Genomic DNA, 64,705 nt, shown 5'->3' with positions numbered 1-64,705 from the left:
TGGTAATCGATGGGTTTGAGGTCAGGGCTCTGGGCCTGATTCAGACCCGCTCGTGAGTGCTCGCAAGCGGGTCGATGTTGGCCCAGTGCGCATGTGCACGACAGAGCACAAGTGATGTCAGTGGGAGTGCCTTCGGCTCTGATAGAGCCGAAAGCACTCCAGGGCTTGCGGCAACGAGACCCTGCCACAAGAATCTCGTCGCAAGCCCGATGGTCTTGACCATCGTGACCATCTTCCCGTCCGCTCGCTATAGCTGTGAGTGGTCACCCACAGCTATACGAGCGGCCAGGAGGCCGCTCTAAAAATTAAGAAGGACGGCTCTGATTCAGAGCGAGCGCTCTGTCAGAGCGTCCGGCTCTGAATCAGGCCCACTGTGCGGACCAGTCAAGTTCTTCCACACCGAACTCAACAAGCCATGTCTTTATAGTCCTTGCTTTGTGCACTGGAGCACAGTCATTTTGGAATAGAAAAGGGTCTTCCCGAAACTGTTGCCACAAAGTTGGAAGCATAGCATTGTCTAAAATGTCTTGGCATGCTGAAGCATGAAAATTGTCCTTCACTGAAGATAAGGGGCCTAGCCCAAACCATGAAAAAACAAGAGATATGGTAAGAACTTACCTTTGTTATCTCTGTTTCTACGAAGTCCATAGGGTCCACAGGGTTGACCTTGGGGTATAGGTTGGGAACCAAATCCGGGCACCACACAGTTAAAGCTTTTAGCTCCCAGGATGCACTGGGTCCACTCTCCCTATAACCCCACCCCCAAGCCAGAGGCACCTCAGTTTGTAAGTAGCCAAAGGCCAGAGGAGGAGAGAAAACTGGAACACTCAATAACCATACTCACAGAAATGGGAGACGGAAAACCGGTGACCAGCCACACAGCCCATATGAAGCCAGGTGCGTCAGGGCGGGCGCCCTGTGGACCCTATGGACTTCGTAGAAACAGAGATAACAAAGGTAAGTTCTTACCATATCTCTTGTTTTCTACTTCAGGGTCCATAGGGGGTCCACAGGGTTGACCTTGGGGATGTCCCAAAGCAGTTCAACCAAGGGTGGGGACGCTCCTGTGCTGAGAGGAGAATCCGTCGCCAAAAAGGAAGCATCCTGAGAGGCAAAGGAAACCAATGCCTAGAACCTTAAAAAGGTGTGGACAGAAGACCACGTGGCCACCTAGTAAGGCAAAACAGCCGAGGCGCCACAGCGAGCCGCACACGAGGGTCACATGGCCCGAGAAAAAACAAGCATCAACAACAGGAAGGCCTACCCATGGGTAGGCCCCTGAGGAAGACCTACGAGGCCATCCAGCCAACATTTGGTTATAGGCCGGCCATCCTTTCCTGTGAAAACCAGAAATCTCAGACCACCAATAAGGAGTCCGATTTCCGTAAGGAACCTGAACGGATCACATAAATCCAAAGAGGCCAGACCACAGTCAATGAGGCCACACCAGCCGAGAGGACTGGGGACAGAATGGCCGTACCATAAGTTCCAGAATAATATGGAACCTGAAAACCACTAAGAAGAAACACAGGGCGAGAGCAACTCACACCCTGACATGATGCCCTCCAGAAGAGGGAGCCACATGAGAACGCTCCCAATTCAGACACTCTCCTGGTTGATATAAACACCCTGAGAGAAAGAGAGAGCCTAAGCAATAGACCATGTAATGGCTATCACAACCAGCGGTTCCATTGACTGTCCCCGGAGGTAACGAAGAACCACTACTTACTCCCAAGGAGTCCCTAGGGAGGACAAATGGAGGCATAATCAAGAAAACACTCCAAAGGATGAACTGGATACCAGAGTGGAGCAATTCCATATCTTAACCATACTGACAGTGTAGAGATCCGCACTGTCAGGAAGACCAGGCCAAGTGTGAAACCCAAGCCAGCCGGAAGGAATGCCAGAATATCTGGAAAACCTGGACACCGGAGGATTGTATCGACAGGTACAATACCATAAGATTTATGGCTGCCACAGTTTGTGGTAGGTCCCAGCAAAAGCTGATCCATGTGCTCTAATCATTCCAACGATGACAAAGCCAGGGAAGCCGTAAGACCACTGTAAGGACACAGTCAAAGACAAACGACCCAGGTCCAAGGCAAAACCAAGGACCCTGAGACAACAGGTCCGGGCAGTGAAGCATCAGGGATGGAGTATCGATGTAGAGACTCCGAAGATCCAAGTACCCCCGACATCTGGGGCAATCAGGAGCCACCAGCAGGAAAGCATCTCCGTCTCGATTGAAAACACTTCCAAAGACCTCGAGGAAGAAGGGAGACCGGAGAACACAGGTACACAAAGTGGAAGGACCACTTCACCGACAAAGAGTCGCTGAAGGTTGCTTCAGAATCCCCAGAGCTGGACTGTAACACCATAGTGTGATAAAGTCAGAAGGCCATGAGGGTCACCTCAGGGGGGCCCCCCCTGCTCACCAGGAGATGAAACCTCTCTTGGGGAAGAGACTAGTCCCCGGGATGCACGTCGTGACGGCTGAGGACTCCCGCTTCCCAATGGAGAGCTCCTGAAATGAACGCTGCCGAGATGGTCGGGAGGAGACCCTCGGACTATGTCCGAATATGTGACATACCTGTCATTGCCACCCAACGAACAGTGTTGCTAAAAAGGAAGCCACTGTCCTGACCCTGTCCGGCTGAACCTTTTCAGGTTCACCGGGAAACAAGAGTTATGCCAGAGTAAGTTAATTGACAGGGTGGAATCGACAGACGTCCAACTGCACTGAAAAGGATTCGATCCAGACACTGTCCATAGCAAAGAAAACCCTGGACGAGATGGCCATAGCCACCCGGACAGGGACCGACTTGCCTCCGGAGAGAGCATCATCGTTTGAACAGTTATCCGACAGAAAAAACTCGTTCCATCTGGAGATGAGCCAATTATGGAAAGGCCTGGAATGGAACTGAGCCCATTCCACCATGCATCCCAGAGTGTAAAGACATCTGTCGACTGCGCAGACAACCATGTACTCCTAATGGAATGGAGATTCCGTCTTACGCCAGAAGAATTCTCAGATTCTGAGAATCCAGCAGGGATCCTAGATGAAGAATACCCAGAGAGGGATGCAGGGAGGACTTTTTCCCCGTTGATTAAACGTCTGCACCCTGAAGAAGCCACAGTCATCCTGACCTGGCTGTAAAGTACCCCGGTCATCCCGCTAAGAGCAGGAGGCCGTCCAGGTACAGGAGCATTGGGATATACTGAACAGAAGAACTGTCAGAAAATCCAAAACGCTGGTAAACCCCTGTGGGGCTGAGGACAGTCCCAACAGGCAGAGCCCGAAAAATTGTAAGTGTTGCTGTGATACAGCAAACCTCAGCCCATGCTGAGGAAAGGTCTCTGTAAGTACCCGTAGGCACGCGTCCTGTATATCCAGTGATACCATAAAGTCCCCAGGTTCCAAACATCGTATGATGGAGCATAGGGATTTCCTCCTGAGCCCAGGTAGCTTTAGGAACTGGTTCAGGGAATTGAGACAGAGAATAGGCCAAGAGGACCATTCAGCCACCGCACCAGAAAGAAAGCAGAACAACCAGTCCCTCACTGAGATAGTGGGGATGGCCTAATTAGCTCCGCTTACCGCAACAACTGCATAGCTTTCTGGATCTGTAAGGCCCTTGTAAAGAGGCCGCCTGAGCAAAGAGGGCGTACCTTCCTACCCACCTAGCCGCGGCAACTTGACACTAGTACCGGGCGAACTGAGAAAATCGGTATCTCCCAGTTGTAGGCCTGTCCCGTCAGGCTGAAGAGATATCCGTAGGTTCAGAAGCAGGATCGGCTGGCAGTCCAGGCCTGCTCGGTACTGGATATGTCGGCCCTTGTAGATGCCGACAGTCTACGAAGAAACAGACCTTTAGGCTGACCCAGAGGACAAAAAGACTTAACAGACTTAGTCTGAGGCCTTGTAGTGGGCATAGCTGAAAGCGGTAAACTTGTCGTTAGTAATACTGCCAATGTTACTACAATCTTGTCAAGGTCAGGACCAAACAATATCAACCCTAAAGATGGTATCTGCACCTCTGCATTCCCAGAGCGCAGCCATAGGGTATTACGGAGGATACAGTCGCAGCCGGAACTCTGAAAGTTAGGAGACTGGTATCCAATATAGGCATTTCCACCTATGACAACTGCATATATTACGTGAGCGACCAAATACATTTGAACCCCCGACGTGTTGGAGGGGAAAAAACATTACAAATGCATCAACCCAATATGCAATAGTATTAACCAACCATGCTATAGCCATGGTAGGATGGGTAACAACTCCTGAAAGCAAGTATACTGATTTCAGGCAGAGTTACCACCTACGGATCCGAAGAATCCGACCACGCAGGAATGGGAGGCGTAGTAACGTCTGTAATCAGACGAGTAACACGCCCATCCACCCCAGGAGGGGCTCGTGATGACCCTCAGGGAATTTGGGACAGGAGGCCAAACACTGTTGTAACACCTCCTATCTGGCAACAGCCAGAGTCCCGCTATGCGATCCACCCGCTAGTCAGCAACAGGGAACCCGAAGGCACGCAATACTGAGGGTGTATGATACAGGTGCAGGTCAACATTCACTCTAACCAGAATGGACCTGCTACCAGCCCTAAAGCAGGGATAATAATACCTGAAATAGGCTTCCCCCCGTGTAAGAGGGAAAGAGCCCCAAACAGTATCCAGTTCACGGCAGAGCCAACTGGGAAGTAACCACAGGGCGTCAACCACGCCAATTAGCGTTTCGTAGAAAACGACATCCACCCAGGGTGGCTGTTGTGGTAATCCCTGCAAGGGGAATGACAGACTATTGTGGCACCAGGGGGAATTCATATACTGCGAAAAACCCCTGCAGGGAGCGGTAGTCTGTGTCACAGGGGAAGAGTGCAAGAAGCTGCGAGATACCCTGAGATGAAAAGGGCAGTATGGTGAAGTAACCCCAAGTGAGGTACAACAATGGGGCCCGCCCGGCGATCCGCAATTGAGAGGATCCCGAGAAAACAAACCGCCCAAGGGGGTCGTGAAAGAGGCCAGCACCAGATGACGCCACATACAGAACCCTTTATGAGTCAAATCCTCCGCACTAACACCTGCAGCACATGACTTGCAGGATAGTAAAAATGGGTGCAGTATAACGCTCTATCTCCTGGTCAGACATATCTGACCAACCCTCTTGGCGGAAATATTAAGCAGCACTATACTGGTCCTGACTGATGCCAAAAATTAGCTGCAGGGACCCATTTTCAGCGTATGCAACACACAGTTCCATCTAAAATATGGCAACGTGCAGCACGCAACAGTATGTGACAAACCACACAAATATTAACAAGTATATAAATGTGAGGTCTCAGAACCACCCTAAGTACAGCTGTATTAGGGCAGATAAAGAAAAGGGATAGATATACACTGACAGGTGAGAGAATAAAGTACAGACAGTCAGCACTAGCATAAGTCACATACAATGCAGATATATACATATATACATAAACATGTCATATAATATACTGCACTATTACACTGCATTCAACTGCCCAGATTCAGTGTCTGGGAAGGCTACAGCGCTGTGTACACTGACCTGATGGTGAGGTACGCAGGGGGACTGGACCAACTGCCATCCTGAGAGATTTCTGCTGCACCACAGAGATAAAATGGCCGCTGGAGACCTCAAAGGAAGCGTGGCCCGCGGAGGAAGCAGCTCAGCGACGCCAGACTATGGATACTGAAAGGCGCGCTGAGCTGAGGGGAGGAGCCGCTGTAACAGGGAAGGCTGCCTCCCCTGGCCGGCTATTAACCCCCGGGACGCCGGCTCCCTGCACCGATCGTTAAGTCCCTGGTGGTCTAGTGGACACACGGGGTATGGGGGGCCCGCCGCCACTGCCGGCGCCTCCGGTCTGTCCCCTGAGACCGGAGGCACAGGGCTGCATTTGAAATGTCCCGCTGAGATCCCCAGATCTGTACTGGCGTCTCAGCGCCAGCGGGGTGACGGAGCGGCAGCTTAGACGTCCTATGGACAAAAATAAAATAAGCTTAGGGGCTGCTAATCAGCTCCCCCTGCGCTAACGGTGACCCGACTCCGGCCGGGCACCAACTGAAACTGAGGTGCCTCTGGCTTGGGGGTGGGGTTATAGGGAGAGTGGACCCAGTGCATCCTGGGAGCTAAAAGCTTTAACTGCGTGGTGCCCGGATTTGGTTCCCAACCTATACCCCAAGGTCAACCCTGTGGACCCCCGATGGACCCTGAAGTAGAAACAGCCCCATACCATTATCCCTCCTCCACCAAACTTCACAGTTGGCACAATGCAGTCAGGCAGGTAATGTCCTCCCGGCATCAGCCAATCCCAGACTTGCCCAAACAGAGAAGTGTAATTTGTCACTCCACAGAACATGTTTCTACTGCTCCACAGTCCAGTGTCGGTGTGCTTTATGCCACTCCATCCAACGCTTGGCATTGGTGATGTGAGACTTGCATGCAGCTGCTCGGCCATGGAAACCCATTCAATTAAGCTCCCTCCACAGTTTTTTTGCTCACATTAATGCCAGTGGAAGTTTGGAACTCTTCAGCTATGGAATCAGCAGAGCATTGGTGACTTTTATGCACCATGCGCGTTGACCCCGCTCTGTGATTATGCTCGGTCTTCCGCTTCGTGGCTGAGTTGCTGTCGTTCGTAAACGCTTCCACTTTCTAATAATATCACTTACAGTTGATCGTGGAATATCCAGCAGGGATGAAATTTCACGAACTGTCTTACTGCAAAGGTGGCATCCTATCATAGTACCATGCTTCAAGTCACTGAGCTCATTTTGTATCACAAATGTTAAGGCTAGGTGCTTAATTTTATACACCTATGGCAACGGGTCTGATTGAAACACCTCAATTCAATAATTAACAGGTGTGGCCAAATACTGTTGTCCATATAGTGTATGTATGTATATATATATATATATATATATATACACACACATATATAATGCAAAAGATACAATAGCATTACTAGTTCTCTTTATTACAACTTTTCTTCTACAATACTGTTGGCTTAGATACAGTAGTGCCAAAAAGTTTGTGACCCCTGATTGTCTGCATAAATGTGACCTTAGCCTAAGCCATAAGAATAGATATCTTTGGAGTGTCTTGGATGTCGAATGGGTCGGCTACATGATGCCAGAGCTATAGTCCTCAGAGCTCTGACTTGCCATTTGGAGCAGTGTTTACTGGCCCGGATGACATTGTTCTGCCATCGGTCCATCTCCACTTGCCCACAGCCATGTACAAACATGCAACATCGCTCGCAGTTCAGTCGATTATTGGAGTTCGAAACTGAGATGCCAGAGCTATTTTTACGCAATCACAGATGCAGGCTGTGCCACAATGATTGCAACACACCTGCGCTACCCCTCACCCCGATGCCACCCACAAACGAACCCTGCCTGTCACTCACTTTGCGAATAAGTCCTCACGGTGAGTGACAACTTTATTAAAACCTGACACATGCGCAGTGCGACTCTTATGCATGTGCAAATCACCAATAATCACTCAGCTGCATAAACAACGGCATTGCACCCATTTCTGAATCAGGACCTTAAACTAGGTACACACTATGCCGATCACTCGGCAGATCAGATACTCTGGGCTTGATTCACTACCGTACGCAGTTTCTAATACTCATGCAATCGGCCGATTGTTGCGAACTGCACATGCTTTAACAGGAAGCATCGTTTGTGGGTGGTGACTGGGGGCGGTGGTCGGGGAAAAGCAGGCATGCCAGTGCAATGTAAAGTGGGCATCCTTATGTAGTGCTGAGTTTGCATTGTGATCGTAATGGATTAGCATACTATCGCAGTTGAACTGCTTGCATATGCAATATTGCGTTCCATAGTGAATCAGGCCCTCTGTAAACACTGAGCTATTTCTAGATCAGTGTGTATTCTTAAATATTAAACTGCTCAAGATGCAACATCCCAATCTGACCATTTTTAGGAGTGTTTTAAGCTGATTATCAGCTATGATCCTGTTGATAAATCTATATAATTATCAGGCCCATCAGCTGATATCGGGAAGCTGGCGGACGTAATCCCAACGGCTGGCTTCCCAACTGCTTTATCCTGGCGAGGGTTAAATGACAGGCATCTAAACGCCTGTCATTTTACCGACGCTGGGAGACCGGCGCCCGGTATCCCGATCAAAGTGATGCCGGGTGCCGCTGCGGACAGGCGCGTGGGGGGGGGGTGTTAGGTTTAGGGCTCCCGGGGGGGACTTCGGGTTAGGCACCCCCCCGGGGGACTTAGGTTTAGGCGGCAGGGGAGGGGGGGGGGGTTAGGTTTAGGCACTGGGGGAAGGTTAGGGTTAGGCACCCCTAAGGAGGGTTAGGGTTAGGGGGGGGGAAGTTAGGTTAGTTAATACTTAGCTTCGGACGATCAGGATTTTCAGCCATGTCGGCAAGCCGCTGTAGGGATTTGAAACGCCGGACGCAAGTAATTCATACCGATTCCGCATAGTTAGCTGTTATGGCCTTTAGCTATTAACCTATGATCTCATCCATTATATTCTGGTATTCGAAGGGGTTCACTAGATTTAAAAGTTTCTCTCTTTGCAGACAACATGATGCTTTTGACTCATCTCTGTCCATCCCAGCTATAATGGATACTATCTTACTATTTGGTACTTTTGCTCGCTCTGAATCAGGGTTTTTTTTTTTGGAGCGGCCTCCTGACCACCCACAGCTATTGCGGGCGGCCAGGATGATGGTCACGATGGTCAAGACCATCGCGACCATCGGGCTTGCAACGAAACCCTTGTGGTAGGGTCTCATGGCCGCAAGCCCCAGAGAGCTTCTGGCTCTAATAGAGCCGGAAGCTCTGCCACTGACATCACTGGTGAAATCAGACAGCCAATTTCCGCTAGATCCAGTCTCGGAACCTGTGTATTTTAAGAATATCCCCACTTTTAGGGTTTGTGTGAGAATGTGTGGCCCTGATGAAGTTCAAACCTAGGCAAAAACTTAATCCTGGTCAAACTACACCATCATACCAAATTTGGTGGAGCTAGGTCCAAACCTCTGGACCGTGGATAAAGGACAAACAGACGGACAGACAGAGAGACACTTTTTCTTGCTTATTATATATATTATGTCTCACATAACAAAGGGGAAGCTGCAGCTGCCTATACATTTGTTGACTTGAAACTACTAGCAAATATTATGGCCTCTAGGATGCAAGTGATATTGCTGTCCCTCCTCACTGACCATCAGTTGGGATTTGTGAAAGGGCGTCACGCTGTGAAGAGCATCTGCACAGCTGTTGCATCCTCCCGCACCCCCACACACCAAAACATGTTGTTAAGCCTAGATACTTATAAAGCATTTGATATGGACCTATGGCCCCATTTGTTTAGGTTGCTAGAGGGAGTTTGATCATGATTTCATCCAACTGATTTGGTATTTCTACCGTAATCCCTCTCTGCTTATGAATGGCATGGTAGAATCCCGTTAGGATTGCCCACTCTCACCCCTACTGTTCAATCTGAACGTGAACCCTTTATTAAGATTGCTCCAAGACTGGCACACATTTAAAGGCATTAAGGCTGCATAATGAAAGTACCTACCACAATACGACCCTAGAGCAAAGCTTTTTGGGAGATGGTGCCTTAACCTGTCTTCCCCACCAGCATGACCAGTACATTTCAGACAATATTAAAGACAATAGACTAATATGGAACACCCGAAAAGTCTGACATATATTACATCACAAAGCGGGTCTCAATGCCTTCCATTCTTTACATATGCCCCTGAGCCATAACCCGAACTTTTTGGACTGCATGGCTGATTACCCCTTTAACATTTGGAGAGCGGCAGGTGTTACTTCTTGTCAATGTGCCATCTAAACACACCATGACTTACACTGAAGCCTCCACTAAATATTAGGCTATACCCACTGACGTTTCTACAATCCAAATTCTACAGTATGTCAGTTATGTTATAACAATTCAGATATGGACTGAAGCAATAATTTGCCCCGCATGCTGGTACTTGTGGTTCTCCAAGGACCAGCATGCGGGGGAGGCTTGCTGGGACCTGCAGTTCTACTGTAAAGACAATGTTGTTAATTAAATTTTTAACACTACACCTACACTATCAACCCGCCACCCAGGGGTGGCGGGGATAGCCCCGAGCTATCAGCCTAGGCCAGGGGTGCCCTGGAGAGGGGGACCCCTTTATTGGCCTGGGCTGACTAGCGGTCAGGGCTGATGCTGTGGCTGGGGGGCCTGGTGAAAGGGCACCCCTAGCTGTGGCATCAGCCCCCCGCTAGAAAGGGTCCAGTGCTGGTTTTTATTTTAGGGGTACCCTACGCACATGTTTTACCCCTATAATTAAAACCAGGACTGGCCCTGCTGCCTGGTGCTGGTACCTAAATTACGTCGGAACCCTACTTGTTTTGTTCCCCATAATTTTAGGAACCAGGACTGGCTGGCAAGTCTGGGGCTGGTTATGCTTTTGGAGGGGGACCCTATGTCATTTAAAAAAAAAATAAAAACCCACTTTATATTACATATACAGGCAGAAACATACACAAATCATTCTGATCTGTGTATGTTTCTGCTAAACTCGCAGCTCAGGAGGTGGTCTATTTGAAATTTCTATTTCACAGTGAGTTTGCTACAATCTCACACGAGATTGGAAACTCGATTCTTGGTAAATTTGCTAGTTGCTTCTTTTTCATCTAAAGTACTTACTAATTTGGCCGATGGTGAGTTTTTTCGAATTTGCAAACTCACATAAGTTTTAGCAGTGAAAAAAGAAAACTCACTTCAAACTCACTCGAGTTTGTCTTTAGTAAATTTGCGAGATGAAAAAAATGCCTAAACTCACGTGAGTTTGCAAACTCAAACAAACTCACCCAAACTCAATTCTTAGTAAATTTACCCCTTAGAGATGTTCCCTAGGTTAATTCTAAATTTGCTGTAAGAACAAAGCTGACCAGTATTTGTTCACCACATGCAAAAGCAATCAGTACTTTCCCTGCATTCAAAATAATAAATTAATTTTTACCCCTTTACATTGCAACATGGTTTGTTCCAGGAGCAAATTGCTCCTTGTTTCCTCCTTTTTTGATTGGCTGCTAATTTTGAATTCGGCCCATAATGCTCGAAATATATAATTCTGTGACATAAAATCTCGCTTTTGCATTTGTCCAGTCCAGCCTAAAATGCCCTGTTAAATTCTGGTATGTATTTGTTTTAAAGGAGGAAGTTGAACATTAGGGACAATATGTCAGAATTCATTCCTTAAAATAGATATATATATATATATATATATATATATATATATATATATTTTTTTTTTGTTTTGTTTTTTTGGAACAGATTTATTTTGAGTTTTACAAGTATTCATGATTTAATTCTTGTAACCAAGATCTATGTCTTGGTTACAAGACCTCACAGTGAAACAATTGCCAGTCTAATAGAATACTTACAGTACTCTGCAGCTACGGTGCCTGTTGTAGAATAATTACAGTATTCTTTGTGTTTCCTTGGAGTTCACAACAACAGGGAGAAAGTTCTTCTGCAAACAGCAGCAGCTCTAGTATTGATTGAATGAATGACAGCAAGTGCCAGCTATGTACTCTGATTCACTGGCAATATTGGCATGGATCAGTGCATATTAAAAGACAGTGAGTGTACGAAATGCACAAGGACTTTTACAAATATCAAGTAGCTGGTCAATTTGCTGTTAAAGGGAAACCATGGAGATATCAGAATTCAAGCTGCAATATGCCCCAGATCTACGCTGTGAGAACCAATCTTCTCAAGTGCCTCTTTGCCAAATGTGCGTAACGTGCATATTGGCCACAAAGGTTGCCACCACCAAAGAATGGTTTTTGAGAGCCGGAGAGAGTTCCCAAAGGAAGTTCCTATTTGGGGTCATCAGGCGGTTGAAGAGCCTGGACTTACTGGTTTATGCAGAGAAAGCTCTGCAACCGGCACTGGGCAAGGACTTCACATACAGCAGGTCAAGGATTAATCCGAGTCTGGCACAAGACTTCAGCATCTCCAGCTCGGACAGGTCACTGAGCAGACACCTGTTGAGGCAATTTATGGCTGAGATGTGGGAATGGTTCAAAGCTGGCTCTTACTGGACCAAAGCGAATTATGCCCTTCTACTGCTACAGATGTGCAGCCCGCACCTGCTACACAATGCTGCCAACTTAATTCATGTGCTCATTGTACAGGAGAGGCAGCAAGGAGGTAAAGGGAGGCAATGCCTCACAAGTTGTTTTTTTATAGCAAAATATATATTGAAAGTATGTAGTATAGGAAGGTAGGGTGGGGGCTGTATGTTTTTGCTCTTAGTATATAGAACACATTTGCATCCATGGTGACAGTCACGTCATCATAATAATCATCAGTCAGCAAAGGCTGAGATTGTAAACCATATGTAATATATGGAAATCTTACTCAAGCAACATTTACAAATGCATGCATATCTCTAACATGGGCTTAGTCTCATTTTAAACATTTATGATTTAGAGTTAGGTGCAGAATTGTCAACCAAGCAAACCACGTTACTCTGCGTGGGGTGCAAATGCAGAACACTAAATGCTTTTGCTGCATAATGTACACACATAATGGCCAGCTCTATTTTTACACTGCATTCTAAAAATGGGACTAAACCATGCCATGCTCTGAACTTCAAATAAAGTTGTGCATTTTTACATCCTCCCTCACCTCCCAGGACAATATTACTATTTTGTCCATTAACAAGCAAATAGAGCAATACTGTGTATTACCTAGCTGATTAATATGCATGAAATACATGAAGTATTTATACTTAACGATTACTAGCTGAATATCCAGGAGACCCCCTGAAGCAATCATGAGTCATCACTCTCCGCACACCATAGAGGAAATAATGGAGAGCAAAATAAGGAGGATGTGTGCTACAAGAAAATGGTTGCCGCTCTCCAGCACACTAATGGGTTGATCCAATTTCCCCTTCAGCTTACGGACCTGGACATAACGTCAGTGAGGGGGGGGGGGGGGGTTGACACTGCGGTTCCATGCCCTGACAGCACTGTTATTTTGTAACAACTGTAGTTTTTGGTCACCAGTAGCAGAGATGTGTACGCTCGCCACAGGTAACTCTTCCCACTCCACGTCCAAGTGGATAGTAACTGATAACGTCAGGGTGCGTTCGGTGAAGGACATTTAACCACAACCGTTACATTAGTGGCTGTGTGTCCAAGAATGTGTGTTGCATTACAGTGTGTGTGCCACACTACAGTGGGTGTGTGCTGTACTACTGGGCATGTGTGACGAATTGCATGAACTTGGTGGGGGTGATAGAGGTGGACATTTAAGATGGTAGAAAGTAGTAGAGTGCAACATATTTTTAATGTACATTCAATACTTGCCTACCCTTCCGCATACGGTAGTTTCCCGAATTAAGATGGGAGCTCCCGCCAAGCCGCAAAGTAAACTGAATCCCCCGGTTTCCCCACTGTCCCGTAGAAAAGCCGGACTGTGTATGCGCAAGTTTGGTTGTGATGGGACGTGGCCCGGGCATGAATACTTCAAGATGCGAGATGTCATCACACTGAATACTAATAGGCTTGCAACTGCAGGGTTGTGGGGAGCGGTGGCCACCTAGTCTAGCTCTCAGTTCCTTTCCTGCCGGTTACAGTGACCAGCGGCAGCAGCACCCTCTCCTCCCACAGTGGCTGGCCCAAGTATTAGCCCTAGTAAAAAATAAATGTAAGCAGGGACTCTGGAGGAAGCGGGCTGCTAGTTACTGTTGCTCTGTATGGCTATCATTTCAGGTACAGTACCTAACATTTTGCAAATGAAACTCGATTCATATCTGTACAGCTCTTCCCTCAGTCCGCCTCACATATATATATATATATATATCACTCTCTGTGTTGTCACTACACCTCTGAGTACAACTGCAACATGTAACTGTGATCTATTCTAATTGCCACACAGCATGGCTGTTTGTTTCTAAATAGAATACAGAACAAAACGATACAAAGAAATGGGCAGACGTGTACATGTTATAGTGGAGATACAAAAATGATCATAAAAACATTTATTAATATTCTTGCTTTATCCACATTTCCTTTTGCAAGGCCCTCTTAAGTCCCTGTTATTGTCAGCAATACACAATATTTTGGTGACTTATAGTGTCACGTGCCAAGTGTTTACATAAAGTCAGTGGTTCCCAAACTTTCTTGAATCATATCACCCTAGAGTATCAGCGTTTATTTTCACGGCAGCTCTAGGCCCAGCAAAAATTATTAAATAAAGTAAATTGTGCTTACCAGTCATCCTTAGGTTCAGTTATGCGGTGATGGACAGGGTTCCGCTTCTGTTTGTCCGCATATTTTATGACTGGCAGTCACCAGCACTGGTTTTGCCTTTAACATTGACAATAATTTGATTTGGTCCAGGACCCACCCAAGTGGCAATAGATAAACCCCTAGGTGGAGCTAGACACTCCTTTTGGGCAGAGCTGGTCACGCCCCCTCAACGGTGCGCAGCGCTACAAGGATTCTACTACCATCTATAATCTCCATGAGACTATTATTATTATCATTTATTTATATGGAACCACAAGTGTTCCACAGCGCCTTACAAGTACATAAACAAATAGGTTGACCAGTGACTTACAGTACAATACAATACAGGACGAGGACAAGGATAATATACATTGCTACTGTACATTAGCAACCATAACACCCAGATAAGCAACAAAGCATAAGCAACCAAGTGTTAGGTGCCCTAGTGGGGAGTAAGAAGTAGATGGAAGTAAAGTAGGGAGAAGCACAAGAGGGTAGGCGGCCTTGCTCGTAAGAGCTTACATTCTAAAAGGGAGGGGCAGATGAACAAGTGTGACACAGATGGGGTAGACAGGGAGGAAGGAGACTAGTTTTCAAAAGTAAGCAAGTATGGTACATTCACACCTATGGTAAAACATCTTGGGTTAATGGGATAAAGAACAGACTTGTTTGCCATCTGTGCAGGCTCTTTCTATGACCATCCTATCATTATTTAGCTGTTATATAACTTGGAAAATACAGAAAGTCAATTTTGGTGAATTTTACATTTTTCCCACGGCTCTCTAAGCCAATCAGCAGTTCCTCATAGACTTTATGGGAATGACCTGCAGTGACCCTGATTTTGTGTTAGGCACTGTACAGATAGTGTAGAGTGCTGTCCATGCTGGGTTGGGTGTTTGTTTTTTTTGTTTTCCAAAGAACATGGACTGCTACATGGACAGAAGAGGACCTGATCCAAGGGTTGGTGCGTATAAATTTTTTTAAAATAAAGGACTTCACCATTCAGTGTCCATGTGTGGGGCGTATCTATAATGGGTGCAGGGTGTGCGGGGCACACGGGCCCCTGGATCCAGGGGAGCCCACACCGCACACCCTGCACCCATATTTTTATATTCATGACACTCTCCAGGAAAGTGCAACATGGAGGCGCAAAATAGTTTCTAATAATAGGGCTCAATCCTATTAGTTAACAAAGGGGATGAATTGCCGTTGCAATGGCGTATAAACGCCAGCAACGGCACCGCAACTTCCCCCACTCACGACCCGATCTCACCCCAGAATTGCACATTTTTGTAGTTTGGGTCTGTGAACAAAAATCTGCGAGTCCGGAGGAAAGTGTGGCATACAGCACCATTAACTCGTACCGTGTGGGAACGCGTGGCTAACAGGATTGAAATAGAATATGCCGAGAATTAATGAGCTAATGCAAAATTTAAGAGCTTTCACATAGTAAAATAGTTATGCACCCCTATTAATAGCTATGACTGTCTCTAAAAACATGCAATCTAAATCCTTTTACCCGGGATGACACTGGCGACGGTGTGCTTAATAGCGTACCTGGAACGCAGAGCTGCTACCAGTGCCGCCGGGATGACGCTGGTGACGGTGTGCTAGGTTGCGCACCTGGAACGCAGAGTTGCTACCACCACCGCCGGGATGACACTGGCGACGGTGTGCTAGGTTGAGCACCTGGAATGCAGAGCTGCTACCAGCGCCCCGGGATGACACTGGCGACAGTGTGCTAGGTTGCGCACCTGGAACGCAGAGTAGCTACCAGTGCCGCCGGGATGACACTGGCGACGGTGTGCTGGATTGCGCACCTGGAAGGCTAAACTGCGACTGGTGCTGCTGAGCTGGCACAATTCACCGGATGGTGACAGATGCTTCTGGGGTAGGAAGCGTTCCGTGCTGCCCAGATGGTACAAGCAGCACATATGGACGAGATGCAGATGGAGCCGCCTGGATGGAATAAACGGCTCACATGAAACACAGCAAGACTGACACAGGTACTCGACTGACATGCAGGAGACAGGAACCGGAAGTACGAACAAACTTCTATCACCGGCATAGATTGCTGGGCTGGGTGGAATTTAACAGAGACAGAATCCAATCCAAGCAACGTTCCCTTCGTGACAGATTACTGTGCACCTGGGCTGTGTCCAGAGAGGAGAATCAATTAGTGCACCTGACACTGCACAGGGTCAGCAGTTAGTGTAGTGCCTCAGTAGCAACAAAGGCTGGAAGTCCAAGCAATAGGATCTGCTAACTGCAGATCCTAACACTTATATACCAAGGATACTGATAGAAACAACTTGTTATGTTCTGACAGCTGTCAACCTTGGCCACTCATTCGTGGCCTTCCTTATTCTCAATTATTGAGAATTAACACGGATGAGGTTTTGGCCGAATCTCAGATGGCTGACATAATTAGTAAATTTGTCAGTAGAGGATATGATCCGATACATTTAACTAATGTTAAACAACAGGTATTGAGCTTGGATAGGGATACTGTGTTGAAACAAAATATGCCCAAGAAAAGTACAGCCATGATACCTTGGGTTAATAACTATAACCAATATAGTAGTCATATCAATAAGGTATCCAAAAAATTATGGCCCATCATACAAACAGATCCCGAGCTTAATTTACAAGATACACGCATCATGTCGTGTTACAAAAAAGTACGCAGTATTCGTGACATACTTTTCAAGACCGACATATCGAGTCTTGATCCCAGAGCGGACAGAGTTGGTGTTGGCAAATTGGGTTGCCTTAGGTGTACATGCACCACCTGTAGATACCTTATTCCGGGGGATATTTTTTTACATCCCCTTTCAGGATGCAAAAACCGCATTTGACGTAGACTTACATGCAATTCATCATTTGTTGTTTATCAGATAATATGCCCATGTGGCCTATCAGACATAGGCGAGACAGAAAGATCATTTAAGGAGCGAATAGCAGCACATAGAAGTGCTATTAGGTCAGCCATTAATAATGGCTGCAATGAACAGCCTGTAGCAAAACATTTTGCCATTGCACGCCACCCATTATCTACCCTCAAATATAGGATGATAGACCATATTCCACCATCTATTAGGGGGGGTGATAGGTCTTGTAAGTTGATGCAATGCGAAACCCGATGGATACATAGACTGGGTACGATGGCACCTAGAGGCCTTAATGAACAGTTGGGTTTAGGAGCATTCATGTAATTGTGATATGATATTCCTATTTTCTGGAACCATGTCTACTTATGGTTGCTGTACATATAATAGCGAATTTATAGTCTCTATATTTTTGTGATTATATACTTTATAGTTCTTCCTATTTCTTCTCCATAAGTGTTTTTTGTGCTATTGTATCAAGACATGTTGTCAGCATGTTTGCCCGATGATTGATGTCGGAAACGACCAGCTGGCACACGCATCGCTGGTCGTTTCCGACTTTAAAGTGCCCAATTTACGGACGATTTTAAAGCAATTGCACGACAACAACGTCGTTATCGTGCTGTCGTAATCGTGCTGTTGTTTCTATGGTCTGCTAGTGGATGGGCAGAATTAGGATATTATTACATATACTTATTGGTCTTTAGAGAAACATAAGTGATCAGTGTGTCTGCATGAGACCTACAGGTTTTTGTATTTGCTAGTGCTCATGGAAATTATCTCATAAATCATTAAATAGTTCCCCAATGACCTGATTGACATTCAAGGAAGACTACTCAAGTCTATCCTGCGAATATTCCATCCTTAATTATGTTTTGTTGTTTATTTTTGCATTACAAATATAATAAAACCTATCGTTAACATTCAATCATTCTCTAATATAGGACCTGTTTCAGCTTGGATCGTAGTTGCTAATACGCACGCAATCGGATGATTGTTGTGTTATGCGCATACGTATACATTGCAGTGCGCATGTGCGAACTAGCTATTGCGATCGGGACTGCGATCGCAGATTCCTCACAGAGTGACTTAAAGGAAGCACTGTTTGTGGGTGGTGATGGGGGTGGTCGGGTAAACGCAGGCGTGCATAAATTAGCCACTGCGATGCCATACGCAGTGTGAGGCCTCATAGCGTGCGTGGTTGTTAGCAATTTCTGAGTAAGGTCAGGGCTTGTGCAGGTGTGCGTGAGGCTGCGATGGTACTTGATTGTACTGATGGTTTCGTTATTCTGCTAAACATTTCGAATGTGTGTAAGGTAAAGTGGGCGTCCTTATGTTGTGCTGAGTTTGCACTGCGATCACAGTGCATTAGCTTGCTATTGCAGTTGAACTGCGTGCGTACGCAGTATTGCAATCCGCAGTGAATCAGGCCCATAGTCTACTATGGTTTGGTACTTGTGATTTGTATTTGTTTGGGATAGACAAGCATCCCTCATCAGAGACAGTTTAAGAGAGAAGGGGGCCCGTGTGCAGGCTCCGATCGTGCCTCCTCGTCTCCAGCGGTGCAATAGACTCTGGCATTGTGCCAGAATCTACTGCGTATGTACAGGCCACCAGGAACATGGTGCCCGCTCAGCTGTCCTGGGACATCTCTAGACCTCTACTGCGCATGCGTGAATCACCGGAAAATGGCCGCGATGGCTATTTTCCCTTGATCTCTGCAGCTCTACAGCCAGTGAAGGGCCGACCGAGCGGCCGGTAAGTATATTTATATGGGTGCAGGGTGTGGGCCGCACACCTTGCACCCATGATAGATATGCCAGTGTCCCTCACGTGGATAGATTGCTAGACCATTAGGTGCATAATGTATACAAAGTAGTGTTAGATGTGGAGATGTTAGACATCACTGAGGTATTCCATGACTCTGTAGTGAAGTGCTAAGGGCTTCCATTTAGGGCACAGAGAGTACACATGTTCCTAATAAATAATTACACCATCATACAGAATTTTAAAATGAAACAACCTCTACCCACAGTGGAGACAGCTTTTTTGGCTGAACTAATATCTTAATATGTCAAATGACTAGTGCATCATACTCAATTATGTCATTAGTTACTGGATAGGTTGAACATTTGTTCAGGCCTCATAATAGCTGTCTCAAACTGCATTTAAGCAACAGGTCTACCTAACGGGTAAGGTTTACAGAAGTCGCATGTATTAATTTGCTTTTTGTTTCAATGAAACCTCCTAGAAACTTTATAGCTTTTTCCACTAGAGCATAACATATTATCAGTCCTCTGGGCACTGCAATCTGACCCTCTGTGCTCAGATAGACCACGCATGAAATATGAATGGAACTGAATGTAGTGGAGCAGAATATACCTCACATGGGGCCTGATTCAGAGGTGCACGCTAACTTCATGCAGTGCTGATATTCATGCAGTTGGCCGATGTTAGAAGTACTTCTCATGTGTCTGAGTCGCACAGCGCATGCATCCTGATGACTACCGTCTGAAGACCCTGGATTTCAGTGGGCTTTCCTGGGATGTAACGGGGGTGGTTATGCTGACGTTGGCGACTGCGTTTAAAGACACTCCGCATAGGGCTGGTGCAATGTTTGATGGTGCGACCAATGGTGCATCTTAATACGCACAGCGACGGATTACCACCGCAGCCAGTGGGTGTCTCAGCAAGAAGCGTGCCCGCGAGTCGTTCATCGCATCGTCCTATCTGCTGTGCAGCACAGTAGATGGGACGATGCAATGAACGACGCCATGCTGCTAAATGCAGCATGGAACTACACATCGCGACGTTGTTGTTTACTGCATTGTGCAGAGTGTATGGACGGCGGCGGCGCTGTGTACACACATCGTGTAGTATGTACCCAGCTTTAGCATTATTTTGGCTTGTCTTGTAACACTTCCAGTCTTTAATGACAATTCATTCTTTGTACATCACATTGTCCATAAGCCTCATTAGCTGAAGCATGTCCAAAATTATTTATTTAGATATTCATGGAATTCAAGGATCTCAGTTGGAGGAACCCGACAACCCCACACAAGATGATCCAGCACTTATGGTGGTCCCAACTTCTTTCCAGTCAATATCAGGTGTTAGGAGGTACAAAGATTTCATCCGCTGCCTCCCTGTGCATCTCTCTAAAAAGATACTTGGTATGTCTCCTTCATAAACCACCACATCCTACTTTCCAATATCAGCCTATTCCCTGTCAGACAAAGCTCTCAGTTTTTACCAAGTATTTCCCAATTACAATAAGCTGGGTTTAATGAGATCACTGTATTTAAACAATCCTGTTTTCATCACTATAGGTGTATACACACACAACGATTTTTTGAACGATTATCGTTAACGATATCGCTTATCGTTCAATCGTTGAAAAAATCGTTCACTTTCTAAGTTAAAACGATGAACGATTATCGTTCATGCGCGTTCTCGTTTGTAGTTCAGTCAGACTGACCAACTCAACGATCTTCATTAAGAGAATATGCAATAATCGTTTGTAGTTCAAAAAAATCGTTCATTACACTATAAAAAATCTGACAAGATAATCTGACAGATCACTGTACAACAAATTAATACTTTTAATTTGTTTCCTTTCTAAAAATAGTCATACACTACTAATTTGAGGTCAAGAAAAACTAAAATGATTTCAGAATGTTTTTACTAGCTCTATTATTTGAGCTACACTACTTGCACTATACTGTATGTACATTAGTAATATAGTCATAGTGAAAACCTATTTTAAAATAATTGATATTTTCTTGATAAGAAAATAAATAACAGTTGTTTAAATTCAATCAATCACAAATAAGAACACAAAACGAAACAAACATACAGCATACGAAACAAACATACAGCATACGAAAGTACTATCTAATATAGTGGCCTATTCATGGGGGTGCTTTATCTTTGCTTGTCGCTTGTACTCATCCTCTGGGCCATCTCTTGTCACTGTCCAACAGTAGTGATCACCTACCCTGATAGCTTTGTTCCATTGCTGAAATGTCTTGGTGGAATCGCTCACTATGCTTGTCACTCAGTGCACCACAGTTATCTTGTGTGGGTAATCCCGTGAATCGCATATATTTGAATAGGGGAGGGGACAAATAACTGATTCATTTAATTGGGTCATTAGGCCCCGCCCCCTCTGCCAGAACGCAGATTGCTGGTAAGATTCTCTCCATTCTGCCCACTTCACTGGGAATACCCCTACATCATCATAAATGGGCTATATATTGGAACTCAGAGCTAACTGATAGTTTTAAATGTCATATTCATTCTTTGCATGCTGAGATCAATTAGAAGTAACTATTTTCACATCGGAAACATTTTCATTGTTGTGCAGTGTAATCTGACAGAAAATCGTTCAGAAAATCGTTGGTAACAAAATTGTTGTGTGTGTATGCAGCTTTAGAAGCAGGTTGGTTAGATCTACGCCTGGCTGTACTGCAATGTGTCACTCTCAGTTGCTCTATTCTCTTTGTTATCTCTGTTGTTACTTGCAGGATTCTTAAAGAAGAAGAATCTTTTTACTTGTTTGTTTGTGTCTCATCACTGGTGTTATGTGACCAAGGAACTCATCCTGGATCTCGATGCTGAGACACTGGTGCGGAATGAAGCCATGATCTTGCAGGTACAGAACTTACCAACAAAGAAATTTTTTTAACTTAGTAAAAGTTGTTAACTCATCTGATTGGATGGCTGGTGTGGCTTATCTATTCTCTTCCACTTCCACTAACATCCATTCAGTTCCTGCTATCTGATTTTAAACTTCTCCTAGTTGGTAGCCTGAGAGGAGTATCTTCCAAATTGCTGGTGTTATGAGCATGACACCCACTGTTTTCATTAGATAGGGAAAAGGGGGTTTCAATGGGGAAAAAAATGTAAGTTGCGTTCTGCTTTAAGTAGCCAGTAAACTACATGCAAATAGAACCTCATTTCCATCTCTATATAGGAATGGCTACTTCAATAGAGCATGTTCAGCTGGGGCAAATGTAATATTATTCAGATAGAATAGAATAAGGCCCCTTCTGCCAAGTATAGTTGGAGGAAATGTAACATTTTATCATTCTAATGTGTTTTCATTTCTTCAAAGGGCACTTCATATAAAGGAGTGAGCATTTCTTATGCAAAAATTAAAACAGTACCAGTGCCAAAAGTCGGCGAAGATGGCAATGCTCTGCCAAGGCTCCAGAAGTACTACACAGAAATAAAGGTATTTACTGTTATGGCTGGTAGTTGAGAGAGGATAATGAACAGAAAGATGCATTGGCCATCTACACACAAGTACCAATGGGGTGGATCTTTCCCTACCCACCTTTGGAGCATAAGAAGGGAGGCCCTTGTGATGCTGTTCCTATCACCTGCAGAAACATATCATGATATTAAAAGGTGCACTGTACAAAAGTATAAACATCACATCAAGATTTTCCCCTTACATAATACCTGCTTTAAACAAACAAAATGGCAGCTGCTCAATCAATCTAGCAGTACTAATCAGGTGCATGAAAGGGAGGGGTCAGACTAAGTAGAAAAAGGAGGGGGATTTAACCCCCTATTGTACCTCAGCACACTGAATAATACCTGCAACAATATATGAAGACTATATGGTCATAGAAATTCAGAGATATTAGTTGCATGCATTTGCAAATACATGGGAGGCTGCTGGGCCACGTCACGGCTTCTCTGTTACCAGCAGTCCCTAACACTAAGGGGTACACGTCCGGGGCGCAGTGCACCCCAAAAAACGTCCAGCCCAGGACCCCCCCAGGGCATCACACGAAAATGGAAAAAGAGTGACAGTGCAGTGTAAAGTATAGCTGTGTGTGAGTAATCATTAAGTGTGGAATGAGAGGTTAAAATATATGTGAAAAAATACATGAATAATAAACAAACATAAAAGGTGATGTGAAAAGCAACTATGGGCCTGATTCAGACCCACTCGCGAGCGGCTGTCCGCTCGCAAGTGGGTCGATGTTAGGCACTGAGCATGCGCACGACGGAGGGAGCTCCGTCGTGCGCATGCGCCAGACGCGACGAGCGAAGGAAAGTCCTTCGCTCGTTGTGTCCGATCAAAGGGGGCGTGCTGTCAATGTTGATTGACAGCACGCCCCCTTTGGTGGGCGTGCCGGGGGCGTGCCTCCCTGACGGGGGCGTTCCCACGGGAACGCCTCCCGTCAGAAGCCGGCCCACTGACATCACTAGTGATGTCAGTGGGAGTGATTTTGGCTCTGTTAGAGCCAAAATTACTCCGGAGCTTGCGGTTGAAAACCTCAACCGCAGGCTCCGGCTCGCAATTTCGATGGTCGCGATGGTCACGACCATCGCGGCCATCAAAATGCACGCTCGTATAGCCTGTGGGTGGTGACCCACAGCTATACGAGCGTCCAGGAGGACGCTCCATGAAAATGGAGCCCGGCCCTCATTCAGAGCGTGCGCTCTGCTCAGAGCGTACGGCTCTGAATGAGGGCCTATGTGTATTAAGTGGTGATGCCCTGAGGAGGCTCAGCCAGACCAGTCCCGGGGGCCCTACGCCCAAACGCTCACCCCAAATGTAAAATATACCAATTATAAGGCCTCATGATAAAGACACATATATAATTTTGTCAAATGTAAGGCCTCATGATAAAGGTACTTTACACTGCACTGTCACTCTTTTTCCATTTTCGTGTGATGCCCTGGGCTGGACGTTTTTTGAGGTGCACTGCGCCCCGGACGTGTACCCCTTAGTGTTAGGGACTGCTGGTAACAGAGAAGCCGTGACGTGGCCCAGCAGCCTCCCATGTATTTGCAAATGCATGCAACTAATATCTCTGAATTTCTATGACCATATAGTCTTCATATATTGTTCTTTGCATGCTGAGATCAATTAGAAGTAACTATTTTCACATCGGAAACATTTTCATTGTTGTGCAGTGTAATCTGTGGATGTTACTTTGACAGATAACACCTACTAAAACATTGCAGACCAAGTATACACCTATATGTTGCAGACCAAGTATACACCTTCATGGCAACAGTATTCTCTGATGGCAGTGGTCTCTTTTAATAGGATAATGCACTCTGCCACACTTCAATAATTGTTCAGCAATGGTTTGAGAAACATGACAAAGAGTTTAAGGCCTCCATGTTCCCCAGATCACAGTTCAATCGAGCATCTGCTGGAAAAACAAGTCTGAGCCTTGGAGGCCCCACCCCGTAATTTACAGGACTTAAAGGATCTGCTGCTAAATTCTTGGTGCCAGATACCACAGGACATCTCCCGAGGTTTTGTGAAGTCCATAACTCAACTGCTCAGAGCTGTTTTGGAGGCATGAGAAGGACCTACACGATATGTGTTGGCCAATCAGAGAATGTCGTCGGGCCTATATACACCATACACTTTTTTTTTACATATTTGAAGTATGTTCTCTTCATGTGTCATGAACAATGAAGCCTCTGACGAAACTGTGTTCAGATAGTCAAGCTCAAGAAGACAAATTGCTGAAAGGATCACCTGTAACCAAGTTACTGTTGCTGGGATATTTGACAAATTTAAGGAGACCACCAGATCTACCGATGATGTGCCCAGATTTAGGAGGCCAAGGAATCAAGAACGTGTTTTACGGCACATTAGCCTAAAACAATCATTACTTGAAGTCTCTGGATTTGCTCTCCACATGGTTTGCAGTATGCAGAATTGAATGTTTAAGTGTTAACACGATTGGTGTTTCAAAGTCTTCAGAAGATTGGTTTCAAAGGACGGAGGACAAGGAGAAATCCACTGCTGACAAAGATTCAAAGGAGGCGAAAACAGGCCTGGGCACAGGATCATCGATCCTGGACCATTAAACAATGTCATAAAGTCATTTTTAGTGACAAAAGTCACTTCTGCCCACGTGGCAATTAAGCTCCAGTGTCTAAACATGACTGTGAAGCATCCAGTAAAAGTCATGGTCTGGGGATGCATGTCAACTGCTGATGCTGGACATTTTGAAATTGTGGAAGGAATAATGAAGGCTGCAAATACATCACTCAAGACAAAAATGTGAAAGAAATGTTTCAGTACAAAGATTTGGTCTTTCTAAATTACAATGCATCATGTTCTAGAGCAAAAGTCATGATGAATTATTTCACGATGCATCACATGCGGTTGCTGAATTGGCCTGGACAGCTTAACACAATAGAACATTTTTGGCACAAGGTTGGGTACAAGATTTCAAAGAAGAAGTATACAACAAAAAGGAACTAAATGAAGCTCTTATCACAGCATACATTCAAATCATCTCCAGGGCTCTTTTTGAGAACCCAGTTTTGTCAATGCTGAAAAGCTGTGTGGCTGTGTTGGCCAAATAAATACTAATCACTGTTGAGGTATCTATTCAGCCTTCTAATACATATGCCACAAACATGATTTTTGTATTGATCAAAAGAGGCAATTCTGAGAATATGCATTTCTTTGAAAATTAATTCATGGCTTTTTGTATTATTCTCGCTTTTACATAAAAATAACTATCAATCATATGAAAATAAGAATGTCACCACAGACTAGCAAGATAATTTCCCTAACAATGTTACATTTACACATAGCTCAATGCAAGTTGCCTTAAATTGCTGCTTAAAGTTCAGAAAAACACTTGGGCTACTGATGCAAGACTTTTGGCCATCACTATATCTGCATATATGAATATAGGGCCTGATATAGAGATGGACGGATTTGCAGAGCCGCACACAAGCGGCTGTGCAAATCTGTCCATCTCAGATACAAATGCAGAAGGAGGTGTTAGATGGTCGCGATGGTTGCTCCTTTGGTTAGGCTGCAGGAGCTGAAGTTTCCTACAGCTTGAACGGTGCCTGGTCATGCGAGAGGCCAGGAATCTGCATCTACTGATGCAGGCCCTGGGCTCGTCCCTCCTGGAAAACAGGGCCGGCGCGTCTCCATTTCCAGACACACCCCTGCTCCGCCCCCCCAAATACTGCAGCATAATTGATATGTCCTGCGCAGGCCCCTAATAATCGGAGATGTATGTTCATCCTCGGATGAACGTACATCTCTGAATCAGGCCCATAGTACAGTGGGCCTAATTCAGGCCCGCTCGCGAGTGGTGAGCACTCGCAAGCGGGTCGATGTTGCCCAAGTGTGCATGCGCACGATGGAGGCGGCTCCCTCATGCGCATGTGCGAGACCCGAATAACGATGGACAAGCCGCCGTTATGGGTCTCGCACCAAAGGGGGCGTGCTGTCGATGGTGATTGACAGCACGCCCCCTTTGGTGGGCGTGCCGGGGGCGTGGCTGCCCAGACGGTGGCGTTCCCATGGAACTGTCTGGGGCCCCATCACTAGTGATGTCAGTGGGAGTGCTTTTGGCTCTGATGGAGCCAAAAGCACTCCAGTGCTTGCGGCAGCGAGACCCTACCGCAAGCCCGATGGTCGCGATGGTCTTGACCATCATTTTGGCCACTCGCTATAGCAGTGGGTGGTCACCCACAGCTATGCGAGCGGCCGGGAGGCCGCTCCAAACAGTAGGAGGGAAGGCCGATTCAGAACGAGCGCTCTGTCAGAGCGTCCGGCTCTGAATCAGGGCCTGTGTTTGATATTTATGTGAGTTGTATAACTTGTTTATAATATGAATTTATTTATCCTGTATATTATGTCTAAATAACATTATGGAACGCATATATATTTATTCCATTTTGTATCACATACGCACGTTTTGTGTCTGAGTGTACAGAATTATCCAATTAATTCAAGTTTAGAGAACGTTACTTCCGAGTCATTATAGAACTATACATCCAAGAAGGCGTTAGGGGCCAGCGTTTACAACTGGTCTCTGAGGGCTGTCGGTTACTGTTCTGTGCCACTTTCCAACTGTCTTTTTGCATCATCATAGCATCCCTATTGCTCTGAGATGACATGGGGCCTAATTCAGCAAGGATCACAGGTGCATATACGCACGTAGACGTCCGATTGTTGCATTCTGCGCATGCATCGCAGTGAGCAAACACTCCACTGTGATCGGGACTGTGATCGCAGTGACTACGGAGACCCATTGCAGAGTGATTGACAGGAAGTACCATTTGGGGGAGGTGAATGGGGGCGGCGAAATGCAGGCATGCCAGTGCGTTTGAACGCCATTACAGGGGCGTGCGCAAAATAGCCACTGTGTTGCCATACGCAGCCTGAGCTCTCACTGTGTATCGGAAGGTTAGCAGTTTCTGAGTAAGGTCTGACCTTGTGCAAGTGCGCGGTGCTGCGATGGTACTTGATGTTACCGATGGTTTTGCAGTCTTGCTAAGTATTACGGATGTGTGTAAAGTAAGGTGGGCGTCCTTATGTTGTGCTGCGACTGCATAGCGATCACAGAGGATTAGCATATATTCATTGTGAGACTGCGTGTGTGATCGTAGCGGCGATCGTACTTGCGATCCGTACTGAATCAGGCCCATAGAAAAATGGCAGGCAGTAATGGAGACCCAACCTTGGATCTTTAGTGGAAGTTTCAATTAGCTCGAGGTTCTATCGGATATTATGGCAGGAAAACCCCACTTGTTTTTGCTCAAGTTCCATAGAAATGTGAGCAAAAGTAAGCAGAAATGTGAGCAGCCACATATCAGGTGAAGACAGGACTTTGGGACTGATGCAGAGGTGCATGCAGTACCCGTCACTGCTGCGATCTCGTAGGCAGCGGACTTGAGAAAATGTGCTAATTACTCAGCCACCATCTTGTGCAGAGAGATGCCCACCTCCAGCATCCCACATTCGCCACTCACATACAAAATCGGAAACATTGGTTGCACATCAAACCTCTATTCAAACCTAAACTGTCTCAGACTGTCCGTCTCACCTAAGATGCCGGTGCTTCTCCACCAGCGTACAAATCTGTGAAGGCTAACTAGGGCTTGCCCAGAAAACAGTACCGTCATGCCTGCGTTTTTGTTCGACACTTCCGTTACCCCCTGCCAAACTACCTGTCACTCACTTTGTGAATAAGTCCACACTGCACACATCGCAGCGCGGCTTTGGGGCATGCACAGTACCCAAATGTTGCTCCACTGTGTGGTCAACATTGACACTGTATCCACATCTGAATCTGGCCCTTGACGTTCCACTTGAAATTTTTAACTTAGAAGCAGAATTACCAAAGATTATGAAATTAAGCTAATGAATAACTTGAGGCACCTTTTTTACTTTCTGTAGCCTGGGGAGAGTCTGGAAGCAGCATACATCGACACTGAAACTGAGAGCGTGTTCCTGGAGGAAAGAAATCTCTTCTGTGGATCGTATAACGTTCTCATTCTTACAGGACAGTAAGTCACATAATAGCTATCAAGGAATGGAAGTTCATCTTGTCCCTAACAAGCTAAAATAAACTTATATAATTATCTTTCTCCTGTGCAAAACAATGTTTTTTTTACATGCCTGTGCCATTTATTTTCCCTAGCTCTTATATGCATAGAATGATATAGGGAACACAAAAATGGAGTATAAGCAGAACCAGTGCTGCCATTAGGCAAATAAAGTAGGTTCTCTGGAGAGCTGACATTACAGGGGCACCTAAAACAATGAGGGACATCATGTCACTTGTTTAGTGATTTGCATGCAGTACCCCTGCATTGAGCATCAGCCTACCAGAGGATTTTAAATCAAACATCCTCCTCATTACCTAACATTGGGGAATAAGGGAGATAGTAAATTTGCTTAAATGTATCTGAGCATACACTACAAACTTCCAATTTTGTGCTATGATACTTCTGTCTGCCTCTTCGTGTCAGTGATAGAGTAGAGTGCTGCCCTGAAAACAGCACCACAGTAACAACAACACATCCCCCACCTCTACCTGCCACCACCCCCCCAGGGTGTATGCTAAACTTCCACCAGTCCAGTGTATAAATACCGTATAAGAAAAACCTGACCAACAATGAAACATTTCACATAAAAGCCAATCTGCTATTAAGGTTGGATTTTATATGCTACTGAATTGTTTCTTAATGGTTACAGTTTCATGTTAATCATAGGATATACATTATTTTCCAGTAACATTTGCTAGCTATCACAGATGCCAAATATGTGGGTTGTGACCCTAATTCATATTTAAAAACATTTATTTTTTTTCCAACTGATTGTCAGCTACACAATACTGTCTATTGGGGATCACCAGAATATGGCACACTGTCATTTGGGATCACAGAACAATGGCACACTGATATTTGGGATCCCAGAACAATGGTACACTGATATTTGGGATCCAAGAACAATGGCACACTAATATTTGGGATCACAGAACAATGGCACACTGATATTTGGGATCACAGAAAAAAGGCACACTGATATTTGGGATCCCAGAACAATGGCACACTGATATTTGGGATCCCAGAACAATGGCACACTAATATTTGGGATCCCAGAACAATGGCACACTGATATTTGGGATCCCAGAACAATGGTACACTGATATTTGGGATCCCAGAACAATGACACACTGATATTTGGGATCCCAGAACAATGGCACACTGATATTTGGGATCCCAGAACAATGGCACACTGATATTTGGGATCACTGAACAATGGCACACTTCAATTGAATAGCTCCAGAAACTTTATCCTGAAGTAGAGATTGAGTGACACAACCTGTGGGTAATTGAATCTGCAATAACAATTGTAGGTAGACACTCAGGATGAGTAAGTATGGGAAATAACAGAAATGTGAGGAGACTGTAGATGTGTATTATGCCAGAACTCTCTGGAAGTGACATCACTGGCACTGTTGGGAGGGGTCAGAGTTCACATCAACTGTCATTAAATGGCAATTAGATAGCATCATTTTTATCAGTAGTTTTTTTTATTATATGTAAATACATATACATTTCTAGAGACAATCTTTGCTGTAGTGTGAACACAACCATTTCCATCCTGGATTTTGCACCAGCAAAAGACCTGTTGGACACATAATTGCTACTAATAAAGATGGTACTAAACTTCCCTCATTTTTGTAATGCAAGTCATACATGAGCTAAATGGAGCAGTATTCAGGAGAAAAAAACAGAAATGTTTATTTAAATGTACTGTAAGATATGTAATAAAGTGGTAATTTGATGGTCTGACATTTTTCTAGGCACATTTCTAGTTTGCAGTGGTGTCTCATGAGAGCAGATGGTAGGTTTACACCTGGATTTTACACTGAGTGAACCACCCACATGCACTAGTGCAGGCCTGGCTAACCTGCGGTTCTCCAGCTGTTGAGAAACTACAAGTCCCAGCATGCCCTGCTAGTTTTGCTATTAGGGAATGCTAAAACTGTTGCAAGGCATGCCGGAACTTGTAATTTCACAACAGCTGGAGAGCCACAGGTTGGCCAGGCCTGCACTAGTGGAAAGCCATCTCGCTCTGCAGTGCATCAAGTGTGTTATATAAATTTCTTACTCTGTGTTTAGGCAACACGCACGGGATGTAGGCATCCCCATGGTATTAGGGTTAAGCAACGGGGGGGGCGAAAGTTGTTAGGGTTAGGCTGCAGGGGGGCTGAGGATTAGGCTGCAGGAGGGTTACCGTTAGGGTTAGCATACATACTTTCAAGGTGTCGGAATTCTGACTGTTGGGATGCCGCTATCAGTACTCTGACCGCCGACATTCCGACCGCCGGGATCCTGTAACCAACCCACAAGAACAGTTTAATTGCAAAACACATTTACAAATATAATTTGTCAATTTATTGTCATAAAGGACTAACCATTATTTTCACCTCTAGAGAAGATCCTCATAGAGTAATCCACTTTGATGGGGGCAGATTGGTTGCTGTTGGTTCTACAGACCGTAAAGTGAAGCTATTTGATATGGCAGAGATGGCCCAAATCCCACCCATTATTCAAGGACATGCCGGGAGCATCCGAGTGGTACATTTGTGTGAGGAGAGGGGCTTCGTGTTCAGCGGGGGGTTTGATCTAAGTATCAGGTACAATTAATAAGTAATTCACCACCTCTATAAACGTGCACAGAGGTAGACATCCTGTGGTGCTCCTGCTGTTGAAATATAATTGCATGCTGGAACTTGTAGTGGAGAGTTGAGAGTTGTCTAAGGCTATTCTTAGCTTTAAATATTGCTATACACCTATTATCAGGGGATTGCACTCATACAGTCTAATTATCTAATGCACATACAAGAATAGTTTTAATTTTTATGTACAGTGGCAAAAAAAAAATGTGAACCCTTTGGTATTACCTAGAATTCTGCATAAATGAAATAAATAAATCGGTCAAACAGTAAAATGTTATCTATAGGTGGGTACACACTAAACGATGTGCAAACGTTGTGATGTCGTGAACAATTTCCCTTGAACTCTCCCCGGCACTCCAGGACACGATATGGACCAAAAACAGAAAATGTGACATACAATATATTGTGCACGATCTAACCATTTGCAATTGTGCGCGATATATGGGCTGTCAGAGACACAGATGCATGCACGGATCAATGAGATCCATGCAAGCATCTGTGTAAAAATAAATAAATAAAAGGTGTAAAAAAGAAAAAATGTGCCCCCCCCCCTTAGAGCACAACCAGCCCCGGGCTCTTGAGACCCAGTGCTGGTTGCGAAAATACAGAGGACAAAATACGTATGGGTCCCCTGTCTTTAGCAAAACCAGCACTGGGCTCAGCTGTGCCAGCCTCGTTTATGGAAATACAGGGGACAAAAAGAGTGGAGGGGGCCTGTATTATCCATAACCAGCACCAGACTCTTTATAACAGGGGGTAATGCCACAGCCAGGAACCCTTTCACCAGGTCCCCCCAGCCAAAGCATTACCCCTGACCGCTAGTCAGCCCCCCAATAAAGGGGTCCCACTCTCCAGGGCACCCCTGGCCTGGGCTGATAGCCCTGGATTATCCCTGGCACCCTTGGGAGGTGGGTGACTGGGGTGATAGTGTAAAAGTGTAATGTAAACTACAGGTCCCAGCAAGTCTCCCCCGCATGCTGGTACATGTAGAACCACAAGTACCAGCATTCGGGGCCCACTGGTACCTGTAGTTCACCTGCATATATTAAAATAAAGACACTACACACACTGTGATAGTACACTTTTATTAAAACATACAGGCACATTCACAACCACACTCACTATCACACATACCCACCTACCTATTCACGTCCACTTGTCCAAGTAGAAATCGACAAATACCTGTAAAGAAAAAAAATCCATACCTCTTCCTAAGCCTGGATCATGTCCTCTTCATTCCAAAGTAGGCATCCACGGACCAACAAACAAGTACTGTCCTCTAAGGACAGTACTACCTGAAGGTCCGCTCAGCTGCGGGATTTCACTATAGAAATCCCGGTGCTGAGTGCTCATTGGCTGAGAGAGGCGAGCCTTCCGCCGCCCAGCCAATGAGTGGTTCCCACCATTGAAGCCAATGGTGAGAACCGCTAAGATAACCTTAGCGTTATTTATTTTAATTTTTTTTCACCTTTTAATAATTTTTTATACAGATGCATGCACGGATCTCACTGATCCGTCCATTCATCTGTGTCAAGTAATGACGTCGGCATTGTATGCGGCTCAGAACAACATATCTATCAGGCATAAACACTGAACGATATGCCACAGATCGTGTACGAGATTGCCATATCTTGCCTGCTGTAGGCAAGATCTGAAGATATGACGGACAACCCACGGGTACGCGAATCGGCATCGTTATGGTTAGTGGACACTCACGATTTACATATATTATGCAAGAGTTTTATTTCCGATGCGTCAAAATAGGGCAAAATATCTTCTAGTGTGTATGCACCTTAAGTCACAACAATAGATAAATACAGTGTGCTTAAACTAATACACAAATTACAGTACTGTTGTTGTCCATATTGAATACATCTTTTTAACATTCAGAGTATAGATTGGAAAAAGTATGTGAACCCCTAGACTAATGATTTCTACAACAAAAAAATAGGCTAATTGGTGTCTGGAATTAGCTAATCACAGGAAGCATTACCTGATGTGAATCTTGCCTCAAAGAAATAAGATATCAGAAAATGTACAGTAAGATTGAGTTATTTACTTGCATAAAGCTGGAAAGGGTTACAAATGTATCTCTAATAGCCTTGATGTTTATTAGTCCATGGTAACACAAATTTATAAGTGGAGATGAAACCAAAGTTGTTTGAACGGAACACAAAACATTTTATGTGAATAAAATATGTTCACCAGCATCACAGCCTCTTTTAACCAGGGCCGGCAACAAAAATCATGGGGTACGGTATACCCATTTTTTTATGGGCTCCCTGGCAAGTACAGGCCAGTTGTTTGACAGTCTTCTTTACGTATACAGTGCATCCGGAAAGTATTCACAGCGCGTCAGTTTTTCCACATTTTGTTATGTTAGAGCCTAATTCCAAAATGGAATAAATTCATTTTTCTCCTCAAAATTCTACAAACAATACCCCATAATGACAACGTGTAAAAAGTTTTTTTGAGATTTTTGCAAATTTAATAAAGAAAAAAAACCTAAGAAATCACATGTACATAAGTATTCACAGCCGTTGCCATGAAGCTCAAAATTGAGCTCAGGTGCATCCTGTTTCCTAGTCAGGCAGGTGACCAAGAACCCGATGGTTACTCTGTCAGAGCTTAAGCATTCCTCTGTGGAGAGAGGAGAACCTTACAGAAGGACAACCATCTCTGCAGCAATCCACCAATCAGGCCTGTATGGTAGAGTGGCCAGACGGAAGCCACTCCTTAGCAAAAAGTGATGGGCTGTGAATACTTTCCGGATACACTGTATGTGGTTTCTGTGCAATGGGGAACCTCTGTCCCTCCAGCCCCACAGTGGTTCTCCAGCCCATACACTTACCTTCTTTTGGCAGCCTGCTGCGGCTCTTCTGCTCTGTTTCAGAGGTCCGGCACTGTGTGACGTCATGACATCACGAGTGCTGCGCCACAATAAACAAAAAAACCTATGCTGGTGCAGTAAAGCAACTACAGCAGCTTCCCAGATGGATCCCATTGCCTGTGCCCTGCTGATCGCTGCAGGAGAGCAGGCAATGGTTAGAAATAGTTAATCTGTGGGGCTCTGGGGCCGCCTAAAACCTAGGGGCCTGGTTCAGCTGGTCCCCAGGTCTCCCCATTACCGGGCCTGCATCTAAATGTAAAAATAAATTTTGCAGGACAATGTCAGTGTCAAACGTAGGATTCACTGGCAGAGGGTGGAGGGATGGTGTGTGTGTGCACACTATGTAGACAAAAGTTATTGGACACCTCTGCGCAAGCGGTATGCATACCATTGCACACAAATTCCAAATGGCCACTAATAAAGAACACCTGCAGTTCTACGGAAACAGTTAATGTTTTTTATCAGGATGACAATGCCATCTGTCATGTTTTCAGGGTGAAACTGGACTGGTATACAGAAAATTTGTTAACCCGGATTGACTGGCCAGCTCAGAGTCCAGATCTTAACCCCACTGAGAACCTCTGGGACGAATTATAGTGAATGGTGCGTTCTAGGCCAACTCGACCTTCACTGCACATGGTGGTCCTACAAATTACTGACGTCAATAAAATCCCGTTGATCTATTTGCTGTCCAATCACTTTTGTCTACATGCAAATACATGTCTACAGTGTATATAAAACTCCCCAATTCCTGGTCGGGCGATCTCCCTAGCCTATTTTCTATGTTTTACTCTGTGAGTAGCGTGCCGTTGTGGTTGTTTTTGGCGATGTTGTGTGTTGTTAAATTGGACCCTACAATAAAAAATCACTCTGACTGTTAAGTATGGCGTGTTATTTGATTCTTGAATGTGAACAGGTGTACGGTGATATGGGAAAGCGGTGTTCAATAATGGACAAAGAAACGTGCATGACGAAAATCGATTGGGAGGTCTATCACTTGTCACAGTTTTGGGTAAAAGGTTTTCAATCATCCACCCTATAAAGCAGACCTTGCTCCAAGCGATTTTCACCTTTTCACTAAGCTCAAAGAGTTCCTGGAAAACATTTTGGACGTGATGAGGAGTTGAAGCTTGCCGTCAGCAACCGGTTCAAAGGACTGGAGGTAGCCGAGTACCAACAAGGGGATTCTAAAGCTTGTGTACAGTGTGTATTTACGCAGTTGAGCGATTATCGTCTGACTGCGCATGCGTCTTAGCTGCACAAGCGGAAATTTAATTGTGATCAAGTGTGACTACAGTTGTGATGATTTATGTGATTGACAGGCAGAGGCTGTTTAGTGGGAAGTAACAGGGAGTGGCGGCAAAAACACAGGTGTTTTGTGACCGTTTTCAGAGTGCAAATCTGCCTACATCTGTGATCTCATATGCAGAAAATATACGCCAATGTCTCAGTTCCCGCACCCATTCAGCGCGACTATAGGATTACTCAGCTAATCGATTATCAAAGGATCTACGACCACTGCTGTCTGTTTGTACGCACTTGTTTGGATCAATAAAACTGCTGGTGGGCATCTTAATACATTTCCTGCATGCCATAGTATATCTTTCGCACAGCAGCTGTATACGGGATCGCAGCTGCGATTGCATTAGCATACATTTCTGAATCAGTAAACGGTCTTTACTTTCTGGATTACCCTTGTATATACAGTGTAAATAGCACATACATGAAATTACATAGGATAATCACATACATACACACACGTCTACTAACTTGGGAGCCTGAGGTAAAATGCTAGGTCGTCGTCGATGGGGGCCGGGCCTGCACTTATGCCCCACCCTACTACATAATGCTGCAATTTGCATGACTACAGGGGGGGGACCAAAATTAGGTGATTTTTTTTAATTTGTGTCACAGTGGCTCCGCCCTCTCCCCACTGGCAAGGGGACAGGGCTCTGATTGCAGGCTACAGGACCAATGACACCCAAGAAAGCATTGGGTTCATTAGGAGAGCTTTCTGCATAGCCACCACGGAATGTAAAGCTGGCTGTCCGCCAATTGAAGCAGAGGTTGTGTGATGTAACAGGATGACACAAATAAAACACAGTACATCAACTACTGAATGGCTTCAACATAAGACAATTCACCTTCTGCAGTGGACCCGTCAGAGTCCTGACCTCAACCCGATTGAGATGCTGTGGCATAACCTGAAACCGTTTTGTAAAGAGCAATGGTCTGAGTCGCAGATACACTAAACATTTTGTTAAGGTTATTGCTGCCAAAGGAGGTTCAACCAGTTATTAAATCCAAGACTTCACATCCTTTTTTCCAACATGCACTGTGAATGTTTACACGGTGAGTTCATTAAAGAACGCCGACTCGCCCCACGTTTTCTGGAATGCTCCACATTGCTGCCCCCAAATGCCAGCTGGATATCAATCATGCTGCAGCTTTTGGGGCACTGCAACCGTTGTTGCAGGACCAGATCAGCACATACGCAGTGCGGTCCTGCACATTTACAGATCATTAAACATCGGAGATTTGTGTTAATATCAGATTTTCATAAATATTTGAATCAGGCCCTGAGTTGTGTATACTGAGGGAAAATCTATGTAGACTTTTCCCATTGTAATGGGAATGTGCACTACAGCATACATTGCAGCTAATAGTGCAGCTTGTTTATTGGTTTAAAACAATTACTCCGCTTTTAAGTAACATGACACCACTTAGCGTGCAACTTCTATATACAATAAAGAGAGCTGTTCTGATATAGATATGGGCTTAGAACTCCTGGGTGACTAATAATAGCTATATATTTTCCAGTAGGTAGTGCATTATGTAATACACTAATGTCTTACAGGCAGTGGAACCTTCACACTGGGATCTGCCTCAGAATCTTTCATGGACATATGAAGACCATAACATGCCTGGATGTGGAGGAGGATTTGCTGGTTTCTGGAGCAAGAGATGGACATATAAAAGGTCAGCCAGAAGCTAGAGGTTCGAACAATATTGAGTATAAGAGGATTAGGTGACATTGGACTTGATTTAGTGGCGAAACTGCGTCTTTTTACGCAACTGCATCTACATCTTTATGCAATTCTCAGCCTACTGAGACACCCACTGGCAGCTGCGGTATTCCAACTCTGCACATACTAAGACGCACCATCGTTGCATCATCGGTCGCAACATGAAAGATTGCACATACCCTATGGCAGGTGCAATTTCGCCATCTAACATCTGTGTTTCTCTTGATGACAGTGTGGAATGTAACTACTGGAAAATGCCTGCGGACATTTAAACACAAAGACGCTGTTCTGGCTGTTAAAATAAAGGAGAAGTTAGTATTGAGCGGCTGTGAGAAAGGTCTTGTCAAAGTCTGGCACCTAGAAGCTGCAGCTGTAATCAAGGTAACCGATTAATAAGTCATTTTGCTTTACATGTGTAGAGCCTACTAGGCACATTTGTTTTTTGAGTAATATGACAAATGTAGTATAAGTTTGTAGGACCCAATTATAAGTATTGGGCAAGTGTAGTACAGTAAGTGCTTTCTTGCCACTGGCAAAATCTACCTAATTAGAACAGCGGCTCCTTGTGTTCATTTCTGACTAGTGCAGTCTATGTTCTGGAGAATATGATGGTGCTATAGAAGTAAAATAATAACAATAATTTAGGGAATCTAGAACAGCGCTTCTGAAACTGTCGCAACGCCTTTGTGTGTTGTGAGAAGACCCTGGTGTGTCACGCACAATGACAGTCAGGTGACAAAATAAAAATGTCTGGGTCCCGCAGGACGTACCTCAGCCAATTAGAAGAGCAGAAGCAGGAAAGTGTGCTTTCCCGCTCTACCGCCCTGCTCCATGATGTGGTCTGGACAATCAACAGAGTAAGGGGAGGAAAGTGTGCTTTCCCGCTCTACCCCCCTGCTTCATGATGCACTCTGGCCAATCAGGAGAGCGAGGGCAAGAGAGTGTGCGTTCCCACTCTCCCCCTGCTCCATGACGTGGTCTGGCCAATCATCAGAGCAAGGGGAATAGAGTGTGCTTTTCCGCTCTACCTCCCTGCTCCATGACGCGCTCTGGTCAATCATCAGAGCAAGGTGAATAGAGTGTGCTTTTCCGCTCTACCTCCCTGCTCCATGACGCGCTCTGGTCAATCATCAGAGCAAGGGGAATAGAGGGGGTCATTCAGACCCGCTCGCGAACGCAGGACGCTCGCAAGCGGGTCGATGTTCCCCCACTGCGCATGCGCACGACGGAGACCCGGCGAGCGACGGGCTCTCCATCGCTCCGGGTCTCGCACCAAAGGGGGCGTGCTGTCGATGTTGATTGACAACACGCCCCCTTTTGGTGGGCGTGCCGGGGGCGTGCCTGCCAGACGGAGGCGTTCCCATGGGAACACCTACCGTCTGAAGCCGGCCCCACTGACATCACTAGTGTCAGCGGGAGTGATTTTGGCTCCGATAGAGCCAAAATCAATACAGGACTTGCGGCAGCGAGACCCTACCGCAGGGTCTCCGTCACAAGCCCGATGGTCAAGACCATCGCGACCATCATGGACGCTCGCATATGCTGTGGGTGGTCACCCACAGCTATGCGTGCGGCCAGGAGGCCGCTCCATTTTCATGGAGGAGGGCACTGATTCAGAGCGAGCACTCTGGTCAGAGCGTTCGGCTCTGAATCAGGCCCAGAGTGTGCTTTTCCGCTCTACCTCCCTGCTCCATGATGCGCTCTGGTCAATCAGGGGAGCAAGGGGAAGAGAGTGTGCTTTCCCAGAATTCAGCTCTGGGTCTTCTAATTGCTAGATATATTCAGTAACTATCTAGCTGAAAATCTCTGTGAAAAGCAAGTACGTGTGAAATAATAATCATCTGACAGTCCTGTTTAAATATATTTTTTTACAGTAGTTTTCACTACTTTTGTGTTCATTTTAAGCATCTAAATGTCGTTTCTGCAAAAGTTTTATACTTGGAAATATATTCATGCTTTGCAATCTTTTCAAATTAGACATTAACAGGTCACCAGGGAGCAATAAAGTGCCTTTCCTTTGACCAGTGGCACCTGGTGTCTGGCAGTGCGGATGGGTATGCCATTGCCTGGAGCATGATGGGAACCTTTCACAAGAGTTTAATGAGCTTCAGGCATCCAAAGTAAGGCAGTAAAATACAATTGTTTAAAGAAAAGACAAAGCCCTCCCATTTATTGTGTTAAATTAAAGATATTTTTTTTTACACAAAATAGAGTTTTGCCCTTATTGAGTTATTCTGTATTACACCATAAAGACTAATGAAAAGTGTAAAAGGACACCAATGGCAATCCCTTTAAGATATTATCCAAACTGACACATTGGTAAAAGCAACTGATTACAATTATATATGACATTTGTTATCATTGTTATTGCCTATTAAGTATGCAGCACAGTTGCAGAAAATTATTTTTAATACAAGAAAACCTGATCACGTATGCGCTGAGACTTTTCAGTAAAGGTCATTTTACATGGCCATAAAGTAATCAAACAATAACAGCTCAACAAAATAATGACAGCTCACAACATTTAAAAGACGTTGCTTTCAAATTAAGTTATGTTTGTTTCATTAGATTTCAAGTTAAGCATGTTATGTTTATGACATACATTTTTTGTTTACTGAAGAATCAAGAACGTCCTCTGTGGTCTAATGGGGGGTATCCACTTAGCGATTTAGCCAAGCGATTGCACGATAACGACATCGTTATCGTGCAATCGCTTGCAAATCGCGCATGCATCGTGCATGCATCTGGCATGTTTTGGTCAGAAGCGACCAGCGATGCACGTGCCCGCTGGTCGCTTCTGACATCCGACATCGCCCGTACATGCAGGTCAACCTGACGATCTCGTCAGGTTCAGCATGTGCGGGGATGAGGGATGTGCCGGGACTGAACGAGTGAACGTTCAGTCTAGGCACATCACTAGCTATACAAACGACAGTACGATTGCAATGTCGTAATCGTGCTGTCGTTGGTATATCTACAAGTGGATACCCCCTTTAGAAGTTAGAATATGTATGTGGTATAGAAAGTGAGTGCTGTGAAAGTGGAAACTGATTTTAGAGGCCTATTATTGTTTCAGGGAGGTGATGTGTTTGGAACTGCTCTTCCTCAGAGTCGTTACCGGTTGTGCTGATGGCAAAATCCGTGTATTTAATCTCCTCAATGGAGACTGCCTACGGGTAATGAGAGCCAACAGCAGAGCAGATCCGGTAGCTGCACTGTGCATTCGAAACAACAGGTACAATATAGGAGTTGCATAAATGGCATTTTAAAAATAAGTTTAAGACAAACATATATAATGTTTCAGTGTATCGTCCCTTTAAAACAAACCTTGTCTCCATGTATTCCCAGGATGGTGATCAATGCTCTGACAAGCATCATGATCTTCCAGTTTGAGGAGGTTTTGTGGGATTACTCACAGAAGTCAGAACGAATAAATGCGCTAAAAGAAAAAGAGAGGTTTAAATCAGCCCCCATAAAGATTCGACCATATAGTTATGTGCGGGCACAGAGAATGAAACGCGTTGGTTCCAGCAATAGGAAGATTTACCAACTGGAAGAAGAGGAAGATTTGGATGCTGAGGGACGGCTGTCCCATCATGCTCGCAGTCTGTCTGCAAGAAGCATGAAGAGAGCACGTGGTATCGTATTGTTTTACCTTTCTAGGTCTACACAAAAAGCTCTAAATATAAGCATGAATCAATGTAAAAATAGGAATTTGTGTATTTCTAGAACGGCAAACCAACATAGATCAGAGTAGCAGGATTTTTTCAACAGCATGAGATACAAGTCTGCTGAATTTTAGCTGCCATATTTGTAGTGTATTTCTTTAGATAGGTACATTCTATAAGTGAACTTGGTATAAATTTTATCTCATGGACAAAACTAACCGAGAGAGCTGTTAGGAGCCCAAAGACTGTGCGTTTCCAGTTGGAAATGTCTAGCATTCATAAGAGCTCAGCCATTTCCTAAGTGACGGGAGACACTCCTGCCTCTTCACAAAAGAACAATTCAGCTCTGAAAAACCTTGCAAGTAGAGTTGTCAGCTTCTTATCACTCTCATGTGACAAAGGAGGAACTTGTCCCTTTCACTTCACTTAAAGCTGCAACCTTAAATGTTTTGATAATATGAACAAAATCCCCATGCTTTTATTTGCTAGTTACACACAGATTTGCAGTTGTAGTGATAGCGCCGATAACAAAAGTCTTTCTTTTCTAGCTGGAACATCGCAGTGTTCTAGTACTCACATGTCTACAGTATTGTATTCCATTGCAGTGGAAAAGTGGATAAATATGCCACATTAATGTAATGCTTGCTGTACATATTAACAAAACTGACCATGTCATCGCCAGTGGCATATTAAATTGGTGGTTGAAGGTAGTTTCCATGTGTGTATGTGTGAAGCAGCATCACTGAAGTACCGGTTACATTGCATAGTGCGGGTAGTTTAAAAGGGGTTTAGAATACGGGCATAGACAGTATACGCCAGGTGAAGGGCTACCACTGAATGCTGTATAGTGTTTCAGGGAGTACTGATATACACATGTGGATATCCAAAACAACTGCACATCCTGATTATCATCTGACTGGGGATTTTTAGATGTCCATTAGAATTTATGAAAATTTTGATTAGACAGTGACTGCCAAACTTACTGATTTGGCCATATGTGAATGCTCAAAATGCATATAGAAGAAAATAACTTTAATTATATGGGGTTTTGCAGTTAAATAGATGAAAGATTGCAAATTTAGAGTAAAAAGAAGTAACCATATAAATATAACCATGCCATCAAAATTCTCATAAAAATAGATAAATAGCAATAACTTTAGCAAAGTATTTCTCAGACACAGAGGAAACTAAATAGTAATATAGTCATTGGTCATATGAAAGAGGTATTTCGAAATTAACACTGTTTCAGTGTAATGTCTACTAAATGCCATTCCATCATACAAAACCTTTGCATTTGAGACACCTACAGATTCCTGTACATTATTCATTCTGGACTAACATTAATCTGTTCTCTATCTGCAGACCTACACCTGGAGTCATTAAAACCAGCAACCTGGCCTGAGTTAAGGAATTGCCGCAGAAGTTATGCATACATCGATTTGCAGCGAGAGTTCTACAAGAAGTCTCCTTTGGCCTGCAGACCTCAAACAGCAGGACGAAGCAGCCTAGAGGCTTTAAGCCATGCAAGTTCAGCTCCTATGATGAAGGAAAAGGATGATTCTGGTACCTAAAACTTAACCTTTAATCCATCAGTGACATGAAGGTGTTACTGGTAATATATACCATAGATCACTACTAAGTAGTTTAAGTATTTGTGTTGGAATTGGTAAAGAGACTGGCAGTAGAAGGGAAATATAGCCATGGCTGACTAAAACCAGAACCCAAAAGAAAAACAAAATTATATTAAAAAGCAATATGAATTATATTTGCTATGTTTATATTGTAGATGGAGAATCAGGCTATGAGTCTCCAGGACTTATATCTGCTCTCTCCATATAATATGAATTATATTTGCTATGTTTATATTGTAGATGGAGAATCAGGCTATGGATCTCCAGGACGTAAATCTGCTCTCTCTATAAGTGAGAATGCAACCCTTCAACGCATAAAACATCGTGGGCCTCACTTGCTGATGAGTCCTAATCAAATTCTCCTAAAAGTTAGTACCATACAGAATTTACAGAAGACAGATATAATTGGATCGAATTTGGAGTACAACTCAAGGATCAGGGATGCCTGGGGAGCTCCACTGTCCTGCAGAGAACAGAAGACAACAGTTCCACAGTCTCACTCAACAGAAAGTCAAAGTGTTGATCCTTCAACTTTTCTGCAGTATCTACAGTCTTCTGCTGTCCCTGCAGAGATGAGGACACTCATGACATCATTCGAAATTAGAAAGCTGGGTCTAAAAATGAAAGAGTCCTTGCACGGCCTAGAGATTCAATCCACCATTCCTTCGCCTTCTATTGTGCGCCCACAGACAAGTTGCAGTTATAGGAAGAAGGGAAGGAGCAATGCTGTGAACGGGAGATCAGCTTCTGCAGTTGAAGTTGGTGTGAAGCAAATAGGATTATACAGGAGTTGTGAGTCTGTGCAACCGTTGAGGATGATAATGGGGAAAATGAATGAAAAAAATATCCCAAAACGAAAAATACCTGAGCAAGTTGTTGCTGCAGACCCATATAGAGAGAGAAGTAGCTTCCAACTGCTAACCATAAACCAACTAAAGGATTTTCAAGCTGAAAAGATGTTACAGCAGAAAGAAGTAGATGCTCATGTGCAAGCTACAAGGAACAAAGAAAGCAAAAAGGCATGGCTGATGAAAATGAAAGGGAAAAACATAGATCATTTTACCAAAGCAGGAAAGATAGCTGCACCTGAGTTTGGACCAGATGTCTTTCTATGATAATGCTGTTGGCAGTAAATTAAGGGACTGATTTACTACCAATCGCAATTGCGAATGCAATAGCAATAATGCAAGCAGTTCAATTGCGATAGTATGCTAATCCATTGCGATCGCATAACATAAGGACGCCCACTTTACCTTACACACATTCGTATTGTTTAGCAAGACTACAACACCATCGGTACAATCGAGTACCATTGCAGCCTCACGCACACATGCACAAGCTCTGACCTTATTCAGAAATTGCTAACTTCATCGCACGCTATGAGTCCTCAGGCTACGTAGGGCATTGCAGTGGCTAATTTATGCACACCACTGCAATGGCGTTCAAACGCACTGGCACGTCTGTGTTTCGCCAACCACTCCCCGTCACCACCCACAAACGGCATCTCCTGTCAATCACTCTGCGATGGGTCTATGTGGTCACTGCGCTCACAGTCCCGTTCACAGTGGCCGGTTCACACATGCGCAGTACGCAACAATTGTGTGCGTAATTGCAGTTGTGATCGGTAGTGAATCGGGCCCTAATTTCACTATAACACTTTTGCAAGCAAAATGGATAATATTATTGTGGATCAATCAATTCTAAGTATCTTTCTTTAAATTTCTACCCTTAAGAAAACTGAGGGGGTTAGGAACCATGCTTGCCTACTGTTCCGGAATGTCCAAGACTCCTGAATTACATGAAACTCTCCTGGACTCCAGAGAGTAAAACAGTCTCCCGGATCCTGTTTAAGGCGAGGGGCATTTTAGTATATTTTATCCAAGCCCAGTAACACTACTATAAAGAAAAAAAAATGTGATTTCTTTTTATAGGAAGAAATGATCAATCTAAATTCAATGCAATGATGTGTAAGTTTATGTAAGATCAGGAAGTTACTTTTTAATGTGAATAAAACTATGTTGGATTTTTTGTTTTTCAATCTGTTCAGTTTAAGACTGTATGTGTGCGGTGTATGGAAACTTCTAATTACAATATGATCACATGAGCAAATAGTATCTTGCTGGATACTAAAAGGGTATGGACACCCATGCTGCATGGCTACATTTAGTGCGATTGCATGGTGGGCTTGGCAGCAGTTGGATGTGCTTGGGAAAAGACTGCAAAGATTGGCTGCGGACATACAAGGATTTTCAATTAAATAGTGAGGAAGATCCTATAATCCAAAATACTGCCCCTCCTGTACAGTGACACTTCATAATTATTATATTTTATTTTTAAGGAGCCACAAAGTGTCTTTCTTTACAAGGAATATACGTAGTAAAGGTGCATACACACGTAACAATTTTTCAAATGATTTGTCGATAACGATATCGTTAAATCGTTCAAAAAAATTGTTCAGTTTATGAGTTATAACGATGAACGATAATCACAAATGTGCACTCCCGTTTGTAGTTATAGTTCACTGTCCATTTCACACTGTCCAACATGACGATTTTCATTAAGGGAAGGAACGTTATTCATTCATCGTTCAAAAAATCGTTCATTACACTTCAAAAAATCGTTCACTTTTTCAAGGAAAATCTGACAGAAAATCGTTGGTTACAAAATCGTTACGTGTATATGCACCTTGAGAGTGTAACATTACACATCATAGGTACAGTATAATGTAAACTGAAATATCTTTCACAAGGAATAACGCACAACAATAAAATGACAGGCTAGGTAGGAAGAGGACACAGGATAGAGCAACTCACTGTGTCTTGGTGGTAAGTCACAGGGAAGGGAAGGCAGCTGATCATTTGATGAGCCTGTACCCAACACAAGGGTGAGCATACAGTATCAGAGTGGCTGATGGAAGTGTATAAAATTTGAGACGGTCCCCATAGCAATTAATCAAATTCTAGCTGCAGTACATTCTATAAAATGATAGGAATAAGCTGATTAACTTCTCCACTTGTCCATTCTTTAGAAGGTTTGACTCATCCCCTCCTTGGAGACAAAAGACAAGGGTAGTGCTAAGGAAGAAAAAGTCTAAAGCTGGTCACACACTAGACCAACTTTCATCCAACCAACCAACTAGTTGATTGGTTGGAATGAAAATCTGGTAACGTATGGGAGTAAATGATGATCAGCAATTTGTTCCTAAATGCCAGAAAACAGATGAAAATGGTCGTCAGATAAGTTTGTTAAATGTTTTATCTAAACAATTTGTTCAAACAAAAGTTTTTGGCCATTTTCCGGTGTTTGGGAGCAAATTGCTGATTGTCATTTGCTTTCATACCTTACCAGGTTTTCATTCCAACCAATCAACTAGTTGGATGGTTGGATGTAAGTTGGTGTAGTGTGTGGCCAGCTTTAGAGCTTAACACTAAGGGTAGGAGTAAACAGTCAGAGAGTAATCTGGAAGGAAGAGTCTTGGGCGGAAAGGTAAGTGGCAATTTAGGATGAGGCCTGGTACGCTGTAATGAAGAGTTGTGTTTTGAGTGCACGTCTGAAGCTGGGAAGACTGGTAGTGAATGCTGGAGGCAGAGGATGGAGTAGGTGAAATCTCGGAGACAGGTGTGAGAAGAGGATAGCAGGGTGGAGATGAAGCCGTGATCAGTGGAAGAGTGGAGAGGGTGTGGCCAGAAATTGAGGTAGAAGTGATTCAGGTTTGAACTGGATTCTGAGGGGGATATCAAGCCAGTGAAGCTGATTGCAAAGGGTGGAGGCCATGATAAGTGGAAGCGGGATGAAGGAAAGGGATGAGTCAAGAATGACTTGAGGAATGACATAAAGAGAGACGTTGTCAACAAAAAGCAATAGGGGGCTGGAAGGGGAGAAACAATTAGTTCAGTTTTGCCCATGTGTAATTTGAGAAAGCACTAGGATGTCCAGGATGAGGTGGGATAGAGCAGGAAGACAAATGAGAGAGGATGGAGGGACAGAGGTGAGAGGAGGAAAGGTTTATCTGTGTTTCATCAGCAGTAAGGTGGTAAATGACATCAAAGGTTTCCAAGGGGGAAGATGGAAAGAGGAAAGAGGAGGAGGCCATAGCCAGACTTTTGTTGCACACTGACAGGTAAATAACTGCATCCATCTTTCTCAATGTTACATCTGCTGGACTTCAGGAGTAGAGACGATCTATTTGTACTCTGCTCACACCCATGAATGAAGCTTGTGAAATTCACTTCCAGTTATTACAAGCAACATTTTATTCTGGCATAACACACAACAATGGCGATGCAGGAGACAGACCTTTTCTTGAATGTTACAGTTTTTATGTAGCACATACACATATAAGTAATTGTTAAGATTGGTACCAGAAAATATCATTCCAAACATCTTACAATATGGCAAGAGTCTTCCAAAATTGAAATGTAGGGTGAATCAGTCAGTGAATGAACACTACCAATGAATTTACATTTTCAGGTTTAATACAGTAATCTTACATTTTCCTGCACACAATCTTAGATTAGGTCTACTGATTATGGTTTGATGTAATTCATATTATTCATTTACTGGACTTGTCTGTGTATTTTCTAGCATTGTGAGTTCATTCACTGGTAATTCCTACACCTCTCCTGTTTTTTTTTTGGTTTGTAAAATTCAAACTATTCATTCAATCTTTAAACCAAAAATTTATTTTAAAAGTATACATAGCAATAATGATGGCACGTCTCTAAATAGTTTTTATGTTGTATCTTCAACATACACCATCCCCTTAAATATGCAAATTTCCTTAACTGTTTATTCAATGGACGATTAACCCTATACTAGTGTTCACTCTAGGTCCAGTGCCAGGCAGGGTGCCGGACCTAGAGAAAGGGCACTTTTCAGCACATGTGCCTCTGAAAATGGGCGTTGTCAAGGGAAAGGGTCTTGACTTTAAGACACACCCCTTTTCAGCACCCTTGGGGGCGTGTCTGGCACTTACGAACAGAAATAGGGCAGGGTGCGGCACCCCGCTAAAAGAGCCTAGCGGGAACGCTACTATATACTGATTCACTGGACGATTAACCCTATATACTCATTCAATGGATGATGCACCCTATATACTCATTCACTGGACAATTCACCCTATATAATTGTGGATGTATGACAACCCTATTTTTCGCGAGTGCACCCTTATGGTCTCTGTTGTATTTTGCTTTCTTATGCACAAAATAAAGGCAGAGAAGATTTTACAGAGGATACAAGGAATCCCATGGTACAGTTATGTTATAATCTAATTAATATGTCTCTGTGCTGCCAAATAGGTCATCTTCAGTCAGAGAGGTATACAGATGAGTCCTCATATATCTAGCCTCAATATGCCATGCGGCGCGAGTGATCCACCAGGTCCTGTGCGACTCTGCTAGCGCCGTGCATCTTTTACCCAATGCGATGTAACTAAGACGCACCAGGAGAATGCACTTATTAATTCTATGTGCAACATGTTGTGCTTCAATTACAGACTCAGTTGCACACAGATATACTAGTGATGCATATTAAATAAGTCATATATTAAATAAATCAGCATAGCCCACTGGCTGCGGCGTGTACTAAAACCCACCATTATTGTATCATTGGCCGCAACATCAAAGATTGCACCAGCCCTATGGCACGTGCAATTTCACTGTCTAAACATGTCCTCCAGTGTCAGTGCAACTGTGTCCTTTGATTCGAAGATGGAAATTGTTATATATAAAATAAATATATCAGAAGAAATGTAATAGACTTTGATATGCAGGAATAGGCTTGATGTCGGCGAGTCTGCCCTATGTTTTAATCCTGTTTTGCCTTTTAAAATATTGCTGCTTTAAAACATTGGGCAGACTTGGCGGAATCGCGCCAATACTATTACATTTCCCGGGATGTTGTCAGCATCCCGGCGCATACAATGCTGACAGACAGAATCCTGGCTCCAGAATCCAGACAGCTGCAATTCTGATATTATTAGGGTTAGGCACTAAGGGAAGGGTTAGGCTGTGTGGGGGCTAAGGTTAGGCTTCACACTGGGAGGGGATGGTTAGGCTGCCGATGGAGAAGGTCAGGGTAAGGCTGCGGGAAGGGGGGGTTAGGGGAATGGTTAGAATAATTACCTGATCACGTACCCAACCCCATTTCCCCCATAATCTCATATAAATAAGAAAGTGAGACAGGACTGACTTAAAATATAGAAGCTCATAGGCAATAGTAATGTATGCCAATTGAGACATGAATAATTGAAATTATTTGAATTCTTAATAGACAGTGGAATAACAATAATAAATAAAAATTGATATGACAAAAATATTAATATACAAAATAGCAAAAAATAATTGATAACCTGAGAAGCGCTTAATATTCACAATTTCAATCCCCTTTGGTGATACATTGATATAAATATAGATATAGATTATGAGTCAATGGAAGATGAGAGTTGACACACAAACCACTTTAATCATTCCAAAACACTTTATTAAAATTCAAAGATACATAAAACTTTTCTTATTAACAAATAACCTGTTATTATCCCAATTATAAGGAACAGGATTATTGAACAAATCTTTGACAATCACCAACACGTTTCATTGATCACTACTTCATCAGGGGTTCTGTGGCATCTTTGACTTGCTTGTCTCAATATGTGTAATAAACCACCCTTTTAATGACAGTTAATACTGGTTGATTCGTTAGACAGCTCCTGAGTCTTTTTAAATACTTAATTATAGGAACATATAGGGCCAAATGTAATAGGTAGTCTGTTTTGGTAAATTGCGAGTTTGGTGCTAAACTCGCAATTTTTCACAACTCTCCAATGTAATAGGGTGTCTGTTCACTAAAACTCACATTTTTCAGAGTTACTAAAACTCTCCATTCTCAAACTCGCATAAAGATGTTTTCACATTGAAAACAATCAACTCGCCCAATGTAATAGGGTGTCTGTTTCAGACTCGCAAAAAAAAGATTACTAAAAGTTCCCAAATAATAGACCTGCTTCAGGCTAGCGAGTACATCCTGAGCAGGTCAGATTAACACAGAAACATGCACATATCCATGAGATATGTACATGTTTCTGTGTGTACTTATGTTAAATGTTATAAAATAAAAAAAAAATGACGTGCACCCCCTCCCCAAAAGCATAACCAGCTCCGGGCTTTATAAAGCCTGTTCTGGTTCTAAAAATACAGGGGCCAAAATGCATAGGGGGCCCCTGTATATTAAGAACCAGCACAGGGCTTTGTTGAGCTGGTCCTGGTTCTGAAAATCAGGGGACAAAACGAGTAGGGGTCCCCTGAAAATTCCAGAACCAGCACCGAACTCTTTCTAGCAGGGGGATAATGCCACAGCCAGGGAAAACCTTTCACCGGTTTCCCCGGCCAAAGCATTATCCCTGACTGCTAGTCAGTCCAGGCCGGGGATCCCTGGGGAGTTGGGTACCCCCCCAATAAAGGGGTACCCCTCTCCAGGGCACCCCAGGCCTAGACTGATAGCTCGGGGCTATCCCCGGCACCCTAGGGCGGTGGGTGCCGGGTTGATAGTGTAAAGTGAAAGTGTAAAATTAAATTTACCATATTGTCTTTATTTGTAGAACCACAAGTACCAGCAAGCCTCCCCTGCATGCTGGTATTTGGAGAACCACAAATACCAGCATGCGGGGCATTACGGGCCCGCTGGCACTTGTAGTTTCACAACTAAAGAAATACGTAAATAAACAAACTTACACCGTGAAAGTATAATTTTAACAAAACATACATGCACACTCACACTCACACATACTCACCTATTATCCAAAGTAATCCATAGGGGTGTACCTGAAAAAAAAATCCATACTCACCTCTCCTATGCGTAGATCACGTCCTCTTCTCCAAGTAGGCAATCCAGGGGTTAAAATAAAAAAACGAAAAAAACCCGATCCATGTCGGACACAGCAAAGGTATGTGTGTACACATACCTTTGCTCTGCGTAAATGACCGGGGCACACGTGTGCCCCGTCAGACTTTTTCAGCCTGACTCGGATCTGAAATCGAGGCAAAAAGTCATCATCCCGCCTTCCGGGTCTTGCGGCGCCATTTTCTCACTCGGCTGTGGACAGTGAAGAGAGAGGGTGGGAGTTAGGGCTGGCTGGGCTGTGCAGTGTAGTGTTGTGCTGCGCTGCTGTTGTCCATAGGGGCTGTGTCCACTCCTCCAAAGTCCATAGGGGCTGGCTGTGTTGTGCTGCTGTTGTCCATAGGGGCTGTGTCCACTCCTCCAAAGTCCATAGGGGCTGGCTGTGTTGTGCTGCTGTTGTCCATAGGGGCTGTGTCCACTCCTCCAAAGTCCATAGGGGCTGGCTGGACTGTGTTGTGCAGTCAGTTGTCCACTCCAAAGTCATGTGCAGTGTCCCAGTCCTAAAGGGGTGCTGTAGTGTTGTCCAGGGGGTGCTCTGTCCATCAGGGGTGTTCCCCCCAAGTGCAAAAAAAATAAATATTTTTTCTGTTTGTGAATTGTGTGCACAGTAGCCGCACGTGCATCAACAAAGTAGCGCCAAGCGTGCGCCTGTATCCCATAAGTAAAGGGCCGGCTGGCTTGTCCGTTAAAGGGTGCTGTAACCCCCAAAGTGCACTCCAAAAAAAATAAAAATATATATTTTTTTGTGTTTGTGAATTGTGTGTGCAGTAGACGCACGTGCATCAAAAAGTAGCGCCAAGCGTTCGCTTGTGTCATAAGTAAAGGGCCGGCTGGCTTGACCGTTAAAGGGTGCTGTAACCCCCAAAATGCACTCCAAACAAAATAAAAAATTTTTTTTTTTTGAGTTTGTGAATTGTGGGCCTGATTCAGAGCCGCTAGTAAGCGGCTGCTCGTTCGCTCCGAGCGATGTTCGCACAACTGCGCATGCGTACGGGTTTTAGTACGCATGCGCGAACCAGTCAGTGCGGTCGAAAATCGTGTGCTCGCAAAATAGCGAATGTTTGTGGGTGGTGACAGGGGAAGGTGCTTGAAAACGGGGAGTGGAGATCCGAACGCAGGCGTGCCAAAAGGTCAAAATGGGCGTTTTAAGGGTGTGCATAATTAACAAAGCAGCCTCATTGACCACGTCAGTTGGGTGTCTTTTAACCAGAACTGCTCGCATGATTGTGGTAGGAAAATGCAACCACAAGAATAGCGAGCAGTTCATACACCTTTCGATGTACTCGATTAATCAAATAAATAGCGGAGATGACGTATGATGCGAGCGGCCAGGGGGCGTTTTTCTTCAAAATAACGTCCGCGTGTTTTGTTCGCTCGTTCAAACATAGAGGCGTCAACAGACCGCAAAGAGCGAACGGTCAATTTAAATAGCCAGCCCCTTTTTCTAAACGAGCGAGCGCAAATAGCGTCCGGCTCTGAATCAGGCCCTGTGTGCGCAGTAGCCGCACGTGCATCAACAAAGTAGCGCCAAGAGTGCGCCTGTGTCATAAGTAAAGGGCCGGCTGGCTTGACCGTTAAAGGGTGCTGTAACCCCCAAAGTACACTCCAAACAAAATAAAAAAATATTTTCTGTGTTTGTGAATTGTGTGCACTGTGGCTGCACGTGCATCAACAAAGGAGCAGTGCCAAGCGTGCGCCTGTGTCATAAGTAAAGGGCCGGCTGGCTTGTCCGTTAAAGGGTGGTGTAACCCTCAAAGTGCGCTCCATAAAAAATTCTCCTTTTTTTCTGTCTTTGTGAATTGTGTGGGCTGTAGCTGTACCTACATCCTCAAAGCAGCAGCGACAAGCGTGCGTCTGTCTGCTAAAGGGTGGTGTAACCGCCAAAGTCCGCTCAAACCAAAATAAAATAATCTTCTTTTTTTCTGTGTTTGTGTGTGAAATGTATGCGCAGTAGCCGCACCTGCATCCTCAAAGCAGCAGCGACAAGCGTGCGTCTGTCTGTTAAAGGGTGGTGTAACCCTCAAAGTGCGCTCCACAAAGAATAAAAATTCTTTTTTTTTCTGTCTTAGTAAATTGTGTGGGCTATAGCCGCACCTGCATCCTCAAAGCAGCAGCGACAAGCATGCGTCTGTCTGTTAAAGGGTGGTGTAACCCTCAAAGTGCACTCCACAAAGAATAAAAATTCTTTTTTTTTTGTCTTTGTGAATTGTGTGAGCTATAGCCGCACCTGCATCCTTAAAGCAGCAGCGACAAGCGTGCGTCTGTCTAAGGGTGGTGTAACCCCCAAAGTGCACTCCAACAAAAATAAAATATTTTCTTCTGTTTGTGAATTGTATGCACTGTACGTGCATCCTCAAAGCAGCAGCGGCAAGCGTGCGTCTGTCTGTTAAAGGGTGGTGTAACCCCCAAAGTGCACTCCAACAAAAATAAAACATTTTCTTCTGTGTTTGTGAATTGTCTGCACTGTACGTGCATCCTCAAAGCAGCAGCGCCAAGCGTGCTTCTGTCTGTTAAAGGGTGGTGTAACCCTCAAAGTGCGCTCCACAAAGAATAAAAAATTCTTTTTTTTTCTCTGACTTTGTGAATTGTGTGGGCTATAGCCGCACCTGCATCCTCAAAGCAGCAGCGACAAGAGTGCGTTTGTCTGTTAAAGGGTGGTGTAACCCTCAAAGTACGCTCCACAAAAAATAAAAAAATTTCTGTCTTTGTGAATTGTGTGCAGTGTAGCTGCACGTGCATCAACAAAGGAGCAGCGCCAAGCGTGCGCCTGTGTCCCATAAGTAAAGAGCCGGCTGGCTCATTTCTTAAAGGGTGGTGTAACCCACAAAGTGCACTAGTCTCCAACAAAAATAAACAATTATTTTCTGTGTTTGTGTGCGCCTTAGCCGCACATATATATCAATATAACATAAATGGATGACCAAACTTTCTCCGATAAAAATAAAATAGGGAAAGATCAAGAACCACTTCCTCCTAGTGCTGAAGCTGCTGCCAATAGTCATGACATAGATGATAACATGCCATCAATGTCGTCTGCCAAGGCCGATGCCCAATGTCATAGTAGAGGGCACATACAATCGCAAATGACAAAGTTCAGGAAAATGACGTTAAAAAAAACATTTAAATCATCTGAGGAGAAACGTAAACTTGCCAATATGCCATTTACGACATGGAGTGGCAAGGAACGGCTAAGGTCTTTCCCTATGTTCATGACTAGTGGTTCAGCTTCACATGACGATGGAAGCCCTCCTCCCGCTAAAAAAATCAAACGAGTTAAGCTGGCAAAAGCACGGTGAAGAACTGTGCGTTCTAAGAAGATATCACAAATCCCCAAGGAGAGTCCAAGTGTGGTGGCGGTTGCAATGCCTGACCCTCCCAGCACTGGATGGGAAGAGGTGGCTCTTTCCACCATTTGCACGCCCCCTGCAAGTGCTGAAAGGAGCACCCACAGTCCACTTGCTGATATGCAAATTGAAGATGTCACTGTTGAAGTACAACAGGATTAAGATACTGGTGTAGCTGGTGCTGAGGAGGAAGTTGGCGAGGAGGATTCTGATGGTGATGTGGTTTGTTTAAATCAGGCTCCGGGGGAAACAGTTGTTGTCCGTGGGATGAAAAAGCCCATCACAGTCATGCCTGGGCAGAAGACCAAACATTCCACCTCTCTGGTCTGGCAATATTTCTATCCAAATCCGGACAACAACTGTCTTGCCATATGTACCATATGTAAAGGTGAAATAAGTAGGGGTAGGGACGTTAACTACCTAGGAACATCCTCCCTTATAAGGCACCTCCAGTCATAAAAAGTTACTGTCAAGTTCAGAAACTTTGGCTAAGACCGTAAGCAGTCCAGGGACACCTAAATCCCGTTGTTCTTTTGTATCCAAGCGCCTGCAAACCACACCGTCAACTCCCTCCTCTTCAATTTCCTCCTTAGTCAGGATCGGAAGTAGTCCTGCAGGCCATGTCACTGGCATGACTGACTCTCCTATCCGGGATTCCTCCGAAGGATCTTGTATTGCTACGCCTACTGCTGCCGCTGCTGCTGGGAGTCGTTCATCATCCCAGAGAGGAAGTAGGAACACAACTACTTTTACTAAACAAATGACCCTCCAAAAGTCCTTAGCGAGTAGGATGAAGTACGTCAGCAGTCATCCTGAAGCAAAACGTATAACTGAGGCCTTGACTGCTATGTTGGTGTTAGACGTGCGTCCGGTATCCGCCATTAGTGCAGTGGGATTTAGACAATTGATGGAGGTAGTGTGTCCCCGGTTCCAAATCCCGTCTAGATTCCACTTCACTAGGCAGGCGATACCGAGACTGTACAGAAATGTCAGAAAAAGTGTCCTCAGTGTCCTGAAAAATGCGGTTGTACCCAATGTCCACTTAACCACGGACATGTGGACAAGTGGAACAGGGCAGACTAAGGACTATATGACTGTGACAGCCCACTGGGTAGATGTATCACCTTACGCAGCAACAACAGCAGCGTCACCAGTAGCATCTCAGAAACGCAAGCTCGTTCCAAGGCAGGCTACGCTGTGTATCACCGGTTTCAGTAAGAGGCACACCGCCGACAACCTCTTAGAGAAACTGAGGGAAATCATCGCCCAGTGGCTTACCCCACTTAGACTCTCCTGGGGATTTGTGATATCTGACAATGCCACCAATATTGTGCGGGCATTACATCTGGGCAAATTCCAGCACGTCCCATGTTTTGCTCACACAATAAACTTGGTGGTGCAGAATTTTCTGAAAAGCGACAGGGGCGCGCAGGAGACGCTGTGGGTGGACCGAAAAATGTCTGCCCACTTTCGCCATTCAGCGTCTGCGTGCCGAAGACTGGAGCGCCAGCAAACACTCTTGAACCTGCCCCGCCATCACCTGAAGCAAGAGGTTGTGACGCGGTGGAACTCAACCCTCTATATGCTTCAGAGGATGGAGGAGCAGCAAAAGGCCATTCAAGCCTATACATCCACCTATGACATAGGCAAAGGAGGGGGTATGCACCTGACTCAAGCGCAGTGGAGAATGATTTCCGTGTTGTACAAGGTTCTCCAGCCCTTCGAACTTGCCACACTTGAAGTCAGTTCAGACACTGCCAGTTTGAGTCAGGTCATTCCCCTCATCAGGCTTTTGCAGAAGCAGCTGGAGAAAGTGAAGGAGGAGCTAAGACGGAGCGATTCCGCTCGGCATGTGGGACTTGTGGATGAAGCCCTTCATTCGCTTTGCCAGGATTCCAGGGTGGTCAATCTGTTGAAATCAGACCACTACATTTTGGCCACCGTGCTCGATCCTAGGTTTAAAGCCTATGTGGTGTCTCTCTTTCCGGCCGACACAAGCCTGCAGAGGTGCAAAGACCTGCTGATGGTGAAAACACTGTCAGCTGAAGCGGAACGTGACACGTCAACAGCTCCTTCTTCATTTTCTCCCGCAACTGGGGCTGCCAGGAAAAACCTTAGGTATCCTAAGCAAACCCGCTGGCGGTGATGCAGGGCAGGCAGGACCAAGTTTGGACATCTGGTCCGGACTGAAGGACCTGGCAACAATTTCTGACATGTCTACTGTCACTGCATATGATACTGTCACCATTGACAGAATGGTGGAGGATTACATCGGTGACAGCATCCAAGTAGGCATGTCAGACAGTCCATACCTGTACTGGCAGGAAAAAGAGGCAATTTGGAGGCCCCTGTACAAACTGGCTCTATTTTACCTGAGTTGCCCCCCCTCCAGTGTGTACTCCGAAAGAGTGTTTAGTGCAGCCGGGAACCTTGTCAGCGAAAGGCGTAGGAGGTTGCTTCCACAAAATGTGGAGAAGATGATGTTCATAAAAATGAATTATCAACTCTTCCAGGGAGACCAGCCTCCAGAACGTACAGAGGGACCTGTGGTGGTGGATTCCAGCGGGGACGAATTAATACTCTGTGAGGATGAGGATGTACACAACACTGAAGAGGGTGAGGAATTGGTGGATGAGGACGACATCTTGCCTCCATAGAGCCAGTTTGTCTAGGGACAGATTAATTGCCAGCTTGTTTTGTGGGGGCCCAAACGAACCAATCATTTCAGCCACAGTCGTGTGGCAGACCCTGGCGCTGAAATGATTGGTTTGTTAAAGTGTGCATGTCCTGTTTATACAACATAAGGGTGGGTGGGAGAGCCCAAGGGTGGGTGGGAGAGCCCAAGGACAATTCCATCTTGCACCTCTTTTTTTTCTTTGCATTATGTACTGTTTGGGGCCTAGTTTTTCAAACTGCCATCCTGTCTGCCACTGCAGTGTTACTCCTAGATGGGCCACGTGTTTGTGCCGCCCACTCGTATCTCTTAGCATAGTCATCCAGCTACCACGGTGCAACCTTTTGGACATAAAGACACTATTGTGAGGTGTGAGGTGTTCAGAATAGACTGGAAATGAGTGGATATTAAGGTTATTGAGGTTAATAATAGCATAGGAGCAGAAAAACCCACAAATTCTGTGATTTTAGCTGTTTTTATGCTTTTTTTACATACAATACAGATCCAAAACACAAAACCCAGAACACGGAAGGGTGGTTTTGGCAAAACACGGAAGGGTGGTTTTGGCAAAACCAATCCAGATCCAAACCACGAAGAAAGATCCAGATCCAAAACACGAAAAGTGGCCGATGCACACCCCTACCAAGCATATATGAATAATGATAATGCTATTGAAACTGTAGATTTATTTATGTTCATTAATATCAAACTTAAAATAAAATTTGAAAAAAACTCACATTTAATACATTGAAAGAATTTAAATGGATAGATTAGGCCAGAGGATCCCAAATACAGTCCTCAATGCTCCCCAACAGTTCCGGTTTTAGAGATAACCATGATAGATTAGGTCAGAGGTTCCCAAACGCGGTCCTCAAGGCTCCCCAACAGTTCCGGTTTTAGAGATAACCATGGTTGAGCACAGGTGACTTAATTAGTACCTCAGTCAATTTGATTTAACCACCTGTGCTCAACCATGGATATCTCTAAAACGTGAACTGTTGGGGAGCCTTGAGGATCTCGTTTGGGAACCTCTGGATTAGGCCATCGGGTCGCACATGTTCAGATCTCTCTAAAAAAAAAGTAAATGTAGCCTATAGGCTACAATGGCTAACACTATCTAAAGGTGGCGTTAGGTGTCGGGGGAAAGCTTAGCTTTTTGGAGCTTGATAAATTCTGCAGTTCCTATATAAACCATCCTTCTGAATAAACTTTCTACGAAAGAGAAACGCGTTAAGGACTGCACTTCGTGCCTTATTCTTAACACTCATATCATTAGGCCGCACAGACTTACGGCTGAAGCAGGGAGGAAGGAGCGGGCTGTATACAGAGCGGCCGCGGCTTACAAGGACTACCTTAATCACCGGACAGCCTGCTGGAGGAGCGTCAATTACCTTTGAGATTAGGCTGCTAGCATGGGACTTTGATGAGGGCAGTGGAGACACGGTGGTACAGATGCTGGGCCACCGGCACTTTTATTCAACACGCAGACCACACGCTGCTTCTCCCACCTGTAACCAAGCCTGGCTCCATATACCCCTATACAATTTACTTTGGAGACAAATACAGAATATTAACCTTATTTCTACATTCGGTCTATAGATTAGACACTATAGGGTCCATGTACTAATAATCACGGTACTGCCGTGATTATTATCGGTCCAACTCGCAGGGGATATTTTCATTTTTAATGAAAATATCCCCGCTATATACTATGTGGAACTCGCAGGGACAGCGGTTGCAGTAACCACTGTCCCTGCAAATTATATCCCTGGCATTTAGAAGTCTGTCACAGAAGTGAATGACTTCCCCGTGGGAAGCTGACACTGCACATGCGCAGCGCCAGCTTCCAGAGTCAGTCAGAGCTGCGGGGGAGGGATCGAAAGATCTCTCTCCTGCCCCTGGAGCCGCCATTGGCTTACAGTAGTTCACACTATCTGAAGATGGGGTAAACTACAGTGGCTAAAGTCTGAAAAGCTTCACTTTTTGGAGTTAGCAATTTCTATGTAAGGTCAGAGCTTGTGCAAGTGTGCGTGAGGCTGTGATGTTTCCCCTTACATCTGCACTACATAAGGACGCCCATTCTACCTTACAAACATCCGAAATACTTAGCAAGACTGCGAAACCATCGGTAACATCGAGTACCATCACAGCCTCACGCACACTTGCACAAGCTCTGACCTTACACAGAAATTGCTAACTTCAGCGCACGCTACGAGTACTCAAGCTGCGTAAGGCATCGCAGAGGATAATTTATGCAGACCCATGCAAGTGTTCCGACCCCTCCCCCCCATCACCTCACACAAACGGCACTTACTGATAATCACTCTGCGATGGGTCTGCGTAATCACTGTGATCGCAGTGGCTGGTTCTTGCGATTGCATGCATATAAGCAGTTGCGATCCTTGCTGAATAAGGCCCTATGTTTCTTATGAGAAGATTCTGATTCAGTGAGTAATTTGTGTGCATTGTTGTGGAAAGATTTTACATTTGTGGGTTTTTTTGTCTATATTTTTATGTGTATTAAATGTACTTACCGTGAGTTGGTCTATTGTTCTGTTCAATATTGGAATCACAGGTGCTCTCATTACTTTAATGTAGCCTATAGGTTACAATGGCTAACACCATCTGAAGGCAGCGTTCGGTGTCAGGGGCAAGCTTAGAGATTGGTAAGTTCTGCAGTTCCTATATAAACCAATGGAGACCGCAGTTACGATTGAAGACGGATGGAGGGGCGGTAGCGGATGTGAGGGGAAACATCATTTTAGGAATATTATCCACAATAAATAACAAACTTGCCCCATAGGCACCAATTTGTGGTTCTCTTTGGAGAGGATTCTTTATGTGGATCTTAAAGGATAACTTTCAAACAAAAACAGTAATAAATGTATAGAAGTAATAAAGTACTGTGTGACTGCTATAGTTATGCCATCCAGTTATACATGTAGCTAAATCTTACGTCTGTCTACTCGTCTGGCATTCCCTCCTTCTATCTTATAAGTGGGTATTTTATGTCTGACTGGGGCGGGAATTGGGAGTGTAGTTCCCCTGGCACCAACACAATATAATGCCACCCGTCAGTGACGTCATACTAATAAAACTATCACTATGTGGACTTGCAGTAACAGTGACATAGTAAGGAGAAGCAGCCTGTAACTACCAACGTGACTACTGCGCGGTGACGCATATCGGGGACGCGCATGTGGCTATCCCGGAAGTAACTCGTGTCCCGGAAGTGAGCAGCTGTTAGGTGCTGGTTGGAACTGATATGATGCGACAGGTAACTAACAGGCTGCTGGGAGGTGATCGGGGTCTCATTATGCTGGGTGTAGATGGGGGTCTCATGATGCTGGGGTTTATAGTTCTACGAGAAGCACAGGATCTTTAACTGCACTTTAGGATAGAGGGATTGTGTTAAGCATATTTTGTATGTATGTTTTGTATGAATTCATTGCCTACCTAATAAAATATATAGTAGTGGCTGTATTTAAGGAAGCTTGCGTTAGTTTATGTATATATGTAATTTTATTACTATGTCATTACTTGTCAGATTTCTGCAGGAAAGACTAGTGTACTTTACAGTAAAAAGCACTAAAGCTCGGTATGTCGGCCCCTGTCGCATTCCACTGCATGGGGTCATCGGCCGCATCGTCAGGCTTGCCTGCATGTAGGGCCGACCTGTCGTTGGGGCTGACGACCCCACGGTAGCGCGCGCCGCACGACATAGTGGGTACTCACTAGTCGATTTTGAGAATTCGTCGTTCCGATCCGTCGAAATCGGGCAAATCGCTAAAAAAGATCGTCTGGTATGTACTCAGCTTTAGGCTTTCATTTCAGTGTTTTATTCTTCAACTTTAATAAAATATCAACATTTAATAACAGTGTAACGGTACTGCTCTACTATTGCCAAATGTGGGGGTTTCTTTACTGAGCAAGCCAAGTTATGCTATTAAAATCTTTGTGGTTTAAAACTTGGGGCTTACACAAACTGAGAAGTGGCAACATCTGCAAGCCGCTGCTTTGTAAATAAACCCCTCAAACAATTTCTGGTGGCAACAATCTCTTTTGTTCTGCAGCCCTCTCACTGAACATGGCGGCTCTTCCCCTTGTAGTCACAGCAGGATGGATCTGACAAGATTACAATATGTTATTATACACTGTAATTGGCTCTGTTGTATTCTTCACTTTTTTCATACATAACAAATAAATCCACTTTTTGTAAGAAGGGTTTTCCACAGCCCTTTTCTATACTTTTCCACTTATAAATACTTAGCGTTCCCGCTAGGCTGTTTTAGCGGGGCACGGCGCCCTGCCCTCCATCTGGAGGGCTATAAACACTCTGCCCTCCAGGAGGAGGGCAAAAAGCGCCCTGCCCTCACAGCCTGCGGGTGCCGTCTTCACCCGCGGGACGCAGTGTCCCCCGGGTGGAAAAATGTGCGGTGACCCAGTCACTGCCAGAGAATAGACGCCGGGCGCATGCGCCCGGCATCTATTCTCCCTTTCTGCAGCGCTTGGGGGCTGCCCGGCGTGTCCGTAAGTGCCGGGCACGCCCCCAAGCATGACGAAAAGGGGACGCGTCTTATAGACACGCCCCCTTTTCATGACCACGCCCCCTTTTTGGACCCGCACATGGTTGCCCTCTCTAGCTCCGGCGGCACTGAACACTAAATACTGATGGTTATCTGTAACACCCTAAGCCAGTGGTACCCACCCTTTCTCAGATCACAGCACCCTAGAGTCTCAGCTTTTTTTTACAACATCCCTAGGCCAAAAGTTTCTATGGTATACAATCGGGAAACCGGCTGCCTTAATACCGACAGCCGGCTTCCCGACTGTCATATCCCGGCGAGGGTGAAATGCCGTCCGTCTATATCTAGATGCCTGTCATTTCCCCGACGCCGGGAGACAGGCGCCCGGCATCCCGATCGAAGGGATGCCGGGCGCCGCGAGCGGACAGCCGTGGGGGGGGGGAGGGTTAGGTTTAGGGCACCTGGGGGGGGACTTAGGGTTAGGCACCCCCCCGGGAGGGTTAAGGTTAAGCTAGGGGGAGGGAGGGTTAGGGTTAGGCACCCCCGGGGGGGAACTTAGGGTTAGGCACCCCCCTGGGGGACATCGAGATTTCCAGCGCTGTCGGGCTTCCGCTGCCGGCCGATTCTGTTTCTATTGAGTTATCACAAAAATTATTAAAATAAGAAAATGATTCTTTCCTGACATCCTTAGTTTCAGTTATTTGGTGATGGACACGGTTGCATTGCTGTTTGCCCACGCCAATTCTGATTGGCAGCCAGTAACTTGGTTTTGTCAGTGGTTCTCAAACTCGGTCCTCAGGACCCCACACAGGTTATGTTTTCCAGAGCACCCAGCAGGTGCACAGGTGTATTCATTACTCACTGACACATTTAGAAAAATCCACAGGTGGAGCTAATCATTTCACTTGTAATTCAGTAAGGAGACCTGGAAAACGTGCACTGGGGTCCTGAGGACCGGGTTTGAGAACCTGTCATCTACCACATTAAGCAGAAGAGGAGGAAAGAAAAGTGTGAAGGTTCAATTGGATAGTGGGTTATTGGAAAAAGGGTAGCAACAGATGGGACGGGAGAGATACAGATGGTTGCAAACTTACAGAGCAGGAGCACAGAGGCACAGAAAGGGGATGGGACAAACATTGGAGGAAAGTGAAGTCAGAGGAGGAGAGGGGACCCTACTTACATTGAGCTCTGTGCACGAAGCTGCCAAAAGGATGAGAAGAATGAAGTGGAAGTGTAGGAGGGGGCAGGCCGCACATAAACAGTGAAGCCTGTGCAAATGGCTGTGCATTATTTCTGTAAGGTTATAGGCGGCACGTGGCACGGCCTACAAGTGGTTGGGCCAAATAATTTTATTTGGGGCTAGATCACCATCCGGAGTCGAACTTCTATAACTTGCTGCACAAAATTTGGGAAGTTACATGTAAGGTGAGTGGAAAAAAATGAATAGTGTGGGGAATTATATTTAATATCATCCAACTTATCAACTTAAAATGAAGGGAATAGTTTATCCACCTATAAAATGCTGGTGGTGTTCACCTACTCTTGCTGCCAGTACTGGGTCTAATATGTCAGTGATGATCTTTGGTTACAGTAATGTGGCATAAGGCCACTTAATTCGTTTAGTACTGAATAACGTTCAAAATGCAAAAACACAGTTTCAGGGAATTATCATGTGGGAATGCCACAAGTAAATATGTGTATTTATTTGATCACTTGGATTTCAAAGTTGTTGTTTTCTTAGGAAAATATATTGTCAAGGACCTGGTGCTAAGATATCCCAATCGCTGACCGCTGTCAATAACTTGACTTGACAAGCACTCACTTGAGTCTGACTGTAATGGGTGTGACACATAGTTAATAAAAGAAACAAGCACCTATTGTGTGTAAAAATCATTGCTTCCCCTGCTATCTCACAAACTTACTATTAGTCAGTCCCAGTTATCATTACCCCAAATAATAACCTCTAGTACAGATATGTATAATTGATTAGCCAAGTCCACAGGATAATGGATCCAATAAAAATCAGAGACCAATCTTATTAAATGCAGCTTAATAAAAGAAAATACAATGCTTAAAAGATATACAAAACAATTACATACAAATATATTCTTAGGCAAATAATTTTGTTTAAAACAAAAGGAAGAACGTCTCGCTTAGATAATCATAACTGTTTGCTGACAGACACAAGAAGTCCAGAGCAATTTTCAGACTGGCTCCCAAGAATTGAACACAGTTTGTGTGTCTGACATACCAATTTATCTCTATGCTGGGTTGTCAGATGACTATGATGGGTTGTCAATGGTCAGTTTCTGTGTAGATGCAAACTAGGTTTTAGAACTCTTATCAGAACCATACAGGTCTCAGCAATGCTTTAAACATATAATCTCTGCTCTTGTACATTAGAGAATAATATTAGGTTCAAATAATACAGCTTCTCAATATGAACACATAGGAGACATGAATACAATATAATGTGGTCTTCAAATGCTATGAACTTACTCTAATTATTCCTCTTTCCTAAAGGGAATTTGACCTGGCTGGAAGGGTCTTTTGAACAATATAATTTGCTGTGACGTTTCTTAGATCTTCAAGGAATTTGGGGAGTGGATTAACATGTCATATGAAAATTTACATATTTGTAACAGTAGTTATTATGCATAGACATTTATTTGCTTAATCTAAATCGTTATTTGTTCCCTGATCTAAGCAGCTCTAACATACATCTGGCTGCTCATTTGTCTCTAAACAGGTCATGAGAGAGAAATGACAACTTTGAAAACAAACATCTTATACTGAATATTTACATGTGGCATTCCCATGTGATATGATATTTCCATTACAGACCATTATATTTATATCACTGCACAATTTGTAATTTTTAGAGTGGTCAGATGGGTTCATGGCATTTAAATAAATTAACTAGTCTTCGTAGCATGTACAAATTAGTCAAGTCATCAAGGTATGTAAAGCCGCCAATCGTAAAGGGATATAGGGGTCTATTTACTAAGTACTGTTACTAGACAGAGTGAAAAGTGATAAGAAAGTGATAAGGTGCCAGCCAATCAGCTCCCAACTGTCATCTCACAGGCTGTGTTTGAAAAAGGACAGTTGGGAGCTGATAGGCTGGTACCTTATCACTTTTCACTCTGTCTCCTAACACTGCTTAGTAAATAGACCCCTTAGACAATACAATCTGGATTCCTCGGCAAGGTCTGGAAAGGTATAAAGATCCTCATGTGGATCTGTCAACTAGGTAGTCATTTGTGGTCTAATACCTTATTCATGAGAATGTAGCCTATTAGTTCGCAAGGAACCAATGACATGATGAACACATTCATTTGGTTGAGTTTACAAATGGCTGTCTTTAAGATGTGTAGATGATGGGATCTCCATTTTGTTTCAGGGTAGTAAACTTTCTATTATCTCTAAGGTGTTGAGAGTTGTGATCTGTTTTATTTTGACATTATGTAAGAAAATCTTTACCTGTGCAAAAGATTTGGAATTTCTCATGTGGTGATCCTTATTACAGGTTATTATTTTGTCAGTCAACAAGGATAATTGTTTTAAAAGCAAGCAATGTGTCTTTCTAATGGCCTATTCAACATGATTGGTAATCACCCGGTTATTCATTCCACTCATGTCTTTATAGGACAGTAATGATGAGTCAGAAGATGTTTCTCTCTTTGATGCTGATGAAGAAAGTTCAAAAAACCCCAAAAAGAAAAAAATGAGGTAACTATTGAGTTTCTTCTGTGCATGTGATACTGGACAGATAATGTTTGCTCTTTGCAGCTATCCTATTGAGGATCAGGCAGTATATTTATACAGTGGTTTTGGAATAGTGTG

General features: G+C 44.4%; 2 protein-coding genes across 3 annotated transcripts in view; both read left to right on the top strand.

Moving 5' to 3' along the window:
* Positions 1-11,677: 11,677 nt before the first annotated feature.
* On the top strand, positions 11,678-44,404 carry LOC148542495 (F-box and WD repeat domain containing protein 10B-like). Of its 2 annotated transcripts, XM_088468459.1 has the most exons (13): positions 11,678-12,238; positions 20,225-20,389; positions 21,743-21,870; positions 22,333-22,452; positions 28,414-28,523; positions 30,962-31,165; positions 36,955-37,076; positions 37,356-37,504; positions 39,101-39,243; positions 40,200-40,358; positions 40,472-40,761; positions 42,154-42,354; positions 42,663-44,404. In XM_088468459.1, the coding sequence occupies exons 1-13, from the start codon at positions 11,737-11,739 to the stop codon at positions 43,535-43,537; spliced, it is 3,168 nt and encodes a 1,055-aa protein (XP_088324585.1). In that variant the 5' UTR covers positions 11,678-11,736; the 3' UTR covers positions 43,538-44,404. The 2 variants fall into 2 exon arrangements, with proteins under 2 accessions (XP_088324585.1, XP_088324586.1); XM_088468460.1 differs by lacking the exon at positions 30,962-31,165.
* Positions 44,405-59,460: 15,056 nt separating this feature from the next.
* Positions 59,461-64,705, top strand: part of LOC148542494 (Golgi apparatus membrane protein TVP23 homolog B-like) — a 21,214-nt gene continuing 15,969 nt past the window's right edge. Inside the window, exons 1-2 of the mRNA XM_088468669.1 lie at positions 59,461-59,610; positions 64,509-64,591. Of these exons, the coding sequence (XP_088324795.1) occupies positions 59,599-59,610; positions 64,509-64,591 (95 nt within the window). The 5' untranslated portion in view covers positions 59,461-59,598. The remainder of the gene's footprint in view (positions 59,611-64,508; positions 64,592-64,705) is intronic.

Source organism: Taudactylus pleione, unplaced genomic scaffold (assembly GCF_031769625.1).
Source record: "Taudactylus pleione unplaced genomic scaffold, aTauple2 ptg000012l, whole genome shotgun sequence".
NCBI lineage: Eukaryota > Metazoa > Chordata > Amphibia > Anura > Myobatrachidae > Taudactylus > Taudactylus pleione.
The sequence above is the reverse complement of the archived record's forward strand: the minus strand, read 5'-3'. Positions and strand labels throughout refer to the sequence as shown.

Bases quoted from the DNA above. Each gene is read 5' to 3' on its own strand.
- LOC148542495 (XM_088468459.1), top strand. From the start codon at position 11,737: ATGGAGATATCAGAATTCAAGCTGCAATATGCCCCAGATCTACGCTGT. The intron at 28,524-30,961 runs GTAAGTCACATA...TTTCACCTCTAG, and splicing joins GTTCTCATTCTTACAGGACA to AGAAGATCCTCATAGAGTAA. The intron at 40,762-42,153 runs GTATCGTATTGT...CTCTATCTGCAG, and splicing joins AAGCATGAAGAGAGCACGTG to ACCTACACCTGGAGTCATTA.